Below are 72,089 nucleotides of genomic sequence, written 5' to 3'. Positions count from 1 at the left end.
AGGGACATAGAAGAGCTAAAGAACATCATTGGTCCTTCAAGAAGAAGACGCCACTAGAGGTGGATTCATTCCTTGTTCTTTATTTCTTTCTGTTTTCGGTTTTTAGTATTGTGTTTATCTATGTTTTGTGTCTTTATTTCATGATCATTAGTATGTAACCATGCCTAAAAGCTATGAATAAATTCCATTAATCCTTCACCTCTCTTAAAAGAAAAATGTTTTAATTCAAAAGAACAAGAAGTACATGAATTTCGAATTTATCCTTGAATTTAGTTTAATTATATTGATGTGGTGGCAATACTTTTGTTTTCTGAATGAATGCTTGAACAGTGCATATGTCTTTTGATCTTGTTGTTTATGAATGTTAAAATTGTTGGCTCTTGAAAGAATGATGAACAAAGAGAAATGTTATTGATGATCTGAAAAATCATGAAATTGATTCTTGAAGCAAGAAAAAGCAGTGAAAAAGAAGAAGCATTCGAAAAAAAAAGAGAGTATATAGAAAAAGAAGGAGCAGTAGAAAAAGCCAATAGCCCTTAAAACCAAAAGGCAAGGGTAAAAAGGATCCAAGGCTTTGAGCATCAATGGATAGGAGGGCCCAAGGAAATAAAATCCAGGCCTAAGCGGCTAAATCAAGCTGTCCCTAACCATGTGCTTGTGTCATGAAGGTCCAAGTGAAAAGCTTGAGACTGAGTGGTTAAAGTCGTGATCCAAAGCAAAAGAGTGTGATTAAGAGCTCTGGACACCACTAACTGGGGACTTTAGCAAAGTTAAGTCACAATCTGAAAAGGTTCACCCAGTTATGTGTCTGTGGCATTTATGTATCCGGTGGTAATACTGGAAAACAAAGTGCTTAGGGCCACGGCCAAGACTCATAAGTAGCTGTGTTCAAGAATCAACATGCTTAACTAGGAGAATCATTAACACTATCCGAAATTCTAAGTTCCTAGAGAAGCCAATCATTCTAAACTTCAAAGGAAAAAGTGAGATGCCAAAACTGTTCAGAAGCAAAAAGCTACAAGTCCCGCTCATCTAATTATAATTAATATTCATTGATATTCTGGAATTTATAGTATATTCTCTTCTTTTTATCCTATTTGATTTTCAGTTGCTTGGGGACAAGCAACAATTTAAGTTTGGTGTTGTGATGAGCGGATAATTTATACGCTTTTTGGCATTGTTTTTGGGTAGTTTTTAGTAAGTTCAAGCTACTTTTAGGGATGTTTTCATTAGTTTTTATGTTAAATTCACATTTCTGGACTTTACTATGAGTTTGTGTGTTTTTCTGTGATTTCAGGTAAATTCTGACTGAAATTGAGGGATTTGAGCAAAACTCTGAAAAAGGCTGACAAAAGGACTGCTGATGCTGTTGGAATCTGACCTCCCTGCACTCGAAATGAATTTCTGGAGTTACAGAACTCCAAATGGCGCGCTTTCAATGGCGTTGGAAAGTAGACATCCAGGGCTTTCCAGCAATATATAATAGTCCATACTTTATTCCGAAATTGATGACGTAACTTGGCGTTGAACGCCAAGTACATGCTGCTGTCTGGAGTTAAACGCCAGAAAAACGTCATGATCTGGAGTTGAACGCCCAAAACACGTCATAACTCGGAGTTCAACTCCAAGTGAAGCCTCAGCTCGTGGATTGATCAAGCTCAGCCCAAGCATACACCAAGTGGGCCCCGGAAGTGGATTTATGCATCAATTACTTACTCATGTAAACCCTAGGAGCTAGTTTATTATAAATAGAACATTTAACTAATGTATTTGACATCTTTTGATCACTTTAGATCTGAAGAACATCTTTGAACGCATAGTTCTTAGACCACATGGGGGCTGGCCATTCGGCCATGCCTGAACCTTTTCTTATGTATTTTCAACGGTGGAGTTTCTGCACACCATAGATTAAGGGTGTGGAGCTCTGCTGTACCTCAAGTATTAATGCAATTCTATTTTCTTTTATTCAATTCTCTATTATTCTTATTCCAAGATATTCATTCTCACCCAAGAACATGATGAATGTGATGATTAGATAACCCTCATTATCATTCCCACTTATGAACGCACGTGATTGACAACCACTTCCGTTCTACATGCAACAGAGCTTGAATGTGTATCTCTTAGATTCTCCAACAGAATCTTCGTGGTATAAGCTAGATAGATGGCGGCATTCATGAGGATCCGGAAAGTCTAAACCTTGTCTATGGTATTCCGAGTAGGATTCTGGGATTGAATGACTGTGACGAGCTTCAAACTCCTGAAGGCTGGGCGTGATGACAAGCGCAAAAGAATCAATGGATTCTATTCCAACCTGATTGAGAACCGACAGATGATTAGCCATGCGAGTGACAGCCGCAGAGGACCATTTTCACTGAGAGGATGGGATGTAGCCACTGACAACGGTGATGCCCTACATACAGCTTGCCATGGAAAGGAGTAAGAAGGATTGAGTTGAAGCAGTAGGAGAGCAGGCGTCCTTGAGCCTTACAGTACCTCCATATGCTTATCTGAAATTCCCACCAATGAATCTGCATAAGTGTTCTATCCCTTTTATTATTTCATCTATTTTCTTATTATTAATTTCCGAAACCATAAACAATTTTAATCTGCCTAACTGAGATTTACAAGGTGACCATAGCTTGCTTCATACCAACAATCTCCGTGGGATCGACCCTTACTCACGTAAGGTTTATTACTTGGACGACCCAGTACACTTGCTGGTTAGTTGAACGGAGTTGTGAATTCAACCGATGCCATAATAATGATCTCATACAAAATAGTTAGAACATTGATCACAATTTCGTCCACCACCTGTCATCCATGGCATGCAATAATATGTGATAAGCAAATTAACTTTGGATATCTACAAAGCAGAAATTAATCCAACTATTAGCCCTTCTAAGCAGCTATGTTATATGCAATTAGAGCTACAAAGCTTTGATTCATAATCAGGTAAAAGAGAGAAGAAAACTTACCCCATTCATGGCATTCTGCAAAACTGAAACTGAACTACAAACAGAATCCATGGATCATAGCTATTAACAAAATTTAGAATATAATTTGAGAAACAAGCAGAAGTTACAAATAATTAAGCAAAATTGAAACTGAACTACAAATTCACAAAACTTAAGAATTCACAGCTTGAGAGACAGGAACTAAAAACAACTAAAAAAATTGGAAAAAAAAAACAACACAATACGAATAAAACACCCCTAAAACATTCAACTTCTCCTTATTCCCAATCTCTGCCAATCAATTCTTCCTCAAAAACCAAGAGATTAAAATGGGATACCAAGATGAAGAAGAAAGGTTGGAATATCATCATATCTAGAATATCATTAACTATGTTGATCAATTAACTGGCTACACAAAAGATAAGAAAATATAACAAATACCACAAGTAAAGAGCAATCCCAGTTAATTCTTAAATACTTGATATTAGTCCTTTGAAGATCTCACCTGTTCTCTGACCAATCAGGCAAATGAGCTCCATAGCTCCCCACTGAACCTAAGATTAGAATAGGGTGCTTCTTGAAGATTCTACCATCAGCATTGACACCTGAAGAGCAGAGCAGCAAGCTGAGGTGCGGTCAGGCGAGGCGTGGTGCGACGACACGATGCGCGGCGAGGCGATCCACGGCGAGGGAACGCGACGGAAGTGACACACCACCAACATGAAGCATAGCAGAGCAGACGCTAGGGTTCTTTATTTTTAGGACAAAATGCTAAGGGTTAGTTTTGGTATTTTAAAAAGATAGGGGTGGATTTAATTAGTAATTCTAATCTAATTAGGAGAATATTCTATTTTTAAACATAATATTTCGTTATCTCAAATGATTTTGTCACGGCAAGGACTAAATTAAAAAAATAATTAACGTATAAGGACTCAATTAAAAAGAAAAAAAGTATAGGGACCTAATTAAAAATTTAGTGAAACTATAGGGACCAACATATATATATATATATATATATATATATGATTGAGCCTATTTATGAATTAATACGTTGAATTTGTCAAAACTCAATCTGACTAATTTAATTTAGGATGATACTTGCATAAAGACGCGTAAAACATCTTTTTGTAAATATACTTATGTGTCACATTATTATTGGATGTATTAATGAATCGGTTATTTTTGAATTTTTTAACAAACTAGAATAAAATCGATTTTTTTATAACAATAACAATAAACTCAATTGTTATCAGATCCAGTCAAACCGACTAATTTACATAATTCACTGGATCATGGTTTTTTTATTTTTTTAAACAAAAATTAAGGATATATTTGTCTTTTTATCAAAAAATTTAAACATAATTTGATTTAAATTGTGTAAATTGGTTGGATCAAATTGGGTTTAATAATTATAATGCAGACAATTGAGTTTATTATTGTTGCTATATTAAACCGATTTTGTTTTGGTTTATTAAAAAATAAATTATTAACCGGTTTAATAAAAATATCCAATAATATCATGACATATGTAAACGTCTTAAAAAAAAGACATTTTTAATATCTTTATTGAAATAATCTCTTTTAATTTATGGGCTCAATTTTAAGTTCAGGCCATGAATTCCTTACTCCCACTTTTATGTGGGAGTATCATTAGCCAACACTAAAATAATTACAAAAAAAATCCATTTTTTTGTTCTTAAAAATAAGTAATTACATATTGACCCCCTAATTATTTTTTTTACACATTTTTCTTTTTTTCTTTAATTTCAGATTCAAAGTAGTGGTGAGAGTGAGACATTTGGTCTGCAAGATTTTTTTCCTCTTTCAATCACTGTAGTAGTGTAGCCATTCTCTCTTCCTCTCTCTCTGCAGTCTCTTGTTCGCTTCAGTCGCCGCGCAACATGCTTCAGCTGCCGCCGCACAAGCTTCATCCGCCGCCGCAACAAGCTTCCGCCGCCACGCAATAATCTTCCACCGCAGCGCAACCCGCTTCCCCTGCCGCTGCGCAACACGCTTACGACCACCGCAACCTAATTTTCTATTAGGTGTCGTTTTCTCCCAATCTCTTATATATGATATATTTTATTGTTAATTGTCCTTTTATGTGTTTTAATCTACGTTAATTGCTTTCATACTTTTTGTATAATTCAAATGTGCAGTTGTCCTTTAAGCTTTTGATTTTGTTCTTCAAAGTCCCGCCTATTTGTTTTTCTTAATATTATACAGTAATTTTTAACTCTCTTTGAAATCATGTTGTTATGGCTTACGAATGAACTTGTGTCAATTATATATGAGAAATAAAAGGTTCGACAGGTCTAGCATGCACACACAAGTGGTACTAAAGCTGCAAAGATAATTCTAAATTTTACTGACATTCAATTATATTTTTGTTTCTGAAGCAGAGTCTCTTTTTTTGTTTTTGTCATATTAATTACATCACAACAACACTACATAATTCAATTGAAATACTCATTGTTGTATATTTACTGGAACATGAACATGAAATCATTCTCAATTGTATTAATGTTGATAGCTGATTTTAGAGTTCCAATAATCTAGAAATAGCGGTGATATCAAAATGAAAATAATAATAACAAATATATAAAGTTGACTACATGTGTAATTTTGGTTTAGTTAATTAGATCAGTTACTGTTCGAGTGCAAACTGAAAAGGTGTAATAGCATATAAAATCAAAGTATAATAATAAGACAATATTCATTAATTTTGAAGCTTAGAGCATAACAAGTAGTTAATAAACAAAATATGAAAAAGTGTAGAAGAGGAAAGAGGCACAGAAAACCCAACGGCTGCTGTGCATCTTTTAATTAAGGAGCTTCTGTCTCATCTGTTCTTGTTTTTTGAGGTAACTTTTATCTTGTATGCGAAAGATTGTCATAAGAAATTGCTTGTTGAGATTTGTAGCACCTGTATTTATGTTTTTTTCCTTCTTTTTTTATTATTTAAAATGAGACAATTGATGAGCGGATAATTTATACGCTTTTTGGCATTATTTTTAGGTAGTTTTTAGTAAATTCAAGCTACTTTTAGGGATGTTTTCATTAGTTTTTATGTTAAATTCACATTTCTAGACTTTACTATGTGTTTGTGTGTTTTTCTGTGATTTCAGGTAATTTCTGGCTGAAATTGAGGGACTTGAGCAAAACTCTGATAGGAGGCTGACAAAGGACTGCTGATGTTGTTGGAATCTGACCTCCCTGCACTCGAAATAGATTTTCTGGAGCTACAGAACTCCAAATGGCGCGCTCTCAACGGCGTTAGAAAGTAGACATCCAGAGCTTTCCAGCAATATATAACAGTCTATACTTTATTCAGGAATTGATGACGTAAACTGGCGATCAACGCCAGTTCCATGTTGCTGTCTGGAGTCAAACGCCAGAAACACGTCACAACCCGGAGTTGAACGCCCAAAACACGTTACAACTTGGCATTCAACTCCAAAAGAAGCCTCAGCTCGTGGATAGATCAAGCTCAGCCCAAACACACACCAAGTGGGCCCCGGAAGTGAATTTATGCATCAATTACTTACTCATGTAAACCCTATTAGCTAGTCTAGTATAAATAGGATAATTTACTATTGTATTAGACATCTTTGGTCTCAGTTTTGTTTTATTCTTCATCTTAGGAGGCTATTGATCATGTTTTGGGGGCTAGCCATTCGGCCATCCCTGAACCTTTCACTTATGTATTTTCAACGGTGGAGTTTTTACACACCATAGATTAAGGGTGTGGAGCTCTGCTGTACCTCAAGTTTTAATGCAATTACTACTGTTCCTATTCAATTCTCTTTATTCCTATTCTAAGGTATCCGTTGCACTTCAACTTGATGAATGTGATGATCCGTGACACTCATCATCATTCTCACCTATGAACGCGCGTGACTGACAACCACTTCCGTTCTACCTTAGACCGGGCGCATATCTCTTGGATTCCTTAATCAGAATCTTCGTGGTATAAGCTAGAATTGATGGCGGCATTCATGGGAATCCGGAAAGTCTAACCTTGTCTGTGGTATTTCGAGTAGAATTCCGGGATTGAATGACTGTGATGAGCTTCAAACTCCTGAAGGCTGGGCGTTAGTGACAGACGCAAAAGAATCAAGGGATTCTATTCCAACCTGATTGAGAACCGACAGATGATTAGCCATGCTGTGACAGAGCATTTGGACCATTTTCACTGAGAGGATGGGATGTAGCCATTGACAACGGTGATGCCCTACATACAGCTTGCCATGGAAAAGAGTAAGAAGGATTGGATAAAAGCAGTAGGAAAGCAGAGATTCAGGAGGAGCACAGCATCTCCATACGCCTATCTGAAATCCCCATCATTGGATTACATGAGTAACTTTATCTTTATTTTATGTTTATTATTTATTATATATTTTCGAAAATCCATAATCAATTATTATCCGCCTGACTGAGATTTACAAGATGACCATAGCTTGCTTCATACCAACAATCTCTGTGGGATCGACCCTTACTCACGTAAGGTATTACTTGGATGACCCAGTACACTTGCTGGTTAAGTTGAACGGAGTTGTGTCCACACATAGCAAAGAGCCATTAAATAAATCTCATGCAAATACAAAGAGAATGAATCACAATTTCGTCCACCAAGTTTTTGGCGCCGTTGCCGGGGATTGTTGAGTTTGGACAACTGACGGTTCATCTTGTTGCTCAGATTAGGTAATTTTCTTTTCAAAAACTTTTCAATTTTAATTTTTTTCTCTCTCCTCATAAAAAATTCAAAAATAAAAAAAATATCTTTTCCTTATTTTTCTCAAAATTTCGAAAATTTGAGTTGATTTAGTCAAAAATTTTCAAAATTAGTTATTTCTTACAAGTCAAGTCAAATTTTCAAAAATTAAAAATCTTATCTTTTCAAAATCTTTTTCAAAAATCATATCTTTTCCCATTTTTTCTATTTTTCGAAAATTTCAAAAATCTTTTTCAAAATATTTTCAAAATCTTTTTCTTATCTTTATATCATATTTTCGAAAATTCACTAACAATTAATGTGATTGATTTAAAAATTTGAAGTTTGTTACTTTCTTGTTAAGAAAGGTTCAATCTTTAAGTTCTAGAATTTTATCTTGTAGTTTCTTGTTAGTGAAGTAATTAAATTTTAATTTTAAAATTAAAATCTTTTTCAAATCATATCTTTTCTATCTTATCTTTCTATCTTATCTTTTTATCATATCTTTTTCAAAATGTTATCTTTTTCAAAAATTTGATTTCAAAATATCTTATCTAACTTCCTATCTTCTTATCTTTTCAAATTTGACTTTGATATCTTTTTCAACTAACTATTTGACTTTCTGTTTGTTTCTTATCTTTTTCAAAACCACCTAACTACTTTTCCCTCTTCAATTTTCGAAAATACCTCCCTCTTTTTCAAAAATTCTTTTTAATTATTTTAAATTTTAATTTTAATCATATCTTATCTTTAATTTTCAAAATTACTAACTCCTTTTCAAAAATTAATTTTCGAATTCTCCCTCTCTTTTCTTATTCTATTTAATTATTTATTTACTAACACTTCTCTTCACCTCTCTTCATCTAAAAATCCGAACCCATTCTTCTTCACTCTTCTCCCCTTTCTTCTTCTACTAACAATAAGGAACTTCTTTACTGTGACATAGAGGATTCCTCTTTTCTTGTTTTCTTCTCTTTCATATGAGCAGGAATAAGGAAAAAGGCACTCTTGTTGAAATTGATCCTGAACATGAAAGGACTCTGAAGAGGAAACTAAGAGAAGCTAAACAATCCAAAAACAACCTTTCAGAAATTTTTGAACAAGAGAAGGAGATGGCAGCCGAACCCAACAACAATAATGCAAGGAGAATGCTTGGTGACTTCACAAAACCAACGTCCAAATTTGATGGAAGAAGCATCTCCATTCCTGCCATTGGAGCTAACAATTTTGAGCTTAAGCCTAAACTAGTTGCTTTAATGCAACATAACTGCAAGTTTTATGGACTTCCATCTGAATATCCTTACCAGTTTTTAACTGAGTTCTTGCAGATTTGTGAGACTGTAAAGACGAATGGAGTAGATCCTGAAGTCTACAGGCTCATGCTTTTCCCTTTTGCTGTAAGAGACAGGGCTAGAATATGGTTGGATTTACAACCTAAGGATAGCCTGGACTCCTGGGATAAGCTGGTCACGGCTTTCTTGGATAAATTCTTTCCTCCTCAAAAGCTGAGCAAGCTTAGAGTGGATGTTCAAACCTTCAAGCAAAAAGATGGTGAATCCCTCTATGAAGCTTGGGAAAGATACAAGCAGTTGACCAAAAGGTGTCCATCTGACATGTTTTCAGAATGGACCATATTAGATATATTCTATTATGGTCTATCTGAGTTTGCGAAAATGTCATTGGACCATTCTGCAGGTGGATCCATTCACCTAAAGAAAACACCTGCAGAAGCTCAAGAACTCATTGACATGGTTGCAAATAACCAATTCATGTACACTTCTGAGAGGAATTCCATGAATAATGGGACGCCTCAGAGGAAGGGAGTTCTTGAAATTGATGCTCTGAATGCCATATTGGCTCAGAACAAAGTGTTGACTCAGCAAGTCAACATGATCTCTCAAAGTCTGAATGGATGGCAAAATGCATCCAACAGTACTAAAGAGGCAGCTTTTGAAGAAGCTTATGATCCTGAGAACCCTGCAATAGCAGAGGTAAATTACATGGGTGAACCTTATGGAAACACCTATAACTCATCATGGAGAAATCAGCCAAATTTCTCATGGAAGGATCAACAAAAGCCTCAACAAGACTTTAACAATGGTGGACGCAATAGGCTGAGCAATAGCAAGCCTTTTCCATCATCTTCTCAGCAACAGACAGAGAATTCTGAACAAAGCTCCTCTAATTTAGCAAACTTAGTCTCTGATCTGTCAAAAGCCATTTTCAGTTTCATGAGTGAAACAAGATCCTCCATCAGAAATCTGGAGGCACAAGTGGGCCAGCTGAGTAAGAAAGTCATTAAAACTCCTCCCAGTATTCTCACAAGCAATACAGAAGAGAATCCAAAAGGAGAGTGCAAGGCCATGGATGTAATCAATATGGCCGAATGCACAAGGGAGGAGGAGTACAAAAATCCTAGTGAGGAAGACCTCCTGGGACGTCTCTCAAGCAAGAGGGAGTTTCCTATTAAGGATCCAAAGGAATCTGAGGCTCATATAGAGACCATAGAGATTCCATTAAATCTTCTTCTGCCATTCATGAGCTCTGAAGTCTATTCTTCCTCTGAAGAGGATGAAGATGTGACTGGAGAGCAAGTTGCTCAATATTTAGGAGCTATCATGAAGCTGAATGCCAAGTTGTTTGGTAATGAGACTTGGGAAAGTGAACCTCCTTTGCTCATTAATGAACTAGATACCTGGATTGAGCAAATTTTACCTCAAAAGAGACAAGATCCTGGCAAGTTCTTAATACCTTGTACCATAGGCACCATGACCTTTGAAAAAGCTCTATGTGATCTGGGGTCAGGGATAAATCTTATGCCACTCTCTGTAATAGAGAAGCTGGGAATCCTTGAGGTACAACCTGCCTTGTTCTCATTACAATTGGCAGACAAGTCATTAAGACAAGCTTATGGAGTAGTAGAGGACGTGTTAGTAAAGGTTGAAGGCCTTTACATCCCTGCTGATTTCATAATCTTAGACACTTGGAAGGAAGAGGATGAGTGTATCATCCTTGGAAGACCTTTCCTAGCCACAGCAGGAGCTGTGATAGATGTCAACAGAGGTGAATTAGTCCTTCAATTGAATGGGGACTACCTTGTGTTTAAGGCATATGGCCATCCCTCTGTGACAAAAGAGAGTAAGCATGAAGAGCTTCTCTCAGTTCAGAGTCAAGAAGAGCCCCCACAGTCAAACTCTAAGTTTGGTGTTGGGAGGCCACAACCAAACTCTAAGTTTGGTGTTAGGACCCCATATCCAAACTCTAAGTTTGGTGTTGGGAGTTTTACAACATTGACCTGATCACCTTGTGGCTCCATGAGAGCCCACTGTCAAGCTATTGACATTAAAGAAGCGCTTGTTGGGAGGCAACCCAATTTTTAATTATCTAATTTTTATTTTATTTTATTGTTATTTTGTGTTTTATTAGGTACATGATCATGTGGAGTCACGAAAAAAAAATATATCAAAAAAATAGCAGAAGAAAAATCACGCCCTTGAGGGAGGACATACTGGCGTTCAACGCCAGTAAGGAGCATCTGGCTGGCGTTCAACGCCAGAACAGAGCATGAATGTGCCTTGAGAAAAGCTGGCGCTGAACGCCAGTAACAAGCATGGAACTGGCGTTCAACGCCAGAAACATGCTACACATGGGCGTTGAACGCCCAGAGTGTGCATCATCTCGGAGTTTAAACGCCAGAATGGTGTGCAAAGGCATTCTACATGCCTAATTGGTGTAGGGATGTAAATCCTTGACACCTCAGGATCTATGGACCCCACAGGATCACCTCAGGATCTGTGGACCTCATAGGATCCCCACCTAACATATTCCCACCTTACCTCCTAATCCTATAACACTCTTCCCCATATCACACCTCCCAACAACTTCAATCTCTCTTCCCAATTACCCCCTTCACCACTCACATCCATCCACTCTTCCCCATAAACCCCACCTACCTTCAAAATTCAAAAACAATTTCTCACCCTAAATGACCGAAACTACACCCACTCCCTTCCCTATATATACCCTTCCATTCTACTTCATTTCCACACAACAAAACCCCCCTCTTCTATACCTTGGCCGAATCCATCTCCCCTCACTATCCTCCATATTTTCTTCTTCTTCTTCTTCTCTTCTTACTTCTATTGCTCGAGGGCGAGCAATATTTTAAGTTTGGTGTGGTAAAAGCATAAGCTTTTTGTTTTTCCATTACCATCAATGGCACCAAAGGCCGGAGAATCCTCTAGAAAAGAAAAAGGAAAGACAAAAGCTTCCACCTCCGAGTCATGGGAGATGGAAAGATTCATCTCCAAAAGCCATCAAGACCACTTCTATGATGTTGTGGCAAAGAAGAAGGTGATCCTTGAGGTCCCTTTCAAGCTCAAGAAAAATGAGTATCCGGAGATCCGACATGAAATCCGAAGAAGAGTTTGGGAAGTCCTAACCAACCCCATGCAACAAGTCGGAATCTTAATGGTTCAAGAATTCTATGTCAATGCATGGATCACTAGGAACCATGATCAAAGTATGAACCCGAGTCCAAAGAATTATCTCACAATGATTCGGGGGAAATACTTAGATTTTAATCCGGAAAATGTGAGGTTGGCGTTCCACTTGCCCATGATGCAAGGAGATGAACGCCCCTATACTAGAAGGGTCAACTTTAATCAAAGGTTGGACCAAGTCCTCATGGACATATGTGTGAATGGAGCTCAATGGAAAAGAGACTCCAAAGGCAAGCCAGTTCAACTGAGAAGACTGGACTTCAAGCCTGTGGCTAGAGGATGGTTGGAGTTCATTCAATGCTCCATCATTCCCATTAGCAACCGATCTGAAGTTACTGTGGATCGGGTCATCATGATTCATAGCATCATGATTGGAGAGGAAGTAGAAGTTCATGAAGTCATCTCCAATGAATTCTACAAAATAGCCGAAAAGCCCTCCACCATGGCAAGGCTAGCTTTTCCTCACCTTATTTGCCATCTATGTTACTCAGTTGGAGTTATCATAGAAGGAGACATCCCCATTGAAGAGGATAAGCCCATCACCAAGAAGAAGATGGAGCAAGCAAGAGAGACCCTCCACGGATCTCAAGAGATGCATGAGGAAGCTCATCATCAAGAAATTCCTGAGATGCCTCAAGGGATGCACTTTCCTCCCAACAACTATTGGGAATAACTCAACACTTCCTTAGAAGATTTGAGCTACAATGTGGAACAATTAAGGGTGGAACATCATGAGCACTCCATCATTCTCCATGAAATAAGAGAAGATCAAAGAGCAATGAGGGAGGAGCAACAAAGGCAAGGAAGGGACATAGAAGAGCTTAAGGACATTGTTGGTCCTTCAAGAAGAAGATGCCACTAAGGTGGATTCATTCCTTGTTCTTATTTCTTTCTGCTTTTCAGTTTTTATGTTGTGTTTATCTATGTTTTATGTCTCTACTTCATGATCATTAGTATGTAGTAACTATGTCTTAAAGCTATGAATAATTCCATGAATCCTTCACCTCTCTTAAATGAAAAATGTTTTAATTCAAAAGAACAAGAAGTACATGAGTTTCGAAAATTGTCCTTGAATTTAGTTTAATTATATTGATGTGGTGACAATAATTTTTGTTTTCTGAATGAATGCTTGAACAGTGCATATTTTTTATCTTGTTGTTTATGAATGTTAAAACTGTTGGCTCTTGAAAGAATGATGAACAAAGAGAAATGTTATTGATGATCTGAAAAATCATAAAATTGATTCTTGAAGCAAGAAAAAGCAGTGAAAAAAGCAAAGGCTTGTGAAAAAAAAATATTTAGAAAGAAAAAGAAAAAGCAAGCAGCCAATAGCCCTTAAAACCAAAAGGCAAGGGTAAAAAGGATCCAAGGCTTTGAGCATCAATGGATAGGAGGGTCCAAGGAAATAAAATCTAGGCCTAAGCGGCTAAATCAAGCTGTCCCTAACCATGTGCTTGTGGCATGCAGGTCCAAGTGAAAATCTTGAGACTGAGTGATTAAAGTCATGATCCAAAGCAAAAAGAGTGTGCTTAAGAGCTCTGGACACCACTAACTGGGGACTCTAGCAAAGCTGAGTCACAATCTGAAAAGGTTCACCCAGTTATGTGTCTGTGGCATTTATGTATCCGGTGGTAATACTGGAAAACAAAGTGCTTAGGGCCACGGCCAAGACTCATAAGTAGCTGTGTTCAAGAATCAACATACTTAACTACGAAAGTCAATAACACTATCCGAAATTCTAAGTTCCTAGAGAAGCCAATCATTCTGAACTTCAAAGGAAAAAGTGAAATGCCAAAACTGTTCAGAAGCAAAAAGCTACAAGTCCCGCTCATCTAATTATAATTAATATTCATTGATATTTTGGAATTCATAGTATATTCTCTTCTTTTTATCCCAATTAATTTTCAGTTGCTTGGGGACAAGCAACAATTTAAGTTTGGTGTTGTGATAAGCGGATAATTTATACGCTTTTTGGCATTGTTTTTAGGTAGTTTTTAGTAAGTTCAAGCTACTTTTAGGGATGTTTTCATTAGTTTTTATGTTAAATTCACATTTCTGGACTTTACTATGTGTTTGTGTGTTTTTTTGTGATTTCAGGTAATTTCTGGCTGAAATTGAGGGACTTGAGCAAAACTCTGATAGGAGGCTGACAAAGGACTGCTGATGCTGTTGGAATCTGACCTCCCTGCACTCGAAATGGATTTTCTGGAGCTGCAGAACTCCAAATGGCGCGCTCTTAATGGCGTTGGAAAGTAGACATCTAGAGCTTTCCAGCAATAGATAATAGTCTATACTTTATTTGGGAATTGACGACGTAAACTGGCGCTCAACGCCAGTTCCATGTTGCTGTCTGGAGTCAAACGCCAGAAACACGTCACAACCCGGAGTTGAACGCCCAAAACACGTTACAACTTGGCGTTCAACTCCAAAAGAAGTCTCAGCTCGTGGATAGATCAAGCTCAGCCCAAACACACACCAAGTGGGCCCCGAAAGTGAATTTATGCATCAATTACTTACTCATGTAAACCCTATTAGTTAGTCTAGTATAAATAGGATAATTTACTATTGTATTAGACATCTTTGGTCTCAGTTTTGTTTTATTCTTCATCTTAGGAGGCTATTGATCACGTTTTGGGGGCTGGCCATTCGGCCATGCCTGAACCTTTCACTTATGTATTTTCAACGGTGGAGTTTCTACACACCATAGATTAAGGGTGTGGAGCTCTGCTGTACCTCAAGTTTTAATGCAATTACTACTGTTCCTATTCAATTCTCTTTATTTCTATTCTAAGATATTCGTTGCACTTCAACTTGATGAATGTGATGATCCGTGACACTCATCATCATTCTCACCTATGAACGCGCGTGACTGACAACCACTTCCGTTCTACCTTAGACCGGGCACATATCTCTTGGATTCCTTAATCAGAATCTTCGTGGTATAAGCTAGAATTGATGGCGGCATTCATGGAAATCCAGAAAGTCTAACCTTGTCTGTGGTATTCCGAGTAGGATTCTGGGATTGAATGACTGTGACGAGCTTCAAACTCCTGAAGGCTGGGCGTTAGTGACAGACGCAAAAGAATCAAGGGATTCTATTCCAACCTGATTGAGAACCGACAGATGATTAGCCGTGCTGTGACAGAGCATTTGGACCATTTTCACTGAGAGGATGGGATGTAGCCATTGACAACGGTGATGCCCTACATACAGCTTGCCATGGAAAAGAGTAAGAAGGATTGGATAAAAGCAGTAGGAAAGCAGAGATTCAGGAGGAGCACAGCATCTCCATACGCCTATCTGAAATCCCCATCATTGGATTACATGAGTAACTTTATCTTTATTTTATGTTTATTATTTATTATATATTTTCGAAAATCCATAATCAATTATTATCCGCCTGACTGAGATTTACAAGATGACCATAGCTTGCTTCATACCAACAATCTCTGTGGGATCAACCCTTACTCACGTAAGGTATTACTTGGATGACCAGTACACTTGCTGGTTAAGTTGAACGGAGTTGTGTCCACACATAGCAAAGAGCCATTAAATAAATCTCATGCAAATACAAAGAGAATGAATCACAATTTCGTCCACCAACAATCCAAGCCACCAAAATACTTACTTTTATTTAGCCTTTAGAAGTATTATAGAAATAGCCTTTGGGGATTCTTGGTGCTGACTTTATCTTCTTCCAATCTCTCTTATACTATAATTTATTCAAGCAAAAACAAAAAACAAAAAACAAGAAATAAGGAGATTGACTTTAGTGAGAAATTCACTGTGGCTTGGGGTAATGTTTACGTACATACTTTTGCGTTGTTGAAAATATTTAATTATCAATTCTTTCAGAAATAAAATAGTTTGTCTCAACTTGTTAGTATCTTTTAATATGTTCAGCCCTTTTTTCCACACATAAAGAAGAGTCTTGCCCCACTAGCTGACCTCACCTAGCGGGACAAGACTCTTCTTCTTATCTTCTTTCAAATTACTTAAGCAACTTATTTAAATAGTATTAGAAAATTATTATTCGGATTAAAGGTGATCTGTTGTCACTGTTGCTCTCTTGTATATTATGGATTCTCTTTCCTGTCATAGGGCAAGCTGCCAGATGTTTCCTAGAAAAATACACTGGGAGATGGATATTGTAGGAGCTAATTGTTTTCTTATTTTTTTCAATTTTGCCTCTTTAATAAATTCAGTTGCACCAAAATAAATAAATGAGTAAACTACCTGATGTCTCCTGATATTTTTATCCTTTGTATCCAGAAATATTGTTAGTAATAATGAAATTTGAAATTTTAAAGGTTCTATTGAAATTATACGTGTGTGATAACTAATATTGTTAGTAATAATGAAATTTGAAATTTTAAAGGTTCTATTGAAATTATACGTGTGTGATAACTGCAAATTTAGATGTTATATTCTTATCGAATCACATAGAATTATATTTTACACACTGTTAAACTGTATCATGCTTGTTGGTTTTACATTTATTTGACAAATGTAAAAGCAACTTATCACATATAAGAAGCTAATTAAGCATTCTTATATGTCTCGTCTACTAGTAAAGTAGTATATACTTATATTCAAACATGTTTTTGTTTTGAGATGTAGTGAATTTGAGTACCATCTACTTTCTGGTTAATCTCATTTTAATTGAGCTTGCCTTGTAGTTGTTTTTAACTTGATATTCTTTTTCTGCTCGATCATTTGACGTGAATACTTTATGCCTTTCAGCCTCTAAAGAAATAATTAGTTTTCCAGTTCCTTCCATATTAATTGTTTTTATTTTGGGTCCTAAACAGGCACAGGTAAGACAGCTAGGAGAACATGAAAGCGTCCACCATGACTTAAATGTTGCATTTGGGAAGTGGGAATTCAGTTCTTTGGATTTGCAAAATCTATTTCCAACTGATGAAGGTTCAGACCATATTTGGCAAGGAGATGACGATTTGATAATGCCTGTTCAAGTGCAACGTTACAAGAATGAGCTGGTGAAGATTGGTTAACCTTTTTCTGTTTGGTACCGAAGATTTGTTATCTTAGAGAGTTTTTTTTCTTTATATGATTGAATCTATACCTTCTAGAGCAGTTGTTTTTTATACAAGGTTTTGTGAAAACGCTACCTAAATAGCTATACCATTCAGAAGTTGGTTTTCTCTATATGGAAGTATATTTTGCATGACTCTACTGATTCAACCAATGTCTTGAATTTATAAAAGTAGTCGACTAGAGACCTAAAATTTGAAACCAATTCTTAATTAAAAGATTGGTTCTTCTAAGTTATTTCCTAACTCCTTACCCTATTTTCGAATTTACATTTATATATCAATAACTTGGACTTTCATTGTATCTTAGTTAAAAACAATCAAGGCATCCTATTATTCCGATCCTCGTACATTAGCTTTCACTTGCATGTGATGTTGAACCAGTTGCAGAGGTGGAGCCTCGGTGTTCCACTTGGAGAGAGAGGAATCAGGGTCGTCAAGGATAAAATTTTAGGAACTAATTTGTTATTGGTATCTTTTAGACATAATTATTAAATTTTATTTGACCAGACCGTTGAATGGTTAAATAATCAACTCGGTAAAATTCAGTTTAAATCCGGTCAAACTTGGTTAATTAGAAAAATTAATTTGATCAAACTCAGTCAAATTATAAATACATATATAATTTAATTCATTTTTAGTATGTATTTAGTGTTTTTTGTGCATTATATATTAATGGTTAATTTTAGTAATTGATTTTAATATATAATATAATTTTTTTAAATTATATATATATTTTTTGAAAGCAAAAGAGTTCAACACAATTTAACCATTAAATTATAATTTTTTTTATTATAATATATAACAGGTAATAATTAATAAAAATTTTGATTAACGGATATAAAATGTTCAACAAAGTTGTAGTACAAATAATTATAATAGAAAATTATACAAGGCAAGTTACGTAAAAATAGAGGATCATGTAATATGTATTATATTATTAATTATATTTTCTTTTTATGTAGTTGTCTTGTATAGTTATACAAAATTTATTTGCATAATTTTATTAATAGAATTATGGAATTTTTTATCTTTTTCCATGCATGATCTATTAGAGGTTAGAGCCTTAACAGAGATATGGATTGTGTGAAAATTTGTGCGCCATGTTTCCTGGGTTTAAATTAAAATTTCTTAGGTAATGTTTTAAATTAATTTTTTTAATTAATTTAAAGCTTTCTAATAATTAGATGTAAATACAGTAACAACGAAATTGTGCAAATAAATGGTTTAGTGGTTTACAATCGGACAAATGATACTGTGTAAAAAGTAAAATATTTTTATAGTTGTAAAATATATATACTATACACATTTTTTATTTTAATAAAGAAGAGCTCATCATACACATGAACACTCTGCTTTGTACAAATAGAGAAAATGGGACGAGATGAATATAAAGTTGATCTTACAGCAAGTTCATGTAACTTGAATGGAAATATTTGTGTAAGTTTTTTCGATAATTGGTGTATCAAAATTGCTCTTGATTCATCTAAAAAACAAGTCAAGGAATAAAAAAAACAGCCAAGCCTGATTTAAATATTCAATTCTTAATTATCTTTTATCCAATTAAGAATTTAAGATATGCTAATTATCTAACACTTTATTAAACAAGAACCAACATAATACAGTTAGTTTTACATAAGATTCATCAATCAGATAATCACATAAAATACAGTCATAAATACTAACAAATAAAACACTAAACAGGTGGAACTACATGACTAATTATTACCAAGTCTAGCTGGTTCTATTCATGATCATTAGCTAAAAAGTCAGGCGGATATGAACAAAAAAATACAAAAATTAAGCATGACAAAGTGAAAATCAAGTCATCATCATAGGGTAAAGTTCAAACTTTAGAGGATCCAAATCCATCATCATACTAGTTATAGGTTTGGAGAACAACCACTATGAAACTGGGCCATTAAGGACAGGAACAATTTCAACTCCAAGCCAAACAAAAGAAAATAGATACTCAATCACAATGTTAATAATCTGATTTGCATAAACACATGAAAAGGCTAAGAATTGTGTTTTAAACATAATGATACACCAATGTGGTAGGACAATGTCAGACACAAGAATCAAGAACAGCACACTCCCAAGCCAAGTAATCGTTCGACAGCAATAAAATATAATACAAACATAATAGATCGAATTAACATGCAATAACTTCTATGAATATACTATAATATCTTTTGAACTTGAACCCTAGTCCATGCATAATAATGACATAGCAATGTTTCTCAACAACAAATATAAACGGTTTTACAAAATTTTTATCTTTCACCGACAAAAAATATAACTAGTCAAAATTGCTAAAACTAATCAATGCTATCCGAAAGAAAGAAAAACATAACTCTCTGAAGTTTTAAAATTGTAAAAACTAACCAATGCTATAGTTTCACACGTTAAAAACCCAGCAATACTTTTATATATTTATTATTGTTATTTTCATTTTTATTTTGAGATCACAGCTATTTCTAGATTATTGAAACTCTAAAACCAACGATCAACATTAATACAATCGAAAATGATTTCATGTTCATGTTCCGAAAAATATACAGCAATGAATATTTCAATTGAATTATGTAGTGTTGTTGTGATGTAATTCATATGACAAAAACAAAAAAGAGACAACGCTTCAGAAACAAAAATATAATTGAATGTCAGTCAAATTTAGAATTATCTTTGCAGCTTTAGAACCACTTGTGCGTGCATGCTAGACCTGTCGAACCCTGTATTTCTCACATAAAATTGACACAAGTTCATTTGTAAGCCATAACAAGATGACTTCAAAGAGAAATAAAAATTACTGTATAATATTAAGAAAAACAAATAAGCGAGACTTTGAAGAACAAAATCAAAAGTTTAAAGACAAGTACATATTTGAATTAAACAGAAAGTGTGAAAGCAATTAACGTAGATTAAAACACATAAAGGGACAATTAACAATAAAATATATCATATACAATAGATAGCGTGAAAATGACACCTAATAGAAAATTAGGTTGCGACGGCGGAGAAGCGTGTTGTGCCGCGACAGGGGAAGCGGGTTGCACGGCAGATGAAGCTTGTTGCAGCGGCGGATGAAGCCTGTTGCGGCAGCGGCTGATGTGGGTTGCAGCGGGGGCTGAAGCGAATAGAGAGACTACGAAGGAAGAGGAAGAGAGAATGCTATACCGCTACAGTGATTGAAGGAAGGGAAAAAAATCCTAGCAGATCAAATGTCTTACTCTCACCACTACTTTGAATATGAAATTAAAAAAAAAAAAGAAAAATATGTAAAAAAAAGTAATTAGGGAGTCAATATCTAATTACTGATTTTTTTAAAAGCAAAAAAATGGAGTTTTTTCTGTAATTATTTTAGTGTTGGCTAATGATACTCGCACATAAAAGTGAGAGTAAGGAATCCATAGCCTTAATTATGAGTTATTATTTTTATTTTTATTATAATTTTAAATATTTATTGTTGGATTAAATGATTTGACCTATTAGTGTAACGGGATCCATTGGCGGTTTGGTTTTCAATAAAAATTCTTCCGTAGAAAATTAGAAATGACTCGAAGACATGGTGTTTTGAAGAATGATACCCCACGTTATCATAATTATCAAGGGTTCATTTGATGGCAATTCTCAGTCTCCAAACTCCGAATCCCATTCCCGCCATCACCACAACCACCAAACACTTGTTCCCTTTCACTTCTAGAAGGACCCTCTTTCTCCAAACTCCTTTTCTTTCCATTGCCATTGCCCTCATTCCACAAGCCCCACTTCTCCACTCTTCAGCTCAAGTTTCGCCCTCCAAGCCTCTCCTTTCTGCCATCGAAAACACCAAATCTTGGTTTCAGTTCTATGGTGATGGCTTCGCCATTCGAGTCCCTCCTGATTTTCAGGATATCATGGAACCAGAGGTAACTCATTCATTCATTCAAACTAACTGCACTATATTCTGTACGAGTAATGCTAGGGAACCAACACTTTAGCAGCCAATTTCAGCCAACAATATAATAAGTTGCCAAACAAGCTCAAAGCAAACTAAAATGAGCTTTTGTTGAGTTTATATTTTGGATGGTTCTTTTAATTGTGTTTCGGATGTTTTGCTATTAAGAGTTTCGGATTTTTTTTTTCTCATGTTAAATATTGGCTTCAGTGTTGGTTGTGTAATATTGGGGGATTAGCATTTCAATCGGCAATATCATTAGTTCTATATGATTTTCTTGTGTAAGATGTGAATTATTATGTGATTAGTTGTTGGTAACACTTTGAATCGGTACTGTGTTAAAATTAATCGTTATTTCTCTGTTCAAGTCTTTCCAATTTTTTGGAAAATTAGTTATTATAACAATTGAAAGTGGTTGGTGAAAGAATATGAATACAAAGTTAGGAACTTGGAGTGTGCCAGTGATAACACAATGTTACTGTTGAAAATTGAAATGTTGTTAGTGAAATGTTCAGTTGAGTGAGCTGGTCCTCCATTTGCTTGTAGGATTTTAATGCTGGGCTGTCTCTTTACGGAGACAAGGTGAAGCCAAAGACATTTGCTGCGCGATTTGCATCACCCGATGGGTATTTTGATTAGAAAAACTCCCAATACCATGCTTCTTTTCTTGATATGCATTTAGATATGTTTAGATGGAAACCTCAGCATGTTGTCTTCGGTTGGAAACAGATATGAGGTTCTGAGTGTTGTTACTCGACCGACCAATCAACTTAAAATCACCTTCTTAGAGGTAATCAAACCGTTACTTTATTACTTATAATTACCTCAGTTCTCTTATTTACCTTTGTATCAAGTTCTTCTTTTTGCATATTGCATATTGAATTCTCTCCAAAGAAATACTTGTAATTTTAATAGCAAAGAATTGGCATTTTGCATTTCGCACATCAGAAAAAGCTTTCAATGCCACTGCAAAGGCTTGGCCTTGTATTTTATCTTCTTTATCCTTTTCAATTGTTCCCCATTTGGTTCCTTTACGGTTCAGTATCAAGCTAGCATTAGTCTTTCTTGGTGCAAGATTTTGCTTTCGTTAGTTACCAACAACTTGAAGAACTTTCTTCTCTTGATAAGAAATTGATCTGATGTGTTCTATTTAAACTTTGGGTACCTCTGTCTTTCGCTAAGAATATGTGTTGTCTATCTGCCATCTGTTCCTGTAACAATGTTACTACAAGTCAGTGTAACTGAGAATAGATTTATTTTTGTTGTTTGATTCTTGATGTAAAATCCAGAGAGAACTTAAAAATAACATATTCTTCTTGACCAGCGCAGGCTCAGGATATAACTGATTTAGGCTCCTTGAAGGACACAGCAAAAATATTTGTTCCAGGTGCATATTTAAGTTTCTGTAATCTGTATGCCTTGCATTGGTTCTGAAAGATGATTTTTCCTTCTAAGTTTATCTTTGTGGCATAGAGCATTATCTAGCTGCATTAAGTTACTTAAACGATATGATGCACTTAATTGCGATTTCTGTTTTTCTTAGTTCTCGTGTTTTCTTAGTTAGCCCTTGACTTACTTGTAGGTGGTGCAACACTTTATGCTGCACGATCCATAAAAATAAAGGAAGATGATGGCTTTAGGTAAGTTGGTTTTCAGTGACTTGAGTTATACCAAGTTTTGGTTGGTCAATTGATAGGTAAGTTTGTCTCTTTTTCAGCAGTCTCGAGTGTGAGTCTTGGGTAAAAGATAAAAACCGATGCTGGGAGAGTTAGAACTGGATTAGTAAGACTCCTTACAAGAGAGTTTGGATATCGATCGCAGAGACACACAAAAAGAAAAGAAGACTTGAACTATATAGGTCAACCTGTCAAAGGCTTTGTCTTTGAGGATAAAATCCATGTAGGAATTTCTATTTTTAAAAATAAAACGGTGAAGAAAAAAAAACGGGGTGTCTAAAGAAATGAAGGTCTACAACTATCTACGGCTTGATTAATTTTGTAATTTGTATGTCATCTAGAAGCAACCTTGTTGAGCTCTATTACATGCCACATTGAGTCTTTTCTTCCCCCTTATAACTCTTTAACGCAGGACTTACTATTTCTATGAATTTGGTAGAGATGAGCAGCACATAGCATTAGTTGCAGGTGTCAGTGGTGGAAAGGTATGTTACTACATTTGCAAGTTGGAATTTGCAGATATCATTATATCGATGTCAATAACTTTTATAAAAGTTCAGACTCGTCACCTAACTATGGTTTAATACTATGTTAGTCCTTATTCCTTCATCAAATTTTCAATTAGATCTTTATAATTTAAAAGTTTGTAATTGAGTCTCCATATTAGATAAAAACTTTTAATGAAGTCTTTTCTAACTATTTTTTTTTTATAAAAATACAGACTTTTTTAAAATATTTGTTTTTGTGTTTGATGAAGAATGAATTACGAAATATTCTAAAAGCAAAATATTTTAAGATGTGTGTTTTTTTCTGAAAAATAATTATTACTAAGAATCTACTTACAAAATTTTATCTTATATAAGGATTCAGTAACAAACATTTTATCTAATATAAGGATCTAGATAAAAAATTGATAGAAGTATAGGACTAACAAAATAATTAAACCTCCAACTAGTCTTTTGTTTTGAATGACCATTCAACTATAAGATTAGACGTCTGTAAAATAGTTTAATATTGATAGCACATATGGAATACAAGTTAAATCTATGAATAATTTAGGTCAGCAACTCTAGGTAGTTGGCCCTCTAGGCTATAGCCAAGTACAACAGTACCGATGAAGTAACTCCTTACTACTAATGCATGCCAATCTTTCCTATAGTTCCATTTCCATCTGCATAAATTTCTGGTCCTCTATATTGTACAGGCAATCATTGCCGGAGCAACGGCGCCACAATCCAAATGGGACAGTGATGGTGTAAAACTTCGATCTGCTGCTGTATCGCTTAAAATTCTCTAGTCATATGCTCGAATTTCTTAACTTGTTACTTTCACAGTTTCACTCATTTTTCCTATGCTATAGTAGCGGTTCTCAATATTTTTTGTAAAACTCCAGTGTATTGAAGATCAGTTTGATTCTTTTGGCATTCACTTGTATGAATGGCTGATAACGTTAAAATACAAACATCAATTAACTTTGCACTGTTCTGAATGTTAGGTTTTTTTGTTTTTAAGTTTTCAGAAATAATTCCAGTTTCCAAATTAAAGTATTAAATGCACACCAATGATTAGTAGCTTTCTGTCAAACTTAGATATCGATGTTTTGCTACTTCTATGTATCTTGTCATTTGCTAATCATAGCTTGAATTTGTTTGTTAGTTGTTAAGGATACTGAAGGAACAATTATGGAATTAAAAGCTATGAGGTTTATTTTATAACAACTATGTTCGGTATATACTAAAATTAGTCACTTATACAAAATATAGATTGAAACATAATATACATATTAAAAATTAGTTAAACTACATATGTATTTATTTATATACATCGTAACAAATTTGATGATTGTTTTTTAGTATGTAGTATGTACTTAGCATTTTTTTTATCATAAATAACACCATTACTACTACAAACAGACCTTTTTTTATGTGGTGAACTTACATATGGTAAACGGTTTACAAGTCATTCAGTACTAAGTCTGTTAAAAATAAATCATTAATCATTCTCTAAGTGATACTTAATCCAAAATATCGATAAACAAATAACTTATCCAAAAATAATTGACGTTTAAATCAAGAAAAAGGGAAAAACAACACGTATATTTAGTGTACATATTACTTTGCTCAAAGAAGCAACAAACATAAGTGCAAGTGTATAACAAACTCCAACTACCGTTCTTCAATTCTTGTCCTACAAGAACAAAGTCTCCACTGAATTCATTTCCAAAACGGTCACCACAGCTGCTGTAACTTAGAAATAAGGCATTCAACCTCAACTCAGTAGTCCTTGAACTCCAGAGATGGCTTTGCGCCAAGCTGAAGCCATCCCAGCACAAGCACCGTCGTGGCACCTTGCATGTTCTTCATGCTCCTCTGCGCTTGCATCGTCATCATAGGTGGGACAATGTGTCCATCACTGCCTCCTTCTGGTACTCAGCTCATTCTTCTCCTCTTTTGCTCCAATTTGTCTGCATAATGATCATTAGAGCATCCCAAGAATAACTTTTATGGACTAAACTGGATAGTCTCATTATAGATATGATGCATGATAGGGTTTAATAGCATCAATTAATCTATGTACTGACCCTACTTAGTGGGATAAGACTTTGTTGTTGTTTTGTTATGGACTAAATCGGTTGAATATTGTAAATTTATCTGGTTTGGTTAAATGTTAGTAAAAATTAAATCATCTTGCATCATACTAGAACTTTCATGAAATTAGAAGCTATAAGAATCACAAGTGATGAAACTAGAAACTATAAGAATCACAAATCAAATTTTATCTTCTAGTCAAAATTGGAAGGTACAAAATTAAGTTGATTTTGATGAAACAAATAAAGGAAGAACCATGAAGCATCTATATGACAAATTGCATTTATCAACTCCATACTAGAAGAATCATGAATTGGAAGTCTCAAGTTAATGACTAAACTTAAAGAGAATTTGAAGCAAAGTTGAATAAGGAATTTGACTAGTCAAGTTTTTACTAGTTTCATGAAATATTACAACTAGTGCTTAGTTGTTATAAAAATTATTATTTTATTATGAAAGTTTGCCTGTATAAAGGCTTCATATGTATGTTGTAATCTCTCTATATGAATGAAACACTACTAAAAAAATTAGTTTCAGCGACAAATTTTTAGTAGCCATAATATAATGGCTATTATTAATTTTGTTTAAGTTATGTTTTAGTGGCAATTATACATTTGCCATTATTATTATATTTTATAATGGCAATTATTATTATTGCCACTAAATTATTACTATCTTTTTACTTTTAGTTCTAATTTTTTTCCCTCCAATAATGGCAATTATCACTATTGCCGCTCAATTTTTTACTTTATTTTTATTTTTATCATTTTTCCATCAATTGTCAAATATAGTAAAACACTCTCCCAAAACTCACAACGGCACAACTGCACTTCCCTCCATCGCCGACCACCGCTGCAGACCTTGCCATCACCAACAACCGTCCATCTTCAAGCTACATCATTGTTCCTATTTTCGTCCTCCGCCTCAGATCCGCGTTGTTGTCTTTGTTTCTTCGTTCGTCTCAGATCTATGTCGCTATGGTGGAACTGGCTTCACTTTCATCTTCAAAAGCATTGTCAATGGCGGCAAAGAAGTTTGACGCGGAGGTTGAGGAGCTTCTTGACCGGATGCTTGCTCGTTTGGCTCTCTACGAAATTCTAAGCTTGAGCTCGTGCTCTCCAATTCCAGCGCTATTCGCGAAAAAGTTCGGTAATTTTCCTCTCTCAGTCTCTCTCTATTTTATTTATCAGCAATTTCTTTTTAGCTTTCAAATTTAAAGATTCTACTACTGATTTTTGTGAATATTGTGTTAATTGTGCAAATTTTATTGGAGTTCAAATTTGCGATTGTGAGGGAATCAGGAAAATCGGAATTAGAATATAATAGTAACTAATTGTATAGTTTTAAGTTCTACCAATTTTGCTTCTATGATTGATGAGCGGATAATTTATACGCTCTTTGACATTGTTTTTATGTAGTTTTTAGTATGATTTAGATAATTTTTAGTATATAATTATTAGTTTTTATGCAAAAATTACATTTATGGACTTTACTATGAGTTTGTGTGTTTTTCTATAATTTCAGGTATTTTCTGGCTGAAATTGAGGGACCTGAGCAAAAATCTGATTCAGAGGCTGAAAAAGGACTCCAGATGCTGTTCGATTCTGACCTCCCTGCACTCGAAATGGAGTTTTTGGAGCTACAGAAGCCCAATTGGCGCGCTCTTAATTGCGTTGGAAAGTAGACATCTTGGGCTTTCTAGCAATATATAATAGTCCATACTTTGCCCGAGTTTTGATAACGCAAACTGGCGTTTTAACGCCAACTTTCTACCCTTTTCTGGCGTTAAACGCTAGAACTGGCATAAAAGCTGGAGTTAAATGCCCAAAATGGCATCAGAGCTGGCGTTTAACTCCAAGAAAAGCCTATGCATGTGAAAGCTTCAATGCTCAGCCCAAGCACACACCAAGTGGGCCCTAGAAGTAGATTTCTGCATCATTTACTTATTTCGTTAAACCTTAGGTTACTAGTTCATTATAAATAGGATCCTTTACTATTGTATTTTATATCGGGAGATCTTTAGATCATTTTTGAGACTATCTTTGTATCACTGTTGATCTCTTGATCACGTTTAGGGGGCTGGCCATTCGGCCATGCCTGGACCTTCATCACTTATGTATTTTCAATTGTAGAGTTTCTACACCTCATAGATTAAGGTGTGGAGCTCTGCTTCATGAATTAATGCAATTACTACTATTTTCTATTCAATTCAAGCCTATTCTTGTTATAAGATATTCATTCGCACTTCAACATGATGAATGTGATGATCAAGTGACACTCATCACCATTCTCACTTATGAACGCGTGCTTGACAACCACTTCCATTCTACCTGAAAACAAGCTTGAATGTATATCTCTTGGCCTTCTGGTCCATGACGCATGGTTGCCTCTCCTGACAACAGAGCCTTCCATTCCGTGAGATCAGAGTCTTCGTGGTATAAGCTAGAATCAATTGGCAGCATTCTTGAGATCCGGAAAGTCTAAACCTTGTCTGTGGTATTCCGAGTAGGATCCGGGATGGGATAACTGTGACGAGCTTCAAACTCGTGAGTGTTGGGCGCAGTGACAGTGCGCAAAAGGATCATTGGATCTTATTCCAACACAAGTGAGAACCGACAGATGATTAGCCCTACGTAACCCGTAGCCGGACCATTTTCACTGAGAGGACGGACGGTAGCCATTGACAACGGTGACCCCTAACATACAGCTTGCCATGGAAAGGAGTACGCATGACTGGATGAAAATAATAGGAAAGCAGAGATTCAAAAGGAACAAAGCATCTCCATACGCTTATCTGAAGTTTCGACCAATGAATTACATAAGTATCTCTATCCTATTTTATGTTTTATCTATCTTTTAATTATCAAAATCCCATAACCATTTGAATCTGCCTGAATGAGATTTACAAGATGACCATAGCTTGCTTCCAGCCGACAATCTCCGTAGGATCGACCCTTACTCACGTAAGGTATTACTTGGACGACCCAGTGCACTTGCCGGTCAGCTACGTGGAGTTGTGAAGAAAGTGTGTGAGATCACGATTTCGTGTACCAAGTTTTTGGCGCCGTTGCCGGAGATTGTTCTAGTTTGGACAACTGACGGTTCATCTTGTTGCTTAGATTAGGTATTTTTCTTTTTATTTTGTTCTTCAGAATTTTTAAGAACGAATTCTAGAGTTTCAGATGATGCTTTTATCATCACAGGAGTTAGTTGATTCCCATCAATTTGGTTGTTGTATGTAATGTCTTGCTGAAGCTTGGCTAGCCATGTCTAATCTTCTTAGATTGAAGCTTTAGACTAACATTGCATGATTCATGGAATTCTTATTAAAAATTTTGAGCTTCTTATTTTCTTTTCCAAAAATAATTTTTGAAAAAAAAAATATTTATAAAATCATAAAATCAAAAATAATTTGTGTTTCTTGTTTGAGTCTAGTGTCAATTTTTAAGTTTGGTGGCAATTGCATGTTCTTATTTTTCTTGCATTTTTCGAAAACTTATGCATTGTGTTCTTCATTGATCTTCAAGATTGTTCTTGATGATTTTCTTTGTCTGATCTTTAAATTCTCTTGTTTTGTGTCTTTTGTTGTTTCTCATGTGCATTCTCAAATTGTTAGTGTCTCTAGTATGAAAACTTCTAAGTTTGGTGTCTTGCATGTCTTTCTTTTCTTAAAAATTTTCAAAAATATGTTCTTGATGTTCGTCATGACCTTCATAGTGTTCTTGATGTTCATCTTGACATTCAAAGTGTTCTTGCATGCATCCCTTGTTTGATCTTAGATTTTCATGCTTAATTTCATTATGTTATTTTTCTCTCTCATCATTAAAAATTCAAAAAAAATTCAAAATATATCTTTTCAAGTCAGTAATATAGAGAATTGAAGATTCAGAACATACAGTAGAGGAATTACAGAGAAAAAGCTGGGCGTTCAAAACGCCCAGTAAAGAAGGATTTCTGGCGTTTAAACACCAGCCAGGGTACCTGGCTGGGCGTTTAACGCCCAAGGAGGTAGCCAAGTGGGCGTTAAACGCCAGAATGGATACCATTCTGGGCGTTTACCGCCAGGATAACACCAGGGAGGTGATTTTGTTTTCAATTCAAATCTTTTTCAATTTTTCAAGTTTTAAAACTAATTTTTCAAAACCTTATCTTTTTCATATCCTCTCTTATCAATCATATCTTTTTCAAAATCAAATCTTTTTTATTTTTCTTTTAATATTTTCGAAAATCCTTGCTAACAATTAATGTTGTGATTCAAAAATTTAAAGTTTGTTACTTTCTTATTAAGAAAGGTTCAATATTTGAATTTTAGAATCATATCTTTTAATTTCTTGTTAGTCAAGTCATCAATTTTAAAAATCAAATCTTTTTTTTAAATCTTTTTCAATCATATCTTTTCAATCATATCTTTTTAAAATCAAATTTTTTCAATCATATCTCTTTTAATTTGATTTCAAAATTTTTTTTCTAAATTCTTATCTTTTCAAAATTATTTTCAAATCTTTTTCAACTAATCACTATTTCTTATCTTTTTCAAAACCACCTAACCACTTTTTCACTCCCAATTTTTGAAAATCACTAACCATTTTTTCAAAAATCTTTTTAATTTTCGAAAACTCTCTCTCTCTCATCTCTTTCTATTTAATGACTAACACTTATCCTTCTTTAATAATTCGGACCCCCTCTGTAACACCCTACCACATAGAGTTTTACGCTTAAGTCGTAAAGCAGAGGTGGCGAGGTATTACGACCTCTAAAAGAAAAGACATATAAATATAGTTGAAAGAAATTATATCTAAGAGCCTTGAAGAATAAGCTAAACAAGAACGATTAATAGAAAATCGTGTGACACTCGCATGGATATTCATAAAACGAATAGATAAGATCAAAAGGAAGCTGAAAGTATATATATATATATCAGAGTTCCAAAACTCAGATAGCAAGCTCCAGACTCGACCTGCGAAGCTAAGGCCGACCAGAGTATATAATTATGTATATACACAACCCAAAATAAAACTCAAACCACAAAATAAACCCCTGTATCTCCAAGTCGACCTCTAGGAGGGACAAAACACAAAATATACATGCGGAGATTCTATAAACATATATACATAGCCTAAAACGAAATATGACAGTCCAAAAGACAGTTCTTCGCTCGTAAGGAGGATACCCAAACGCTCAACGAGGTGTCTCTCGACCTGCATCTGAAAAACAACAACATAGTATGGGATGAGAACCGGAGGTTCTCAGTATGGTAAAGGTGCCCGCATAGTTAATATAAAAGGTCTCAGAAAAGTCAGAGGCATTCCTAGAACTCCGACACTCAAAATCATTCTTAAATAAAATAAACTAAACCAAAAGTTAGATAAGTTATCTAACGTATTCTAGGTCTGAATCTAACTTTAACTTAATACTTCACTTTCTGTCGCCTCCAATCCTCCGAATCACTGGTGGAACAACCCTCTCTCCTCACACCTTCGTCAAGGGGAATATCTCAGAAAACATACACATATAGTTCAAGCAAGGAAAACACAGATAGAGAAGCATTTACAGCAAGTAGAACAAGTAGCGGATAAACAGAATTAAACAGTTAAGCAAACCAAAACAATGCACACTCAAGCAAACAAACAAATGCATATGATGTATGCCTGTCCTATGGCTGATGAGTCTCATCTGTCGGTTATACAGCCAACCCGACAAGTCCTGGTAGTTAACCATTGGACAGTCCCTCTGTGCGCGCATCCCCAAGCTCAATAATATTCCATGGAGTCAAACTCCAAGCTCAAATATAATATTCCATGGAGTCACACTCCAAGCTCAATAGTATAGTATTCCATGGAGTTAAACTCCAAGCTCAATAATATTCAATATTCATATTTATATGCATGCCCATGGGGGAATCCGGGGTGTTAAAGTGCCCGGTCACATCTTGCGACAGAGGGTCAATAAATAGTCTCAAATACACAAGCCACATAATAATCTCTTTCTTTTTAAAATACCACTTCAAATCAAACTCCAATTCTTAAAGAAATTTTGGCAGTATCTCCTCTAAAGCTCGAATTTCTGCCACCCTTCAAGGGTCCCAACTATCAAATCAAACGCCTCTCAATCCTTCAAATCATTTCCAATAACAAATTATTTCATAATCAAACAAATACCAATATTAAATCTTTTTTCCAAACCGACCAACTTCAACAGCAAATTATTGACAACAGCTAAACCTCACATTTTATACCATATACACCATCCATCAAATATTCATTCATTTCATTCCTATCTTAAGGTCTTCTAGCCTAAGTTTTCACGTGACATTAAACATTAACTACGAGAAACCAAAACCATACCTTCGTACGGAATCAAAATATTCAAAGCTCCGGAGAAGCTTTCTGACTGAGCTATCGAAGAAGAAAATGTCCAGAATCGTCTATGCCTCCTAAAACTCTCGTTGGCCAAATCCAAAGAAAAGAGGAGCTACGCCATTGTCAACTTCTACTAATCAAAAATGGTGTTAACGTGTAGAGGAGGAGGTTACAAATACTTTCACCGGATTAGATTTTTGATTGGAGTTATAGATTTTCAGAAATCGAAGCAGAACGTTCGAAGGGGTTCACATCAGTCACGCTCTTCTCTCTCGCCGTTTTCTTTCCTTTTTTCCTCCCACATATGCTGATCATATATATATCTATATACATATGATTAATTAGTAAACCGCTTTGCCTTTCTTTATTATATATATATAAGCCGCCTTAGCTTCCTTTATTATATATACATAACGATAATGATAAACTTTAGTGGACATATTTATATATAATGAATTAATGATTGAAGTACATTAATACGTATATGCATAGTCTTTATATTTATATATATATAAATATAAACGTAAGCATAGATTAGGTAATCGAAAATAGGTAAATCAAATAGTTATAATAATAATAATAATAATAATAATAATAATAAACGTAATAGTAATAATAATAATACAATTATAGCAATAATATTTATAAAGCTGAAAGTATATGAGTTATTAATATAAATGATGTTAGTAATTTAAGGATAAAAGATATTTGGTGAAATATTAGTAAAGCTAAGCTCACCAAAGAGTACTGATATTTATTCATATAATTAAGTATCAAACTCGATAATAATATTATGATCTAAACTCTATTTTTAAATAATTACAATATCAATTATCAAATTAAAATATACATATAAGTTTCATTATTTATAAATTACTGGAATTATAATTTTAATTATGTAAAATATTTCATCATAAAATATTTATATATATAAAAATATGAATTTGATTGAATTCAAATAGTTATAAAATTAGTTCAATTACTGATAATAAAATAATTTCTAATGGTAAAAAAAAACTCCAATTTATGAAATAAATTATAACTTATTTATATTTATATTTTTAAAACTGAGGGTCTCTACATTCTACCCATCTTATAAAAATTTTCGCCCTCGAAAATTGATATAAAATGGAAAAGATTCATTCTAGCGTAACTTCCCTTCTTAAACATGTCAAAGAAAAACAGAAAGGTTTGACATGCTTAGTTTACAAATCCAGGATATTCTTATGGCTTAAAGTCTACGCAAAGCGGAAGATACAAGATAGACTCGATGCAGAAAGGTTATAAGGCAGGTTGGTATTAGAACGACGGGTTTATCGCTTCTAATACTCGCTTCATCTAGCTCTTAAGTTCTGCCAATTCTATTGGTGTCACCTTACGTAATACAATCGAAACTGGTTCAGCCTCTGACACTGAATTTATCACAATTTACTCTTTCTCTTGACACCTAACAGATTATCAATTATGGGTTCAATCTATGTCATGTCTCTTCCTCATAACTTACCATCTCTGGGTTTCAGGTAATTGTCCCGCACAGCTCTCAACATTTCCGGTCCCATATGTATAACTTAAGTTGTATATTCATAATAGTTTGACGCACTACTGCTGCGCCACTCTTATTATTATCCTCCAAGAATTTAGTCACTTTTCTAGGCTGACCACTATCATTTTATCTCACCATTCGGAGGTCTTTAGTCAATCGCTCAGTTGAAAATCACAAGGCTCACAACTCGGTAATGTACTACAATGAATGCTACGTGTTATTTACTATGCAAGGCAGTCGGAAATTTCGATTGTCAGTTCGTGATTACCTCTAATCGAAGTATCTGCGCTTCCAGCACCATCCGCTGTCATAGTGAACATGCGTCCCTGATGTTGTGCCTTTCCAGCTTCTTGATTCTTCTTCTTTTCTGGACAATTCCAAGACAAATGCATAGCTTCACCACAGTAAAAGCATACACCTAAACCAGCCCTGCACGGAGTATTCGGGTGGTACTTTCCACACCTCCTACAAGTTAAATCATTCGGTGGGGTCTGAGCTTGCTTTCCTTTGCCTCTTCCCCGGCTGTTATTATTACTGAATCTCTGGAAGTTATTCTGGCCTAAATATGGTTGTGGGGTGTAACCGCCTCGCTTAAAATCTTGTCCTCTAGGGGCGAAGTTCCTTCCCTGATCTCTCCTAACAAAAATTCGCTGATCACTCTTATCTGTTGTCTTCTTTCTCAGACAATCCTCAGCAACTCTACTTTTGTTTACCAGTTCCGAAAACACTCTGATCTCCATTGGTGCAACGAAGCTCAGAATATCACTTCAAAGACCTCCTTCATACTTAATACATTTCCACTCAGCAAAATCTCCAGGCGCACCTTGACAGATACGAGAAAAGCGACATAACTCCTCAAACCTACTAGTATACTCAGTAACAGTCATTTGTCCCTGCTTTAACTGCATCAGTTCAAGTTCCTTGGCATTTCTGGCTGAATTAGGAAAGTATTTCTTATAGAACTCTGTTCGGAAAACCTCCCAAGGAACCACAGTGCCATCTGGCTGCAGGATACGTCATGTCCCCTGCCACCAATACTGAGCCTCACCCTGCAACTGATAAGTTCCAAACTCAACCCATTGCTCCTCAGGAACCTGCTGAGCCTGCAGTGCCCGTTCCATAGCCTGAATCCAATTGTCTGCATCAGTGGGATTTGAGGTTCCCCTGAAGGTCGGAGGGTGAACTTTCAGAAATGTAGCAAGTGTCATGGGACCGTCCTCATCATTATTGTTTCTGTGATTATCCTGGTTTATCTGATTACCCAGTGCCTCGGCTGTCGCCTGCATAGCCGCAGCCATATTTCCCAGGGCAGCCATGAAGTCTACTGGATCATTTCCTGCCGGGCCAGGAGTAACGGTGCCTATCCTACCTCTACCTCGCCCGCGACCGCGTCCATGAGTCGACATCTGGTCCCTTCACACACCAAACAAGTGATATTAAGTTGATCAGTCTCAATATCGCAAGTCTAATGCCTCAAGTTCCAAATGCATGCGCATGAACGTTTATGCCACATATATCAATCAGATATCCTAATAGCACATACACACACCCAGAGTATGCCCAGAAGCATAATAAGTCCATCCCTCAGGCTCTACAGGAACGAACTGCTCTGATACCATAATGTAACACCCTACCACACAGAGTTTTACGCTTAAGTCGTAAAGCAGAGGTGGCGAGGTATTACGACCTCTAAAAGAAAAGACATATAAATATAGTTGAAAGAAATTATATCTAAGAGCCTTGAAGAATAAGCTAAACAAGAACGATTAATAGAAAATCGTGTGACACTCGCATGGATATTCATAAAACGAATAGATAAGATCAAAAGGAAGCTAAAAGTATATATATATATATATATCAGAGTTCCAAAACTCAGATAGCAAGCTCCAGACTTGACCTGCGAAGCTAAGGCCGACCAGAGTATATAATTATGTATATACACAACCCAAAATAAAACTCAAACCACAAAATAAACCCCTGTATCTCCAAGTCGACCTCTAGGGGGGACAAAACACAAAATATACATGCGGAGATTCTATAAACATATATACATAGCCTAAAACGAAATATGACAGTCCAAAAGACAGTTCTTCGCTCGTAAGGAGGATACCCAAACGCTCAACGAGGTGTCTCTCGACCTGCATCTGAAAAACAACAACATAGTATGGGATGAGAACCGGAGGTTCTCAGTATGGTAAAGGTGCCCGCATAGTTAATATAAAAGGTCTCAGAAAAGTCAGAGGCATTCCTAGAACTCCGACACTCAAAATCATTCTTAAATAAAATAAACTAAACCAAAAGTTAGATAAGTTATCTAACGTATTCTAGGTCTGAATCTAACTTTAACTTAATACTTCACTTTCTGTCGCCTCCAATCCTCCGAATCACTGGTGGAACAACCCTCTCTCCTCACACCTTCGTCAAGGGGAATATCTCAGAAAACATACACATATAGTTCAAGCAAGGAAACACAGATAGAGAAGCATTTACAACAAGTAGAACAAGTAGCGGATAAACAGAATTAAACAGTTAAGCAAACCAAAACAATGCACACTCAAGCAAACAAACAAATGCATATGATGTATGCCTGTCCTATGGCTGATGAGTCTCATCTGTCGGTTATACAGCCAACCCGACAAGTCCTGGTAGTTAACCATTGGACAGTCCCTCTGTGCGCGCATCCCCAAGCTCAATAATATTCCATGGAGTCAAACTCCAAGCTCAAATATAATATTCCATGGAGTCACACTCCAAGCTCAATAGTATAGTATTCCATGGAGTTAAACTCCAAGCTCAATAATATTCAATATTCATATTTATATGCATGCCCATGGGGGAATCCGGGGTGTTAAAGTGCCCGGTCACATCTTGCGACAGAGGGTCAATAAATAGTCTCAAATACACAAGCCACATAATAATCTCTTTCTTTTTAAAATACCACTTCAAATCAAACTCCAATTCTTAAAGAAATTTTGGCAGTATCTCCTCTAAAGCTCGAATTTCTGCCACCCTTCAAGGGTCCCAACTATCAAATCAAACGCCTCTCAATCCTTCAAATCATTTCCAATAACAAATTATTTCATAATCAAACAAATACCAATATTAAATCTTTTTCCAAACCGACCAACTTCAACAGCAAATTATTGACAACAGCTAAACCTCACATTTTATACCATATACACCATCCATCAAATATTCATTCATTTCATTCCTATCTTAAGGTCTTCTAGCCTAAGTTTTCACGTGACATTAAACATTAACTACGAGAAACCAAAACCATACCTTCGTACGGAATCAAAATATTCAAAGCTCCGGAGAAGCTTTCTGACTGAGCTATCGAAGAAGAAAATGTCCAGAATCGTCTATGCCTCCTAAAACTCTCGTTGGCCAAATCCAAAGAAAAGAGGAGCTACGCCATTGTCAACTTCTACTAATCAAAAATGGTGTTAACGTGTAGAGGAGGAAGTTACAAATACTTTCACCGGATTAGATTTTTGATTGGAGTTATAGATTTTCAGAAATCGAAGCAGAACGTTCGAAGGGGTTCACATCAGTCACGCTCTTCTCTCTCGCCGTTTTCTTTCCTTTTTTCCTCCCACATATGCTGATCATATATATATCTATATACATATGATTAATTAGTAAACCGCTTTGCCTTTCTTTATTATATATATATAAGCCGCCTTAGCTTCCTTTATTATATATACATAACGATAATGATAAACTTTAGTGGACATATTATATATAATGAATTAATGATTGAAGTACATTAATACGTATATGCATAGTCTTTATATTTATATATATATAAATATAAACGTAAGCATAGATTAGGTAATCGAAAATAGGTAAATCAAATAGTTATAATAATAATAATAATAAAAATAATAATAATAATAAACGTAATAGTAATAATAATAATACAATTATAGCAATAATATTTATAAAGCTGAAAGTATATGAGTTATTAATATAAATGATGTTAGTAATTTAAGGATAAAAGATATTTGGTGAAATATTAGTAAAGCTAAGCTCACCAAAGAGTACTGATATTTATTCATATAATTAAGTATCAAACTCGATAATAATATTATGATCTAAACTCTATTTTTAAATAATTACAATATCAATTATCAAATTAAAATATACATATAAGTTTCATTATTTATAAATTACTGGAATTATAATTTTAATTATGTAAAATATTTCATCATAAAATATTTATATATATAAAAATATGAATTTGATTGAATTCAAATAGTTATAAAATTAGTTCAATTACTGATAATAAAATAATTTCTAATGGTAAAAAAAAACTCCAATTTATGAAATAAATTATAACTTATTTATATTTATATTTTTAAAACTGAGGGTCTCTACACCCTCCCTCTCTATAAGTTCAAATTCTTCTCTCTACCTTATCCTTCTATTCCTATTTTCCTCTAACACCTCAAGGAATCTCTATACTGTGACATAGAGGATTCTATACTTTTTTGTTCTCTTCTCTTTCATATGAGCAGGAACAAGGACAAAGGCAATCTTGTTGAAGCTGATCCTGAACCTGAAAGGACTCTGAAGAGGAAGCTAAGAGCAGCTAAAGCACAATACTCTGAAGAGGACCTGACAGAAATTTTCAAAAAGGAAGCAGACAAAATAGACATGGCCGAACCCAACAACAACAATGCAAGGAAGGTGCTTGGTGACTTTACTGCACCAACTCCCGACTTCTATGGGAGAAGCATCTCTATTCCTGCCATTGAAGCAAACAACTTTGAGCTTAAGCCTTAATTAGTTTCTTTGATGCAACAAAATTGCAAGTTTCATGGACTTCCATTGGAAGATCCTCATCAGTTCTTGGCTGAATTTTTGCAAATCTATGACACTGTTAAGACCAATAGAGTTGATCCTGAGGTCTACAGACTTATGCTTTTCCCTTTTGCTGTAAGAGATAGAACTAGTATATAGTTGAACTCACAACCTAGAGACAGCCTGAACTCTTGGAAAAAGCTGGTCAATGCCTTCTTAGCAAAATTCTTCCCACCTCAAAAGATGAGTAAGCTTAGAGTGAAAGTTCAAACCTTCAAACAGAACGAAGGTGAATCCCTCTATGAAGCTTGGAAAAGATACCAGCAATTGATCAGAAGGTGTCCTTCTGACATGCTTTCAGAATGGAACATCATAGGTATCTTCTATGATGGTCTGTTTAAGTTATCCAAGATGTCACTGGACCATTCTGCAGGTGGATCTATTCATCTGAAGAAAACACCTGCAGAAGCCCAGGAACTCATTGAAATAGTTGCAAATAACCAGTTCATATACACTTCTGAAAGAAATCCTGTGAACAATGGGACAACTCAGAAGAAAGGAGTTCTTGAGATTGATACTCTAAATGCCATATTAGCTCAGAACAAATTATTGACTTAGCAAGTCAATATGATTTCTCAGAATCTGACTGGATTGCAAGCTGCATCCAGCAGTAATAAAGAAGCATCTTTTGAAGAAGAAGCTTATGATCCTGAGAACCCTGCAATGGAAGAGGTGAATTACATGGGAGAACCCTATGGAAACACCTATAATCCTTCATGGAGAAATAATCCAAATCTCTCATGGAAGGACCAACAGAAGCCTCAACAAAGCTTCAACAACAATAATGGTGGAAGAAATAGGTTTAGCAATAGCAAGCCTTTTTCATCATCTTCTCAGCAACAGACAAAGAATTCTAAGCAGAGTCTCTCTAGCTTAGCAACCATAGTCTCTGAGCTATCCAAGACCACTCTCAGTTTCATGAATGAGGCATGGCCCTCTATCAGAAATCTGGAGGCACAAGTGGGTCATCTGAGTAAAAGAGTTACTGAAACTCCTCCTAGTACTCTCCCAAGCAATACAGAAGAGAACCCAAAAAGAGAGTGCAAGGCCATCAACATAACCAAAGTGGCCGAATGCACAGAGGAGGAGGAGGATGTGAATCCCAGTGAGGAAGACCTCATGGGACGTCCTCTGGACAAAAAGGAGTTCCCTATTGAGGAACCAAGGGAATCTGAGGCTCATACAGAGACCATAGAGATTCCATTGAACCCACTTCTGCCATTCATGAGCTCTGATGAGTATTCTTCCTCTGAAGAGGATGAAGATATTATTGAAGAGCAAGTTGCTAAGTACCTGGGAGCAATCATGAAGCTGAATGCCAAGTTATTTGGTAATGAGACTTGGGAGGATGAACCCCCCTTGCTCACCAATGAACTGAATGACTTGATTAGGCAGACATTACCTCAAAAGAAACCGGATCCTGGAAAATTCTTAATATCCTATACCTTAGGCACCATGACCTTTGAGAAAGCTCTGTGTGACCTGGGGTCAGGCATAAACCTCATGCCACTCTTCGTAATGGAGAAACTAGGAATCTTTGAGGTACAAGCTGCAAGAATCTCACTAGAGATGGCAGACAAATCATGAAACAGGCTTATGGAGTTGTAGAGGATGTTTTAGTGGAGGTTGAGGGCCTTTACATCCCTGCTGACTTCATAATCATAGATACTAGAAAAGAGGAGGATGAATCCATCATCCTTGGAAGACCCTTCCTAGCCACAGCAAGAGCTGTGATTGATGTGGACAGAGGAGAGTTAGTCCTTCAATTGAATGAAGACTACCTTGTGTTTAAGGCTCAAGGATCTCCCTCTACAACTATGGAGAGGAAGCATGAAAAGCTTCTCTCAATACAGAGTCAACCAAAGCTCCCACATTCAAACTCTAAGTTTGGTGTTCAGAGGCCATCATCATGCTCTGAGTATCTATGAGGCTCCATGAGAGCTCATTGTCAAGCTATTGACATTAAAAAAGTGCTTGTTGGGAGGCAACCCAATTTTTTTATTTATCTATGTTGAATTTCTATTTTCCATTGTTATTTTATGTTTTCTTTAGGATGATGATCATGTGGAGTCACAAAAACAAAAGCAAAGATAAAAAATAACATTGAAAATAACACACCCTGGAGGATGAGCTTACTGGCATTTAAACGCCAGTAAGGGTAGCAGAATGGGCGTTAAATGCCCAGTCTGGCACCATTCTGGGCGTTTAATGCCAGAAAAGGGCACCAGACTGGCGTTTAACGCCAGAAAAGGGCACTAAGTTGGCGTTAAACACCAGAAAGGGAAGAAAAGCTGGCGTTAAACGCCAGAAATGGGCAGCAACCTGGCGTTTAATGCCAGGATTGGCACTCAAAGGGGCGTTTACACGCCAGAATGGTGCAGGGATGAGAAATCCTTGACACCTCAGGATCTGTGGACCCCACAGGATCCCCACCTACCTCAATTCACTCTCTCTCTTCTTCACACCTTCCCATAACACCCTTCCCCAAATACCCCTCACCAATCACCTCCATCTTTCTTTCCTATCACCTCTTCACCACTCACATCCACCCACTCTTCCCCAAAAACCCCACCTACCCCACCATTCAAAATTCAAAAACTTTCCCTCCCAAACCCAACCCTCACACATGGACACCCTTCTCTTTCACTCCTATATAAACCTCTCATCACTCCTTCATTTTCACACATCATATACACTTTTCCCCTCCTTGGCCGAACCTTTCTTCACTCTCCTTCTCCTCTATTTCTTCTTCTTCTCCGTCCTTCTTTCTTCCTTTGCTCGAGGACGAGCAAACCTTTTAAGTTTGATGTGGTAAAAGCATTACTTTTTGTGTTTCCATAACCATTTATGGCACCTAAGGCCAGAGAAGCCTCTAGAAAGAGGAAAGGGAAGGCAAAAGCTTCTACCTCTGAGTCATGAGAGATGGAAAGATTCATCTCAAAGGTCCATCAATACCACTTCTATGAAGTTGTAGCCAAAAGAAAGGTGATCCTTGAGGTCCCTTTCATGCTCAAAAGGAATGAGTATCCGGAGATCCGACATGAGATTCGAAAAAGAGGTTGGGAAGTTCTCACCAACCCCATTCAACAAGTTGGAATCTTAATGGTTCAAGAGTTTTATACTAATGCATGGATCACCAAGAACCATGATCAAAGTGTGAACCCAAACCCAAAGAATTGGTTTACAATGGTTCGAGGGAATACTTATATTTCAGTCCGAAAAATGTAAGGTTGGCATTCAACTTGCTAATGATGCAAGGAGATGCACGCCCCTACACTAGAAGGGTCAACTTTGATCAAAGGTTAGACCAAGTCCTCATGGACATATGTGTAGAAGGAGCTCAATGGAAGAGAGACTCCAAAGGCAAGCCGGTTCAACTAAGAAGGCTTGACCTAAAGCCTGTGGCTAGAGGATGGTTGGAGTCCATCCAACGCTCCATCATTCCTACTTGCAACTGATCCGAAGTAACTGTAGATTGGGCTATCATGATCCAGAGCATCATGATTGGAGAGGAAGTGAAAGTTCATGAGATCATACCTCTAGAACTATACAAGGTTGCTGATAAACCTTCCACTTTAGCAAGGTTAGCCTTCCCTTATCTCATATGTCACCTATGCAGTTTAGCTGGAATTGTCATAGAGGAAGACATCCTCATTGAAGAAGACAAGCCCATCACTAAAAAGAGGATGGAGCAAATAAGAGAGCCTACTTATGGACCTCAACAAGAACATGAAGAAGTCCCTCATCAAGAAATCCCTGAGATGCCTCAAGGGATGCATTTTCCTCCACATAACTATTGGGAGCAACTCAACACCTCTTTGGGAGATTTGAGTTCCAATATGGAGCAACTAAGGATGGAGCACCAAGAGCACTACATTTTTCTCCATGAAATTAGAGAGGATCAAATAGCCATGAGGGAAAAGCAACAAAGGCAAGGAAGAGACATTGAGGAGCTCAAGCACTCCATAGGATCTTCAAGAAGGAGAACTAGCCACCATCATTAAGGTGGAGCCTTTCTTTAATTTCCTTGTTCTTGTTTTTCTGTTTTTCGATTTCTATGCTTGATGTTTTATCTATGTTTTAGCTTCATTACATGATCTTTAGTGTCTAGTGTCTATGTCTTAAAGCTATGAATAATTCCATGAATCCTTTACCTTTCTTAAATGAAAAATGTTCCTAATTACAAAAGAACAAGGAGTACATGAATTTCAAATTTTATCTTGAAATTGGTTTAATTATTTTGATGTGGTGGCAATACTTTTTATTTTCTGAATGAATGCTTGAACAGTGCATATTTTTTATAGTAAATTTTATGAATGTTAAAATTGTTGACTCTTGAAAGAATAATGAAAAAAGAGAAATGTTATTGATAATCTGAAAAACCGTAAAATTAATTCTTGAAGCAAGAAAAAGCAGTGAATAACAAAGCTTGCGAAAAAAATAGCGAAAAAGAAAAAGAAAGAAAAAGAAAAAGCAAGCAGAAAAGCCAATAGCCCTTTAAACCAAAAGGCAAGGGTAAAAGGGATCCAAGGCTTTGAGCATTAATGGATAGGAGGGACCCAAAGGAATAAAATCCTGGCCTAAGTTGCTAAATCAAGCTGTCCCTAACCATGTGCTTGTGTCATGAAGGTCCAAGTGAAAAGCTTGAGACTGAGTGGTTAAAGTTGTGATCCAAAGCAGAAAGAGTGTGCTTAAGAACTCTGGACACCTCTGATGATTGGATTTATGACGGTTTAGAATTTCACTAATGAAATCTCGTTGTAAAGTATAGTTTCTAAACCAAACAATAATCCTTTCATACAAAAAGTTGTTTGTCACTAGTACAAACCCCTAAAATTTATAAACCGAAGTATTGGACCTCGGGTCGTTCTCCATAGGAATTGTAATGAAGTGTCTTGTTATTGGTTGTGAGTTATATTTGGGGTTTTTAAGATTTTGGACAAGAAATATAAATGGCAAAGAAAATAAACTAACAACTAGCAAAGCTCTTGGCAAGATATGAGAACTAGAAGTCCTATCCTAGTTATCCTCCTCAATTGTGATGACAAATTGTCCATTGCTCCCACTTAGTTAACCTCTAACCATGGAGGAAAGTCAAGTGGATGAATCAATTTGATTCCTCAAATCCTAATCAACTCCTAAAGGAAAGACTAGCTTTAGAGGCATTCAAATCAATTTGCAACTTCTAATTATCAATCAACAAAGGAATTAGATAACTCAAGAGTCACTAATTACTCTACCTAGGCCAAGAGGAACAAAACCTACACTAAAATCCAACCAAGCATTTCATCAAACACTTGGAAGGTGTAAAAGGAAAGCATAGTAAATCAACAACAAGAATAGAATCTAACAACAATTATTGCAAAGAATTAACAACAACAATCAAGGAAATCACAATTATCATGAATTACCTCAAATTGCATTATTGAAAGAAAACAAAGGAACAACAATCTATCCAAAACAAAATGAAGAATTACAATTATTAAAGCACATAACTAGAAAGAGGAAGAGGAGAAGATTAAGTCTTGATAAAAGAGAAGTGAATTAAAGCATGAATTAAACCTAGATCTAAGAAGAGAGATTAACCTAAACCTAATCCTAATTCTAGAGAGAAGTGAGAACTTCTTTCTCTAAAACTACTCTAAACTAAAGCTATGACTAATGGTAACTAGATTCATTGATAACTAAATTCAATGTCTTCCCCCTTCAATCCTTGATCCTTTTATTCCTTTCTATTAGCAATTGGCGCCAGAATGGGTTCAGAAACCCCTCAAAATCGCCAGGCACGTGTTGCTTTAATGAAGTCATGTGCGGGTTGTGACGCGTGCGCGCACGGTACGCGTGCGCGTCCCTGGCCGATTCTGCAATGTGCGCGCAAGCGCCTTGTGCGCGTGCGCGTGCTTGGCAGATTTCACTTCTTTGACTTTTCATGCTTCTCTCCACTTGTATGCTTCCTTCCTTGCTCCCTTTGATCCATGCCTAGCCTATTTCAATCCTGGAATTACTAGCAAACACATCAAGGCATCTTATGGAATCAAAGAGGAATTAGAATTTATCAAAATAAGGCCTAAAAAGCATGTTTTTACACTTAAGCACAAATACGGGAGAGATTACAAAACTATGCTAATTCATAGGTTAAATGGGAGAAAAGGTTATCAAAATACTCTAAATTCAATACAAAATAAATCCTAAAAATGGGGTTTATCAACCTCCCCACACTTAAACCTTAGCATGTCCTCATGCTAAAATAAGAAGGAACTAAGGGGTATGACATTTATTGAATGCAACTAAACTATATGAGTCCTATCTAGATACAACTACCTAAAGTGAATGCAAATGCTTAGTTCAAACAAATCAACTCCCAAGAGAACATGTGTAAGCACAAGAGCTAGGGCAATAGGAATCAAAGCCAAACCACAATTGTATTGAATTATCAAAAAGAGTTCAAGCTTGCAAGAATATAGATAATATGGGTGAACACATGTAATTGAACTTTTGAACCCTCACCGGATGTGTATCCGCTCTATTCACTCAAGTGTTTAAGGGTTAATTCACTCAATTCTTTTCTAATCATGCTTTCCAAAATTTGATTTTCTTCTAACAATCAACACCCATTCAATGCATGCATACATTCATCATGAGGTCTTTCATTTAGGTTGTAATGGGGTTAGGGTCAAGGTAAGATTATTTATGGTTAAGTGGACTAGAGTTTAGATCTTGGATTAGCATAGACTTTCCCACCTAACCTATATAATGACCTATATAGGTTCAAACTATTCTAACTACCCATTCTTCACTTTTTCTTACATATTCATGCATCTTATTTCTTGATTCGTAACACTTATGCATTGATTCCCTTTTATTGAGCTTCACTTTGGGGCGTTTTGTCCCCTTTGGTTGCTTCCTTTTCATTTTCTTCTTTCTTTTTCTTCTCTTCCTTTTTTTTATTTGATTTTTTTCTCTTCTCTCTTTTTTTTTCTTTTTTTCTTTTCTCTTTATACTTTGTACAAGGGCATCAATTGCATAAAGTCTTATACATTCAATCAATACATGAATATATTCCAAATTCCTAAATATGAAAGTGTACCACCCCTTTTTTTATCCCATCCAATGTTCCCAAGCCTCACCATCTTTGAATAATAAACACTCTCACTAGCCTAGGCTAATCAAAGATCCAAGCAAGGGACTTTCATTGGTTTTCCGCCTTGGGCTTGTAATGTGCTAAAATGAGAACAAGTTAGTTAAGCATAAGCTCAAAATTGGCTAACAAGGGAGAGTAAAAGGTAGGCTATTTGGGTAAGTGTGCTAATGAAATAATGGCCTCAATCATACAAATGCATGAATACAAGAAATAAATGGACATATAGAATCAAACAAATCAAGGATCACAATCATAGAAAGGGAATAATTGCACACAAGAATGGAAAGTAAGTGGTTATAAATGTAACCACATCAATAGGCTCAAGTCTCACAAGCTTGTGTTCTAAGCTCAATACATGCTTCACAAAATATGAAATTCAAGCAAGTTTCACCAAAAAATTTTCTTCAATCAATTGGGTTGGTGCCATATGCCCTATAATTAAAATTCTTGGAAAATCTCAATATTTGACTAAGCATTGTTGTGATTGAAAAGATTCAAAAATTCCTTAGTTTACCCTTTCCTTTTTCACTTAAAACAATTTCTTATGCAAAAAGGGTGACTAAGTTTTTTGCAATTCAAACATGATTTCTAATCACACTAGAAGCTAAAAAGAAGGATATGCAAAAGTATATAAAGAAAAATCCAACTAAAAGTATGGAGTCTAGCATCTAAAGTATCTAAAATACCCAAAAGCATCCAAAACATCTAAAATCCAAAATAAGCAGTAAAGGTATCCAAAACGAACCAAAATAGTAAGAGTATCCAAAATAGACTCAAAATGCATCAAATATATACAAAGGTATGCAAAGTAATATAACTAGGAAAGTGGCCAAAATGTTCACCGGTCCTCTAATGATGCTACCGGTGACCTCCCCACACTTAAGATCGAGCATCATCCTCGATGCTAAACTGGAGGATCAGGGGAAGGTACAACGGTATGTGCTGACTCTGTCTGAGGCTGTGGGACCGACTCCTCATGGGGCTGCTGAGTCTCTGTGGCGTCAGGTGCAGCTGGAGGTGCATCCTGCTGAGTCGGCTCGTCAACATCCTCCTCCTGATGATCCTGCTCATCGGAGGCTGGAGAGTTTGGGAGCGGAGGTAACTCAGCGCCCAGGGAGATGAGTGCCTGATCCATCCGATCCAGTCGGCGCATGATCTGGCGCTTTTCGCGCTCCAAAAACCGAAACAGACGCTGAACCAGTAGGTAAGTCGGCTCAGGTGCTGAAGAAGGGGCTGTCGAAGAAGATGGAGCTGCTGCTGTAGAAGAGGACGGGATTGTTGAAGGTCCAGCTGTCCCTATGACAAACCCCATTTTGACGGTTTATCTTGTATTGATTTTAGGGGATTTTATAACCTTTTACCCTCATTTATCCATTGAAATAGCATGGTTTTGTGATTGTCTCCTTATTTGTGCTTAGATGTGAAAACATGCTTTTAGACCCTTAATTTGATGGTTTTAATCTCCCTTTGATTCCACTAGATGCCTTGATATGTTTGTTAGTGATTTCAGATTGAAAAGGGCTAGGAATGGATCAAAGGAGTGAAGAGGGAAAGCATGCAAAGTGGAGAAATCATGAAAAGTCAAAGAAGTTGAACTCGCCCATGGACGCGCGCGCGCACCTGGCGCTTGCGCGCACCTGCGAATTACCCCATGGACGCGTACCGTGATGTGCGCGTACGCGTCGGTGTTGGTTTATGATTTTTTTAATGAAAACATGGCCAACGAATTCTGAAGGGTTGTGGGGCCCAATCCTAACCAACTTTGGCGCCAAAGATGCTATTTAAAGCCAAGGATTGAAGAGCAAAGGGGATCCCATTCATTACACACATTAGGATTAGTTTAGAAGTAGTTTTCTAGAGAGAGAAGCTCTCACTTCTCTCTAGAATTAGGATTAGGATTAGGTTTAGTTCTTAGATCTAGATTTTAAATCTTTGCTTTCTTCTACTTCTACATTTCAATTCTTTGTTGTTAGATTCATCTTCTTCCACTCTTTTGTTGTAATTTCCTTTATGTTGTTCTTACATTTTGTTGTAGATCTAGTATTGTTCCTTCTACATTCTTTCAATTCAATAAGAGGTAATTCATAATAATTGTTCCTCTTTGCTTTTCTATTATTGATCTCTTGCCTTTATAGTTAGATCTCTCTTTAATTCTTGCAATTTATGTTGTTTACTTGTATTGCACTCTATGTGTTTGTTGAAATGCCTCTTCTAGATTTAGTGTAGATTTTGTTCCTCTTGGCCTAGGTAGAGTAATTAGTGACACTTGAGTTATCTAATTCCTTTGTTGATTGATAATTGGAGAGATTGCTAATTGGTTTGGAGTGCACTAAAGCTAGTCTTTCCTTGGGAGTTGGCTAGAACTTGTGGCTCAAGTCAATTCATTCACTTGACTTTCCTTTATCTAGTAAGGGTTAACTAAGTGGTAGCAATGAACAATTCTCATCACAATTGAGAAGGATAACTAGGATAGGACTTCTAATTTTCATACCTTGCCAAGAGCCTTTTATAGTTATTAGTTTACTTTCATTGCCATTTACTTTCATGCCTCTTATCAAAACCCCAAAACAACTCAAACCAATAACAAGACACTTTATTGTAATTCCTAGGGAGAATGACCCGAGGTTTGAATACTTCGGTTTATAAATTTAGGGGTTTGTTTTAGTGACAAACAACTTTTTGTATGAAAGAATTATTGCTTGGTTTAGAAACTATACTTCGACGAAATTTTATTTGAGAAATTCTAAACCGTCAAAAATCCACTCATCACCCTACCACTGCTCTAGCCCTAGATCGGCGTCTAGCCGGGGGCTTCTCGTGCACCCAACCACCTCAAGAAATAGTAACTTCCTTGTCATCGTCATCTGGGGGTGGTGGTGTCACATCATCATCCAACCAGGGGACCTCAGCTAAGGCGGCCATACTGGTAACCAAGGTGGGAAATGGAAGTAGGCCACGAATATGTGCTTGCCACATACACTGTCGGATCAATCGAGGAAAATAAACCTCCTTTCCCTCCATAACACAACCAATCAAAAGTAGCATCTCCATAGGGATCTCAGAAAAGTGAGTGGTGGGTAAGACATAGTGGGCAAATATCATCTGCCAAGTATTGGCCTCTCTAGTCAAATGAGCAAATAGCATCCCCTTAGGCTTTGTGTTGTTCGTATCCATAACCCAAGTGGCAACTGGTAAACCAATCACGCGCCTAAGCGCCTCATAGTCAAAGGTCATGCTGTGAATAGCTATCTCAGCCTGCTGATGAGCGCAGGTGCCATCAGTAAGATGTCGGCACTGCAATGCCTCCTCTATGGCTGACTCAATAATCATAACCTCTCTACCCCTCAACTGAACTGAATATAAAGTAGGACGGAAGAAGTTGCAATAGAATTCCTTAACCGAAGAAATGTTGATATCTCCCAAATCTCTATCAACAAAGTCCATACCCAACTCTAGGATGCGACTAGTAATGGCTCGTCTCACATCATTGGGAAGGACAAGCTTCTTCTCAGTATTCAGTTTCATCGTCCGATACTTGGAAAGGTGAAGCTCACAGTAAAGATTGGGAAACTTTGTTGGATTGGTAGAAGGTAGCAACTGATTTTCCTTTTCCTCGTCATTCAACGGATTCTTAGCATAATTCTTGTAAATGGAGGGAATAGAGGGTGTAGAATGTTTTCTTTTCTTGGAGGCAGTGGCTATGGCTTTTCCTTTATCCGACATCCTGAAAAGTATGATAGAATATAAGCAATGAAGCACTTAGCACGAAGCAAAGAAAGCATGTTCAGAATATCAATTGGCTTATACACAATCACGATGTGAACTGATCTTGAAAAAAAATTGGTAAACAAGTAAGCATAAGTGAACAAGTAAACCAAGAATGCAATGTTCACAAAAGTCAACAACTCTTACTCATTAAGCCATAAAATCATCATACTTTTGAAAGAATGGTTAAAGAGGGTTAAATGTGAGTAGAAGTTAAATGGTTAAAGAAATTAGTGAGTTAGAAAAGTGGATTAGTAGTATGATGATATTTAGGCTCAAATAAAAGAGGAGTCGTGGTTAGACATAGAAATCATGTTCACAAAGATTGGTGCAAATCCCGGAAGTCAAAAGGAAACGGAGATTAGCCCAAACTACAATAGAAATTAAGATGAAAATAGATTTCTTGAAAATTGGGCAGCATCCCGGCTTAAACTTGGACGTTCCCGGATAGCAAAGTAGCACAAACAGCATAGTTACAACATCAGTCAAGCATAACAGCAATGGGATAGCATTCAGCAACACAAATTGCATAAAAGAGCAACCCAAAATCAACATACAACACCCAAGTAAACAAACAACAAATCATGCACAAACGGAGCACTTATCAGGCCTAGAATCCTCTATCCAGACCTAGCTACCTAACCGCAATTATTTCTATCTAACCTAGCATGCAAAATTTCAATTCTAACTAACTAACAGAGAACTATAGAAATGAAAAATTAACAGAAAGCAGAGTTGGAGCAGGAACCTGGGAGCAGAGAAGAACTAAAAATATAAAAGGAAATTGGGATTGGAACGGGAGCAACAGAATCAGAGAGCCGCGCCGCCGTGGATGGTGGCGGTTATGGCGGAGCGACGGCGGTGCTGCTGGCGGCGACGAAGGAGTGAGAGACAGGGGCGGAGTGGGTAAGTGAGAGAGAGAAAGCGAAGAAGGGTTGGTGTTGATGGTGAGAGAGAGAGGGGCTGGCCGTGTGGTGGTGGTGGCCGGTGGAGCAGAGGCTGAGTGAATGGAGAAGGTGAGATGAGAGATGGAGAGGGGTGGGAGAATGAAAGCGAGTGATAAAGGTGAATGGGGTTGGTGGTGTAGTGGCGGGGAATGCGGCCGCTAGCGGTGGCGGGTTGTTGAAAGGGGAAAGGGGACGGAGATGGTGACAGGGGAAGAAGAAGAGATGTGCGCTGCTGCGCAGTGCTCTTCGCGCATTAGGGTTATCTTCTTTTCAAATCGACGCGGGCGCGCACCGTGCGCCTACGCGTACATTGATGAAACTAGGGACCTACGCGTGCGCGTACAACGCGCTCAAGCGTGGATGGGGAAACTATATAGGGGCGCATGCGCGTACAGTGCGCGCAGGCGTACATTAAGTTGGGCTGGAGGCTTAGAGTGGGCGCAGTGCGCGCCCAACTCTCTGGACAAAGGCTTGGAATGACGGCATCAGCTAGGGGACGCGCACGCGGCATGTGCGCGTTCGCGTTCGTCGGTGGTGTAACATAAAGCGCGCAAGCGCGATACGTGCGCTCGCGTTTTTTTCCTCTTTTTGTAGATGAGCGCGCAGGCGGCAAATGCGCGTCCGCGTGAGATGAGTTGGGTTGGGGGCTTAAAGTTGGCCCAGATCCAACGCAACTCTCTGGATATTGGCTCAGAAGTTGCAGCAGCAGATCGACGCGGACGCGGCAGGTGTGCGTCCGCGTGCACTTCCTTGTTCTCGTGATCGGCGCGCACTCACGTAGTGCGCGTCAGCGTGGGCTGTGATGGGCTCAGGGCATAGTGTTTGCCCAAGAGAGGCCCAACTCTCTGGAATTTGGGTGATGATGCAGCTACTCAGGGACGCGTGCGCGTACATCGTGCACGCGCGTCTAACCCCTCTTTTTTTTTTTACCCTTTAAGCAGAAAAATTGTGCTCAGGTGCTCCCTATACTGCTCACAACTCTTTATTCAATCAACCAGCATACAATTCACAAAAAAATGCAATTTGATATTATTCATCTACTACTAAACACAACATACATGTGACTATGCTAACAATTAAGTTGTACAAACAAATCTATATGAAACATCTACCTACAATGGCAACTCAAATCACTTATTAAGCAAAATTAAAAGAGAGTGGAAAGAGTTTACCATAGTGGGGTGTCTCCCACCTAGCACTTTTATTTTAAGTCCTTAAGTTGGACATTTTGGGAGACTCATTGTCATGGTGGCTTGTGCTTGTACTCGTCTTGGAACTCCCACCAATGCTTGGTTCTCCATTGTGCCCCAAAATTTCTCATGGATTGAGCCAAGTGTTGATGGAGTTCTTCACAAGCTTGGGGCTCCCAAAGTTGATCCTCTTCTTGTGATCTGGGGTCCCACACTTTATCTTCACACCTGTCTTGAGGTTGATCATCATTATTAGCCCATCCGGGTGGTGAACAAGATGAATTCTCTATGAAGTGCCCAACAATCCTCCTAGACCCATCTATTTGAGCACTATTCCCACCTTTGTATTCAACTCTTGAAGTATCAACCAAAATGAGCCTTGATTTACAACGCCAACCACGAAACATCTTTCGATTACGCTTCATCCCACAGAGCATCCTAAGTTGACCATCCGTTTCAAGCAAGCCATACAAAAGTGGTACAATAAAGCTAATAGAAATGAATTTTACCCACTCAAATAAAGTTGTAGATGGTAACTGATGAGCAGATAATTTATACGCTTTTTGGCATTGTTTTTAGTATGTTTTTAGTATGTTTTAGTTAGTTTTTATTATATTTTTATTAGTTTTTAGTTAAAATTCACTTTTCTGGACTTTACTATGAGTTTGTGTGTTTTTCTTTGATTTTAGGTATTTTCTGGCTGAAATTGAGGGAACTGAGCAAAAATCTGATTCAGAGGCTGAAAAGGACTGTAGATGCTGTTGGATTTTGACCTCCCTGCACTCGAAGTGGATTTTCTGGAGCTACAGAAGCTCATTTGGTGCGCTCTCAACTGTGTTGGAAAGTAAACATCCTGGGCTTTTCATCAATGTGTAATAGTCCATACTTTGCCCAAGATTTGATGGCCCAAACCGGCGTTCCAAATCAGCTCAAAACTGCCCGGCGTTAAACGCCGGAACTGGCACAAGAATGGGAGTTAAACGCCCAAACTGGCATAAAAGCTGGCGTTTAACTCCAAGAAAAGTCTCTACACATGAAAGCTTCAATGCTCAGCCCAAGCACACACCAAGTGGGCCCGGAAGTTGATTTTTATGTCATTTACTCATTTCTGTAAACCCTAGGCTACTAGTTCTCTACAAATAGGACCTTTTGCTATTGTATTTTTATCTTTAGATCATTGAATCTTTTGATCATTTCAGATCTTAGGATCATCTTTGGACGTCTAGTTCTTAGATCATGGGAGGCTGGCCTCACGGCCATGCCTAAACCATGTTCTTATGTATTTTCAACGGTGGAGTTTCTACACACCATAGATTAAGGTGTGGAGCTCTGCTGTACCTCGAGTATTAATGCAATTACTATTGTTCTTCTATTCAATTCAGCTTGTTCTTATTCTAAGATATCACTTGTTCCTCAACTTGATGAATGTGATGATCCGTGACACTCATCATCATTCTCACCTATGAACGTGTGCCTGACAACCACCTCCGTTCTACCTTAGATTGAGTGGATATCTCTTGGATTCCTTAATCAGAATCTTCGTGGTATAAGCTAGAATTGATGGCGGCATTCAAGAGAATCCGGAAGGTCTAAACCTTGTCTGTGGTATTCTAAGTAGGATTCAAGGATTGAATAACTGTGACGAGCTTCAAACTCCTGAAGGCTGGGCGTTAGTGACAGACGTAAAAGAATCAATGGATTCTATTCCATCCTGATTGAGAACCGACAGATGATTAGCCGTGCTGTGACAGAGCGCGTTGAACATTTTCACTGAGAGGACGAGACTGTAGCCACTGACAACGGTGATGCCCAACATACAGCTTGTCATGGAAAAGAGTAACAAGGATTGGATGAAGACATTAGGAAAACAGAGAGACAGAAGGGACAAAGCATCTTCATACGCTTATCTGAAATTCCCACCAATGAATTACATAAGTATCTCTATCTTTATCTTTATGTTTTATTCATATATCATCCATAACCATTTGAATCTGCTTGACTGAGATTTACAAGGTAACCATAGCTTGCTTCATACCAACAATCTCCGTGGGATCGACCCTTACTCGCGTAAGGTTTATTACTTGGACGACCCAGTGCACTTGCTGGTTAGTTGTGCGAAGTTGTGTTTAGACCATGGTATTGAGCACCAAGTTTTTGGAGCCATTACCGGGGATTGTTTGAGTTATAAAAAGTAGAGATCACAATTTCGTGCACCAAGTTTTTGGCGCCGTTGCCGGGGATTATTGAGTTTGGACAACTGACGGTTCATCTTGTTGCTTAGCTTAGGTATTTTTTTCAGAGTTCTTAAGAATGAATTCTAGTGTTTCAAGGTGATGTTCTTATCATCACCAAAGCTGATTGATTTTCATCAATTTAGCTCTTGAATGCAATGTCCTGCTGAAGCTTGGCTAGCCATGTCTAATTTCTTTAGACTGAAGCTTTAGACTAACATTGCATGATTCCTGGAATTTTTATTAAGAGTTTTGATATCTTTATTTTCTGTTCCACTTAATTTTTGAAAAAAAAAATCCAAAAAAATTAAAAAAAAACATAAAAACCAAAAATATTTTTGTTTCTTGTTTGAGTCTAGTGTCTAATTGTAAGTTTGGTGTCAATTGCATGTTTCCTTTCTTCTTGCATTTTTCGAATTCATTCATGTGTCTTAATTGATCTTCAAGTTGTTCTTGATAATTTCTTGCTCTGATCTTTAAATTCTCTTGTCTTGTGTGTTTTGTTGTTTCTCATATGCATTCTCATTTTGTTAGTGTCAATGGTATACAAACTGCTAAGTTTGGTGTCTTGCATGCATTGTTTATTTGATCTTAGTTGCATTTTGATTATTCCTCATTGTTAAAAATCCAAAAAAATTTTAAATTGTGTCTTTTCAAGTCAATAATACAGAGAATTGAAGATTCAGAATATTTAGCAGAGGAATTACACAGAAAAAGCTGGGCGTTCAAAACGCGCAGTGAGGAAGGAAAACTGGCGTTTAAACGCCAGCCAGGGTGCCTGGTTGGGCGTTTAACGCCCAAAAAGGTAGCAATTTGGGCGTTAAACGCCAGAATGTATACCATTCTGGGCGTTTAACGCCAGGATGGCACAAGAGGAAGATTTTGTTTTTAATGCAGATTTTTTTTCAAGTTTTCAAAATTTTTCAAAATCAAATCTTTTTCAAATCATATCTTTTCAATCAAAACTTTTTCAAAATCAATTTCTTTCTTTTTCAAAAATACTTGCTATCAATTAATGATTTGATTCAACATTTCAAGTATATTGCCTTTTCTGTTGAGAAAGGTTTAATGTCTAAATCATATCTTTCTTGTTAGGCAGGTTATTAATTTTTTAAAATCAAATCTTTTTAAATTGTTTTTCAAATCATATCTTCTCAATCACATCTTTTTAAAACCATAACTTTTCAATCATATCTTCTTAATCACATCTTTTTCAAAATAGTTTTCAATCATATCTTTTTGATTTCTAATTTCAAAATCTTTTTCAAAAATCACTTGATTTCTTTTCCACTCTTAGTTTTCGAAAATCAATTAGTATTTTTTCAAAATGTTTTTAAAATGCTTTTAATTTATTTTCAAAAATTTCTTCCCCTCTTCTCACATCCTTCCATTTATGGACTAACACGCCTCCTTAATGCACAATTCGAACTCCATTTTTCTTGATAAGTTCGAATTCTTATACCTCTTCCTTCTATTTTTCTTTCCTCTGATACCTCAAGGAATCTCTATACTGTGACATAGAGGATTCCATATTTTCTTGTTCTTTTCTCTTTCATATGAGCAGGAGCAAAGACAAAAGCATTCTTGTTGAGGCTGACCCTGAACCTGAAAGGATCTTGAAGCGAAAGCTAAGAGAAGCTAAAGCACAACTCTCTATAGAGGACCTAACAGAAATCTTCAAACAAGAAGAACCCATGGCAGCCGAAAACAACAACAATGCCAACAATGCAAGGAAGGTGCTGGGTGACTTTACTGCACCTACTCCCGACTTCTATGGGAGAAGCATCTCTATCCCTGCCATTGGAGCAAACAACTTTGAGCTTAAGCCTCAATTAGTTTCTCTAATGCAACAGAATTGCAAGTTCCATGGACTTCTATTGGAAGATCCTCATCAGTTTTTAGCTGAATTCTTGCAAATCTGTGACACTGTCAAGACTAATGGGGTTGACCCTGAGGTCTACAGACTTATGCTATTCCCTTTTGCTGTAAGAGACAGAGCTAGGATATGGTTGGACTCACAACCTAAAGAGAGCCTGAACTCTTGGGAAAAGCTAGTCAATGCCTTCTTGGCAAAGTTTTTTCCACCTCAAAAATTGAGTAAGCTTAGAGTGGAAGTCCAAACCTTCAGATAGAAGGAAGGTGAATCCCTCTATGAAGCTTGGGAAAGATACAAACAATTGATCAGAAAGTGTCCCTCTGACATGCTTTCTGAATGGAGCATCATAGGTATCTTCTATGATGGTCTATCTGAACTGTTCAAGATGTCATTGGACAGCTCTGCTGGAGGATCTCTTCATCTGAAGAAGACGCCTACAGAAGCTCAAGAGCTTATTGAAATGGTTGCAAATAACCAATTCATGTACACTTCTGAAAGGAATCCTGTGAATAATGGGACGAATCAGAAGAAAGGAGTTCTTGAGATTGATACTCTGAATGCCATACTGGCTCAGAAAAAAATATTGACTCAGCAAGTCAATATGATCTCTCAAAGTCTGTCTGGAATGCAAGCTGCACCAGGCAGTACTAAGGATGCTTCATCTGAAGAAGAAGCTTATGATCCTGAGAACCCTTCAATGGAAGAGGTGAATTACATGGGAGAACCCTATGGAAACACCTATTATTCTTCATGGAGAAATCATCCAAATCTCTCATGGAAGGATCAGCAGAGACCTCAACAAGGTTTCAACAACAATAATGGTGGAAGAAACAGGTTTAGCAACGGCAAGCCTTTTCCATCATCTTCTCAGCAACAGACAGAGAATTCTAAGCAGAGCCACTCTGACTTAGCAACCATGGTCTTTGATCTAATCAAAACCATTCAAAGTTTCATGACTGAAACAAGGTCCTCCATTAGGAATTTGGAGGCACAAGTGGGATAGTTGAGTAAGAAAATTACTGAACTCCCTCCTGGTACTCTTCTAAGCAATACAGAAGAAAATCCAAAAGGAGAGTGCAAGGTCATCAACATGGCCGAATTTGGAGAGGAGGAAAAAGCAGTGATCGCCACTGAGGAAGACCTCAATGGACGTCCACTGGCCTCCAATGAGTTCCCTAATGAGGAACCATGGGAATCTGAGGCTCATAATGAGACCATAGAGATTCCATTGGATTTACTTCTGCCATTCATGAGCTCTGATAAGTATTCTTCCTCTGAAGAGGATGAAGATGTCACTGAAGAGCAAGTTGCTAAATACCTTGGAGCAATCATGAAGTTAAGTGACAAGTTATTTGGTAATGAGACTTGGGAGGATGAACCCCCTTTGCTCACCAAAGAACTGGATAACTTGTCTAGGCAGAAATTACCTCAAAAGAGACAGGACCCTGGAAAGTTCTCAATACCTTGTGCCATAGGCACCATGACCTTCAAGAAGGCCTTGTGTGACCTAGGGTCAAGCATAAACCTCATGCCTCTCTCTGTAATGGAGAAGCTAGGGATCTTTGAGGTACAAGCAGCAAGAATCTCACTAGAGATGGTAGACAATTCAAGAAAACAAGCTTATGGACTTGTAGAGGATGTTCTGGTAAGAATTGAAGACCATTACATCCCTGCTGATTTTATAGTCCTAGAGACTGGGAAGTGCATGGATGAATCCATCATCCTTGGCAGACCCTTCCTAGCCACAGCAAAGGCTGTGATTGATGTTGACAGATGTGAACTGATCATTCAAGTGAATGAAGAATCCTTTGTGTTTAAGGCTCAAGGATATCCCTCTGTTACCATGGAGAGGAAGCATGAAGAGCTTCTCTCAAAACAGAGTCAAACAGAGCCCCCACAGTCAAACTCTAAGTTTGGTGTTGGGAGGCCACAACCAACTTCTAAGTTTGGTGTTGAACCCCCACATTCAAACTCTAAGTTTGGTGTTGGGAGGTTCCAACATTGCTCTGAGTATCTGTGAGGCTCCATGAGAGCCCTCTGTCAAGCTACTGACATTAAAGAAGCGCTTGTTGGGAGGCAACCCAATGTTATATTTATCTATTTTCCTTTGTTATTTTATGTTTTCTGTAGGTTGATGATCATGGGAAGTCACAAAATCAATTGAAAAAGCAAAAACAGAATGAAAAACAGAAAAAAAAAACAGCACACCCTGGAGGAAAACCTTGCTGGCGTTTAAACGCCAGTAAGGGCAGCAAATGGGCGTTTAACGCCCAGTCTGGCACCATTCTGGGCGTTTAACGCCAGAAAGGGGTACCAGACTGGCGTTAAACACCAGGAAAGGGCAAGAAGTTGGCGTTAAATTCCAGAAATGGGCACCAGCCCAGCGTTTAACGCCAGAATTGGCATAAAGAGCATTTTTGCTCGCCACTTGGTGCAGGGATGAATTATCCTTGACACCTCAGGATCTGTGGACCCCACAGGATCCCCACCTACCCCACCACCCTCTCTCTTCTTCACCTATTCACCAATCACCTCAACACCTCTTCCCCAAAAATCCCTCACCTATCAAATCCCACTATTCTCTTCACCACTCACATCCATCCTTCATAAAATCCCACCTACCTCACCATTCAAATTCAAACCACTTTTCCTCCCAAACCCACCCATAATGGCCGAACCCTACCCCTCTCTCCACCCCTATATAAACCCATCTTCACTCCTTCATTTTCACACAACCTAAACACTACTTCTCCCCCTTTGGCCGAACCACAAAGCCATCTCTATCTCCTCTATTTCTTCTTCTTCTACTCTCTTCTTTCTTCTTTTGCTTGAGGACGAGCAAACTTTTAAGTTTGGTGTGGTAAAAGCATTGCTTTTTGTTTTTCCATAACCATTTATGGCATCCAAGGCCGGAGAAACCTCTAGAAAGCGGAAAGGGAAGGCAAAAGCTTCCACCTCCGAGTCATGGGAGATGGAGAGATTCATCTCAAAGGTGCATCAAGACCACTTTTATGAAGTTGTGACCATGAAGAAGGTGATCCCCGAGGTCCCTTTCAAACTCAAAAAGAGTGAATATCTGAAGATTCGACATGAGATCCGAAGAAGAGGTTGGGAAGTTCTTACCAACCCCATTCAACAAGTCGGAATCTTAATGGTTCAAGAGTTCTATGCCAATGCATGGATCACCAAGAACCATGATCAAAGTGTGAACCCGAACCCAAAGAATTGGCTTACAATGGTTTGGGGGAAATGCTTAGATTTTAGTCCGGAAAATGTAAGGTTGGCATTCAACTTACCCATGATGCAAGGAGATGAACACCCCTACACTAGAAGGGTCAACTTTGATCAAAGGTTGGACCAAGTCCTCATAGACATTTGTGAAGAGGGCGTTCAATGGAAGAGAGATTCAAGAAAGAAGCCAGTTCAACTGAGAAGGCATGACCTCAAGCCCGTGGCTAGGGGATGGTTGGAGTTTATCCAACGCTCAATCATTCCCACTAGCAACCGGTCTGAAGTTACTATAGACCGGGCCATCATGATTCATAGCATCATGATTGGAGAGGAAGTAGAAGTTCATGAGGTTATAGCCCAAGAACTTTATAAGGTGGCGGACAAGTCCTCTACCTTGGCAAGGTTAGCCTTTCCTCATCTCATTTGTCACCTCTGTTATTCAGTTGGAATTGACATAGAGGGAAACATTCCCATTGATGAGGACAAGCCCATCACTAAGAAAAGGATGGAGCAAACAAGAGATCCCACTCATCATGAAATCCCTGAGATACCTCAAGGGATGCACTTTCCTCCACAAAACTATTGGGAGCAAATCAACACCTCCCTAGGAGAATTGAGTTCCAACATGGGACAACTAAGGGTGGAGCACCAAGAACATTCCATCCTCCTCCATGAAATCAGAGAAGATCAAAGAATCATGAGAGAGGAGCAACAAAGGCAAGGAAGAGACATTGAGGAGCTCAAGCACTCCATAAGATCTTCAAGAGGAAGAACAAGCCGCCATCACTAAGGTGGACCCGTTCTTTAATCTCCTTATTCTTTATTTTTCTATTTTTCAAAAATTATGCTTATGTTTACCTATGTTTGTGTCTTATGGTCATTAGTGTCTTAGTGTCTATGCCTTAAAGTTATGAATGTCCTATGAATCCATCACCTTTCTTGAATGAAAAATGTTCTTAATTGAAAAAAAGAAGAATTGCATGAATTTTGAATTTTATAACAGATTAATTATTTTGATGTGGTGGCAATACTTTGACTTCTGAATGTATGCTTGAATAGTGCATATATCTTTTGAATTTGTTGTTCATGAATGTTGGCTCTTGAAAGAATGATGAAAAAGGAGACATGTTACTGAGGATCTGAAAAATCATAAAAATGATTCTTGAAGTAAGAAAAAGCAGTGAATATTCAAAAAAAATGAAAAGAAAAAAAAAGAGAAATAAAGAAAAAGAAAAAAATTAAAGTTGTGATCCAAGGCAAAAAGAGTGTGCTTAAGAACCCTGGACACCTCTAATTAGGGACTCTAGCAAAGCTGAGTCACAATCTGAAAAGGTTCACCCAATTATGTGTCTGTGGCATGTATGTATCCGGTGGTAATACTGGAAGACAGAGTGCTTTGGGCCACGGCCAAGACTCATAAAGTAGCTGTGTTCAAGAATCATCATACTTAACTAGGAGAATCAATAACACTATCTGGATTTTGAGTTCCTATAGAAGCCAATCATTCTGAATTTCAAAGGATAAAGTGAGATGCCAAAACTGTTCAGAGGCAAAAAGCTAAAAGCCCCGCTCATCTAATTAATACTGATATTCATAGATGGTTTTGGAATTCATTGCATATTCTCTTCTCTTTATCTTATTTGATTTTCAGTTGCTTGGGGACAAGCAACAATTTAAGTTTGGTGTTATGATGAGCGGATAATTTATATGCTTTTTGGCATTGTTTTTAGTATGTTTTTAGTATGTTTTAGTTAGTTTTAATTATATTTTTATTAGTTTCTAGTTAAAATTCACTTTTCTGGACTTTACTATGAGTTTATGTGTTTTTCTGTGATTTCAGGTATTTTCGGGCTGAAATTGAGGGACCTGAGCAAAAATCTGATTCAGAGGCTGAAAAGGACTGCAGATGCTGTTGGATTCTGACCACCCTGCACTCGAAGTGGCTTTTCTGGAGCTACAGAAGCCCAATTGGCGCTTTCTCAACTGCGTTGGAAAGTAGACATCATGGGCTTTCCAGCAATGTATAATAGTTCATACTTTGCCCAAGATTTGGTGGCCCAAACTGGCGTTCCAAATCAACTCAAAACTGCCCGGCGTTAAACGCCGAAACTGGCACAAGAATGGGAGTTAAACGCCCAAACTGGCATAAAAGCTGGCGTTTAACTCCAAGAAAAGTCTCTACATATGAAAGCTTCAATGCTCAGCCCAAGCACACACCAAGTGGGCCCGGAAGTGGATTTTTATGTCATTTACTCATTTCTGTAAACCCTAGGCTACTAGTTCTCTACAAATAGGACCTTTTGCTATTGTATTTTTATCTTTAGATCTTTGAATCTTTTGATCATTTCAGATCTTAGGATCATCTTTGGACGTCTAGTTCTTAGATCATGGGAGGCTGGCCTCACGGCCATGCCTAAACCTTGTTCTTATGTATTTTCAACGGTGGAGTTTCTACACACCATAGATTAAGGTGTGGAGCTCTGCTGTACCTCGAGTATTAATGCAATTACTATTGTTCTTCTATTCAATTCAGCTTGTTCTTATTCTAAGATATCACTTGTTCCTCAACTTGATGAATGTGATGATCCGTGACACTCATCATCATTCTCACCTATGAACGTGTGCCTGACAACCACCTCTGTTCTACCCTAGATTGAGTGGATATCTCTTGGATTCCTTAATCAGAATCTTCGTGGTATAAGCTAGAATTGATGGCGGCATTCAAGAGAATCCGGAAGGTCTAAACCTTGTCTGTGGTATTCTGAGTAGGATTCAAGGATTGAATGACTGTGACGAGCTTCAAACTCCTGAAGGCTGGGCGTTAGTGACAGACGCAAAAGAATCAATGGATTCTATTCCAACCTGATTGAGAACCGATAGATGATTAGCCGTGCTGTGACAGAGCGCGTTGAACATTTTCACTGAGAGGACGGGACTGTAGCCACTGACAACGGTGATGCCCAACATACAGCTTGCCATGGAAAGGAGTAAGAAGGATTGATAAACCACTATTTTATGGTTTATCTTGTACTCAATTGAGTGGTTTTTATTAACTCTTTACCCACTTATTCATACTATTTGCATGGTTTTACATTTGCCTTCCTAATTATGTGCTTTGATTGAAAACATGCTTCTTTGGACTTATAATTTCTAATATTAATCCTCTCTTATCACCATTAGATGCCTTGATATGTGTGTTAAGTGATTTCAGAGATTACAGGGCAGGAATGGCTTGGAGGATGGAAAGGAAGCATGCAAAAGTGGAAGGAATACAAGAAGTTGGAGAAATTGCTAAGCTGTCCAGCCTAACCTCTTCGCACTCAAACGGCTATAACTTTAGCTACAGAGGTCCAAACGATGCGGTTTCATTTGCGTTGGAAAGCTAACGTCCAGGGCTTCGATTTGATATATAATATGCTATAGTTTCCCTGAAGCTAGGTGACGCGACCGCGTGCTTCATGCGGCCGCGTCGCTGTGACGGAAATCCAGCGTGGTTGAATTCGAGACCAGCGAATTCTGGGCTGTTTCTGACCCAGTTTGCGGCCCAAAAAACACAGATTAGAGGCTATAAAGTGGGAGAATACATTCATTCATGAGGAGGCTCTCACATTCACAATTTTAGGAGTAGATGTAGTTTTTAGAGAGAGAGGTTCTCTTCTCTCTCTTAGGATTAGGATTTAGGACTTCTCTTAGTTTTAGGAGTGACTCTCAATCCCAGGTTCTTTATTTTTATTTATTTTTCCAATTAAATTTATGAACTCTTTCATGTTATGATTTTCTTTGAATTAATATTATTTGAGATATTTCAGTTATTATTGCTTTCTTTTAATTACATGATTATTGCTTCCCATCTAAAGGCATTTTTATTCCAGCAGTTTCAATTTTCTTTCCTTTTGGCTTTGGTTAAATAATTGGTGACTCTAGAGTTATCAAACTCATTGTTGATTGAAAATTGAAATTCATCCACTTAACTTACCTTCATAAGTTAGAGGTTAACAAAGTGGGAGAAAAATCCAATTCTCATCACAATTGATAAGGATAACTAGGAAATGACCTCCAGTTCTTTTACCTTGCCAAAGGTTTATTTTACAGCTATTATTATTTTATTTTACTTGTCATATAATATATTCCCACCTTACTTCCAAAACCCCAATTTTACCTTTTTCATAGCCAATAATAAGAACATACCTCCCTGCAATTCCTTGAGAAGACGACCCGAGGTTTAAATACTCGGTTATCAATTTTAAAGGGGTTTGTTACTTGTGACAACCAAAATGTTTGTACGAAGGGATTTTTGTCGGTTTAGAGACTATATCTACAACGCGACTGTTTTTATGAAATTCTTTACTGGCAAAAATCCTAACGTCAAAATGGCGCCGTTGCCGGAGAATTGCAAACTTGTGCCTTATTATTGGTTATTGTAAATATTTTTTTGATTTTTGCTTGTTTATTTGTTTTTATTTTTATTTTTATTTTTGCTTTTCCATAAATTAAGAGGTTATTTGTTTTTATTTAGTTATTAAAATTTTTTTTTTCAAAAATTTGTTCTTAGTGTTCATCTTGATCTTCAAGTTGTTCTTCATGTTCATCTTGACCTTCAAGCTGTTCTTAGTTGTTTTCTTCGTTCTGATCTAAAAATTTGAAATTTGGTGTCATTTTATTGTTTTTCTCTTTCCTCATTAAATTCAAAAAATTTTTTTCGAAAAAAAAAATTCAGATTTTTATTTTTAAAATTTTTATCTTATCTTATCTTATTTCAAAAAAATCAAATTTCAAAATTCAAATTTAAAAATTTTCAAAATTTAAATTTAAAAATTTTCAAATATCAAATTTCAAATCTCAAAATTCAAAATTCAAATTTCAAAAATTTAATTTTCAAATTCAAATTTAAATAACCTTTTAATTTAAATTTATTTTTTTTATTTTTTTATTTTTTATTTTTTATTTCTATTTACTACTATGAACTCTCACCCCTTTGGCTATGAGTCTGGTTACAATAATGTTGCAGGAAGAAGAAATTACAATGAGAATAGGCATCAAGGTTGGAACAATCAAAGATGGGAGGAGCCACAAGGATTTGATCAACCCTCATGGCAACAACCACCTCCAATGGACTATCAACAACCACCACCATATGCCTATGAACCTTTTCCTCAACATAACTTTGGACCACCACACTCACAAGCTCCTTTCCGCCATTCACCTCCATATGACCCTAACCCTCAACCACCATACCAACCACCTTATGAGCCATATGAACCATATATAGAACCACCCCAATTCCAACCCAATTACTCACAAGAACCACCACTTCAATATTCACCATCTCCATATCCATCAATCCAAGAGCATTATGATCCTACTTATGAAAACCGAGTGCATCAAGAGGCAAAGGATCGTCTCAAGGAAACAATGGATCGATTTCAGGCAACCACTCAACAACTGGGGCAAGTATTAATTCAATGGGCTTCTAGACGCTTAAATACACAAGGATCAGCCACAGTCCCATGTGGACAGTCTAGTGAAGAGCATAGCATAAAGGAGATACCATAAACTCCAATGGACAAGACAGAGCATGAATTCATACTAGAACAAGTAGAAGAAGCTATCATTGTTCAAGAAGAAGAGTTGGTTGAAGACTTAGGAGACGCAGAACCTCCATGGGAAAGACAAGACATAGAGCCTCCTTCCAAGATGGTTGAAATTGATGCTGAAGAGGGTGTACAACCTCCAAAGCATATCATAGTTGAAGACTTGGAAGAGGTTGATCAAGAGATGGAGATTCAAGAAGAAGAAGCACAACCTCCCATGCCCTTGGAAAGCAATGAAGAGAAGATTGAATTGGAAGAGAGCTACCAAGAGGAAGAGGTTGAAATTGAGAAAGCTTGCAAAGAGGTGGTAGTTATCCGAAAAGAGCACAAGGGAGTGGAGCTTGCAATCTCATTAAAAATACCTCCCCCTAAGTCGCCATCATCCTTCACAATATTCAAGTGGGTAAAATTCATATCCCTTAGCTTTCTAATTCCACTTGAATATGGGCTACTGGAGACGGATGGTCAACTTAGAGCTCTTTGTGACATTAAGAGTAAGCGGAAGATGGCCAGTGGTAAGAATTGTCCTGCAAGGTTCATTATGGTTTGAAGCTTTAAGTTTAAACGCAAAGGTTGGTATAGAGCTCAACTGAATGGGTCTAGGAAGCTGTTTGGTCGCTGCAGTGAGAATTCAGATCACCTTTCACCCGGCTGGAAAAATGCAGATCAAGACAAAAACGGGTGTAAAGGTAAGGTTTGGGATCTTGGAATCTGTTCTGACATTTGTCACCCCGGGAGCCTAAGAATCTTTTTGAAGCTGCTCAAGGGTTTTACATGCCTAGTTTGGGACCTCGGAGGTTACTGGAATCACAAACACTGGTGGAGATTCTTGGATGAGTTCAAGCATAAGCCACCATAACAGGAAGCTCATCAAATGTCCAACTTAAGGACTTTAACTAAAAGTGCTAGGTGGGAGACAACCCACCATGGTATGATCATCCTTTTTCATTTTTATTTAGTTTTATTTGTTTTTGAATTTTATTTTATTTTGTTATATTGAACCTGGAGTTTTGCATCACATTCATATTAACACTGCATTCTGCATTTTTCAGATTATAAAAAAAACAAGCGAGCACGCGACGCGTCCGCGTCGCAAGGAGATGGGAGACAATATTAATATGAACAGAGAGTTTCGCAGGAGCAGCGCTGGAGGCGTGCCAATGGCACAAATCGACCCACGCGACCGCGTCGCTGACGCGACCGCGTCACATGGGAATAATGGCCTCCCACGCGACCGCGTTACCCACGCGGCCGCGTGACCTGAAATCGGCGTAAAAAAGGTGTATGGCAGAGAGTTATGCTGGAATTGGGCTGGACCCGTGCTAGTAGCACAAGCCCTGCCACGCGAACGCATCACCCACGCGTCCGCGTCATATTGGAAATAAGGCCACCCGCGCAATCGCGTCGACCACACGACCGCGTCACCCTGGATTTTGGCAATACTGACGTTTTGAACAGAGAGTTGTGCGGCCGCGAGGCTACACTCGCGCCACTATTACAAATCGAGTCACACGATCGCGTGCCCCACGCGTCCGCGTCACCCAACCTTATCGCACACTACATGACCGCGTCACCCACGCGACCGCGTCGCCAGCGTCGCACAACCTATCCAGATTAGTGCCAATTTTCTTATCTTCTCTTTTCTAATCCTAATTTCTTCCTTCTCTCTCCTTTCTCCCTTTCTTTTTTCTTCTCATCCTTTTTCCCTCTCATTTTATTTTACTTCATTTATTTGCATATTTCATTCATTGCATTATTCTCATTGGTGTTGGAGTTTTATTTGGATAAGTGCCTTATTTTATTTGAGCACGTGGCTACTCGGAGAAGAGATTTGACAATTGACATTTACTTATGGCTCTCATATACATTTGGATTACATTATTTTCATCCCTATTTTAACTTGCACACCCAATGTATTTGGGATTATCATTCACAATTGTCATTATTACACATGCTCTTTAATTTGGCACATTTATTACTTGATGCTTGAGCTATGCCTCTCATGCCTATTATTTGCATGTTTTTACCCTCTTGCATCTAATTATTTTGAATTGCTCTTTATTGTTGTCTTTCCTACATGTTGTAGCTACCATGTAGATGGACTATCATCTTTCCTTTGGCATTCTTTATCACTTGGAATTTCCTCCCTTCTGGTCTTATTTTTCTATATTTCACACTCTTCCTTTTTCTTCTTCCTTAGGCATGGGTACCAAGAAAGGAAAAGAGAAGGCCACTGACAAGACACCAGCAAGGAAAGGAACCAAGAGATCTCCAACTAAGGCGCCTCCATCTACAAGCGTCAGTTGGAGCAACCCGTCCACCTGCACATCTCAACATGCACCGAGGACGGTGCAATCTTTAAGTGTGGGGAGGTCGATACCAATTGTAAAACCCGGTTAATTAACGGCTAATTAACCCATAAATGAGAATTTATTCTAGAAAGCCTAAAATGTGATTTTTATGGCTAAATGTGATAGAGGAGACTGAGACGAAAATTTTGGGTACCAATTTTATAGAATTCGGACCAAGATTGGACCGAACGGGCCAAACCGGGCCAACCGGACCCAAAGTGGGCCCTTGGCCCAACATAACTTAACCAAAACCCTAGTTTTCAGCACTCTCTCTCCTCACAACACTCAAAAAACACGCTGAAATTGAAGAGAGGGGAGGAAGAACACTCTCTCAACTTCTTTCTCTCACTTGATCTTCAAACCACCATAACTTTTGATCTAGAGCTCCGATTGCCGCTCCGTTTGCGGCCACGTGTTCACCGCGGAGAGCTCTACAAAACCCATACAATTAATCTTGAGGTAAGCCACAAGTTTCTGTTCGAAATTCCAGCCCTTATTTTCGAGTTTCATGGGTGAAATGTTGAGATTTTGGGTTCTTTGATGTTATAGGACCCAACTCTCTTGAAAGAGAAGGTTAATCTTGTCTCCTTGGGCCTTGGGTATGGTAAGATTCTCAACCCTAGTGTGATTTGTGGTTTTATGATGTTTGGGTATTGAGATGTTGTGTATGGGTATGATGATTGTGGCTTAGGTTGTATATATGTGAATATTGGAGCTTGATTGGTGATTTTGAAAAGCTTGAAAAGGGTTTGGTGGTGAAAAATCTGTTCTTGGAGGTGTTGAGGCCTTGAGAGCTTGTGAATAAGTGATTTGGAAGTGCTCCGGGGGAGCTTGAGAAAATCGGCTAAGGTATGGTTTCGGTTTCCCGTATCTAATATGTAATGTGGTAGGAAATACTTAGGCTAGAGGCCCTAAGATAGGCATTGAATTGTGGATGTTGTTGAATGATTGAGATATATGATGTGGTCATATATGTGATGATGATTATTGATGCCTTGGTGGTATGATGTATGAGAAATATGCATGTTGTGATATATGCTTGATGATTGGTTATGGTTGAATTGTGGGTTGAACCATGTTGATGGTGAGTATGATATTGATTATGTACAATGATGGTTTATTGGAATTGATGTTGTTGAGAATTGGCATGAGGAATAGTATATGATATGTCAATATGTTTGAGTTTGAGCCACTTGGGTGAAGTGGGTTAAAATGATGAGATAGTGAATTTGGTAAATTGTGGTAATGTGTCAATGTGTGAGTGAGGAGGCTTGATGTTGAATTTGATACATTTCGATTGATTTCAAAGAAAAGGGATGAAATTGGCATGTTTTGATTGATTTTGAAAAGAGTTGAAAATGGTTTGTTTTGAAAATGGCATATTGTGGTTTTGTATGAAAATATGGTTTTTGGGCATACTTTGACGGGACATAACTTGGACTACGGATCTCCGTTTTGTACCAAATTTGTTTAGAAATGAAATTGGATCCGGGATGTCCATGCCGTTCGAAGAGCGGGTGAAAAACGATTTAAAATGAGGAAGTTATGTCCATTGGAAGATTGGGGTTCAAATCTGTGAAATTCTGCAGCTTTTAACTTAGAAAATATTTAGCAGAATGACCCCTTGCGCGTGGGCGCACCTGGCGCGGACTCGCCGATCTTCCGAAAAGTGCCATCCACGCGTGCGCGTGATGTGCGCGGGCGCGCCGATTGTGCTGCACCCAATGCCCAGCCATTTTCCAGAGAGTTATGCCAGAACTGTGCCAGTGTTGTGCCTGGGGCACGAGAACACCCGCGCGTACGCGTGGTTGGCGCGTGCGCGTCGATTGGAAAATTTGTAATCCACGCGTTAGCGTGCATGACGCTTGCGCGTCGATGAGTTTTTGAGGCCATCCACGCGTGCGCGTACGCGTGGCCCTGTTTTCATCCCAAAGTTGATTTTTGAGTTTTAAAAGCCAAATCTCATACTTCTAAGCCTCCGATCTCACCATTTATGTCTTAAATCATTATGACTTGTCTAGCTATTAAAAGGGGCTAGTGAATGAGGTAACTTGCGAGTGAAGCAAGGGAAAAATGAATGATCAATGAGGATCAAGATGATTATGTGAGATGCGGAGGATGGTGGTGGAAGTGCTTGTTATGCCATGGGCCGAAAGGCTGTAATTGTTAATGAAATGGCTGGTTATGGATTTAACCGTGAGCCGGAATAGCTGTGTATGCTATGAATATTGGCTGGTTATGGATTTAACCGTGAGCCGGAATAGCTGTGTATGCTATGAATATTGGCTGGTTCTGGACTGAACCGTGAGCCGGATGGCTGATATGGATGTTGATCCATGGATGAGAATTCATGCATGTTGATGCTGAATTATTGATAATTGTGAATTGCACTTCCACTATCAGAGATACGAGTTTCCCTGGGTAGTAGCAGTGGCTAGCCACCACGTGCTCCAGGTTGAGACTTGATACTCTGTTGACCCTATGTCGTAAGTGTGGCCGGGCACTGTGAAAGACCCGGATGAGCTCGCCCCCGAAATATTCACCAGTGAGGGTGATGGATATGGATCATGTTTATGATCAAGTTTATAACGAGTAAAACTCGAGTTGGGGATGCGCGACAGAGGGACAGTCCAATGGTGACCAGGACTTGTCGGGTTGGCTCTATAACCGACAAGATGATATCATCGGCCACTAGGGACAGGCATTCATCATATGCATACTATGTGAATTGTTTGAGATTGCCTATTTGACTGCATATTACTTGCTAATTGTCTAAATGTCTTAACTGCTCCTATTTGTATATTCTTTGTCTGATATAACTGTGTTTGCTATATTATACTCCTGCTGGTGGTTGGGAGGTGAGAAGGAATTGGAAAGGGAAGTATTAGTTAGACTGAAAAATCTTTAGTTAGATGCCCTTATATGGTTTAGCTTGTTTATAAGCTTTGATATTATCTGGAGGAAGTTCTAGGATTGCCTTTGGCTTTCCTCTATTATTATGTATTATATATGTGGAAGCTGTTACCATGCTGGGGACCTCTGGTTCTCACCCATGCGGATTTTGTGGTTTTCAGATGCAGGACGTACGGTTTCCTGCTGAGGCATGCTGGAGACTTCTAGAATTGCGAAGATTTCTTGTTCTTGGGGACTATGTTTTTGGTTTATATGTTTTGCTTAGATACTTTTATCTCCATTAAATAATACAAACTGTGATGATTCCTCTTATGGGAGATTTTGGAGAATAGGTTTTATGTATTTGTGTCCCTTTGGGTTTCCTTTGGGGTTTTCCTTATTTTATCATATGTATATATTGCTATGCTCGGACCGGTTATCTTCGCAGCCAGATTTTGAGTCTTGATATTCCTGTTTTTGACACTCCTTTGTATATATATAATCTCACGTTGGTTATCCTTGTTCGTTACGTTATTGATCGGAGTGATGCGCTTTTGAGTTGTGGTTTTTTGTTCACCCCTTTTTCTACAAAGGCTCCTAGTTATAATCAATCCTTCATTCTACTATACGTACTAAATTTTTATTTTAGAGGTCGTAATACCTTGCCATCTCTGAATTATGACTTAAGCATAAGACTCTGTATGGTAGGGTGTTACATTATGGTATCAGAGCAGTTCGTTCCTGTAGAGCCTGAGGGATGGACTGACTATGCTTCTGTGCATTCTCTGTGTGTGTGTTATGTGCTATTAGTATATCTGCTTGATATAATTGGCATAAACGTTCATGAGCATGCATTTGGGACTTTGAAGCACTAGACTTCCGATATTGAGAGTGATCAACTTAATATCGATTGTTGGGTGTGTATAGGAACCAGATGGCGCCTCGTGGGCGCGGTAGAGGTAGTGTGAGAGGTCGTACGAATGCTCGTGCACCGGAGAATAACCCTAATGACCCGGTGAACTTTATGGCTGCGTTGGAGAACATGGCTGCTGCTATGCAAGCCACTGCTGAGGCTCTTGGTCAACAGATGAACAACCATGGTAATGATGGAGGTGGAGTTCAAGGCCCGATGACACTGGCAAACTTTTTGAAGGTTAATCCGCCTAAGTTCAAGGGAACTACTAGCCCGACTGAGGCTGATACATGGTTTTAGGCTATAGAGCGAGCACTGCAAGCACAAGTAGTACCTGAAGGACAGCGTGTCGAGTTTGCTACCTATATGCTCACAAGTGAAGCGTCGCATTGGTGGCAAGGCATCCGACGTCTTCTGCAGCAGGGTGATGACTATATCACTTGGAATGTCTTTCAAGAAGAGTTCTATAAGAAGTACTTTCCAACTTCTGCTAGGACGGCTAAGGAACTTGAATTGTTACAGCTGAAGCAGGGTACTATGTCCATATCAGAGTATACTGACAAGTTTGAGGAGCTGTTCAGGTTCTCTCGTATGTGCCAAGGGACTCCGGTGGAATATGAGGAATGGAAGTGTGTTAAGTATGAAGGGGGACTCCGGAGTGATATCTTCAGTTCAGTGGGACCAATGGAGATTAGGACTTTCTCCGAATTAGTGAACAAGTGTAGGGTTGCTGAAGAGTGTGTGAAAAGGGCAACCGCTGAGAAAGGGAGTCACAAAGGATCATTCCCACAGAACCGAGGGAAGAGCTTTGCACCTAGAGGTCCGTCTTTCAAGAGGGGAGGCTCTTTCAGGAGGCCCAACAACAACAACTCCCAAGGAAAGAAGTTTGGGAAGCAGCCTCAGAATGGTCAAGCTTGCACTAGGTGTGGGAGTCACCATCCGGGAGTACCATGCAAGGCCGGATGGGGTTTGTGCTACAATTGTGGAAAGGCGGGGCATAAAGCCGCAAGTTGTCCTGAGAGGCAAAAACAAGGTGCTGGGAAAGCACAACAGACTGGTCGGGTGTTCACCTCTTCAGCTGTAGGAGCTGAGGGATCCGAGATACTCATTCGAGGTAACTGTGAATTAGCTGGTCAAACTTTAAATGCTTTATTTGATTCGGGAGCATCACATTCATTCATTGCATTTGAGAAAGCCCATGATTTAGGGTTGAAGATTGTAACTTTAGGTTATGATCTAAGAGTGTACAATGCTACCCATGAAGCCACGGTAACTAGGCTAGGGTGCCCGGAAGTTTCCTTTAGGTTCAAGCAGCGTGATTTTGTTCATAATTTAGTCTGCTTGCCGATGATCGGCCTTGATCTTATCTTGGGATTGGATTGGTTATCTAAGAACCATGTTCTGCTTGATTGTTCTACAAAGTCGGTGTACTTTATGCCGGAAGATACAGAAGGGCCGGTCGTGGTAAACAATTATTACTTGAATTCGATGATGGTGAACTGTTCTGGAACCGAATGTCAGGGTATCATGTTGTTAACCGCGGGTGTTTCGGGCGATGATCAAAGGTTGGAGCAGATTCCGGTTGTGTGTGAGTTTCCGGAAGTGTTTCCCGATGATATTGATGAGTTTCCACCTAACCGAGAGGTTGAGTTTGCTATTGAGTTGGTGCCCGGGGCGGGACCAATCTCAAGTACTCCTTATAGGATGTCACCGTTAGAGATGAACGAGCTAAAGTCTCAGATAGAGGATTTGTTGGGAAAGA

At 37.7% G+C, this 72,089-nt stretch overlaps 1 protein-coding gene and 1 non-coding gene across 3 annotated transcripts; one reads left to right on the top strand and one right to left on the bottom strand.

Annotated features, from left to right (window-relative positions):
* Positions 1-9,182: 9,182 nt before the first annotated feature.
* LOC130953081 (small nucleolar RNA R71) lies at positions 9,183-9,286 on the bottom strand. The gene has a single exon (XR_009075255.1). It is a non-coding gene; the product is annotated as a small nucleolar RNA R71 (small nucleolar RNA).
* An 11,483-nt stretch (positions 9,287-20,769) lies between these two features.
* Positions 20,770-24,311, top strand: LOC130951462 (uncharacterized). 2 transcript variants are annotated; one of them, XR_009073981.1, is made up of 7 exons: positions 20,770-21,138; positions 21,714-21,793; positions 21,897-21,957; positions 22,497-22,554; positions 22,750-22,807; positions 22,885-23,328; positions 24,048-24,216. XR_009073981.1 is itself a non-coding variant. In XM_057880109.1 (7 exons), the coding sequence occupies exons 1-7, from the start codon at positions 20,851-20,853 to the stop codon at positions 24,138-24,140; spliced, it is 711 nt and encodes a 236-aa protein (XP_057736092.1). In that variant the 5' UTR covers positions 20,773-20,850; the 3' UTR covers positions 24,141-24,311. The 2 variants fall into 2 exon arrangements, 1 of the variants encoding a protein (XP_057736092.1); XM_057880109.1 differs by having other exon boundaries at positions 20,773-21,138; positions 23,256-23,328; positions 24,048-24,311.
* The last annotated feature ends 47,778 nt before the right edge of the window (positions 24,312-72,089 follow it).

Source organism: Arachis stenosperma, chromosome 9, assembly GCF_014773155.1.
Source record: "Arachis stenosperma cultivar V10309 chromosome 9, arast.V10309.gnm1.PFL2, whole genome shotgun sequence".
Classification (NCBI taxonomy): domain Eukaryota; kingdom Viridiplantae; phylum Streptophyta; class Magnoliopsida; order Fabales; family Fabaceae; genus Arachis; species Arachis stenosperma.
The sequence above is the reverse complement of the archived record's forward strand: the minus strand, read 5'-3'. Positions and strand labels throughout refer to the sequence as shown.

Coding starts and splice junctions, on each gene's coding strand:
- LOC130951462 (XM_057880109.1), top strand. CDS start 20,851: ATGGCAATTCTCAGTCTCCAAACTCCGAATCCCATTCCCGCCATCACC. Junction 21,794..21,896: donor CGATTTGCATCACCCGATGG/GTATTTTGATTA, acceptor GGTTGGAAACAG/ATATGAGGTTCTGAGTGTTG. Junction 23,329..24,047: donor CAGGTGTCAGTGGTGGAAAG/GTATGTTACTAC, acceptor TATATTGTACAG/GCAATCATTGCCGGAGCAAC.